Below are 70,375 nucleotides of genomic sequence, written 5' to 3'. Positions count from 1 at the left end.
CCCATTAACTATCCCCACTTTCCCCCACACTTCCCATGGCTAATCTTGAAATTAGCCAGGTGTGGTGGCAGGTGCCTGTAATACCAGATACTTGAGAGGCTGAGGCAGGAGAATTGCTTGAACCCAGGAGGCAGAGGTTGCAGTGAGCCAAGATCGCACCACTCCAGCCTGGGTGACAAGAGTAAAACTCCATCTCAAAAAAAAAAACAATTATGTATATACAACTGGGCATGGTGCCGCATGCCTGTAATCCCAGCACTTTGGGAGGCTGAAATGGGTGGTTCACTTGAAGTCAGGAGTTCGAGACCAGACTGGCTCACATGGTAAAACCTTGTCTCTACTAAAAATAGAAAAATTAGCCAGGCGCAGTGGTGCACGCCTATAGTGCTAGCTACTGAGGAGGCTGAAGCAGGAGAATTGCTTGAATCTGGGAGGTGGAGGTTGCAGTGAGCCAAGATCATGCCACTGCACTCCAGACTGGGCAACAGAGCGAGACTTCATCTCAAAAAAAAAAAAAAAAAAATTATAGGCTGGGCGCGGTGGCTCACACCTCTAATCCCAGAACTTTGGGAGGCCAAAGTGGGTGGATCACCTGAGGTCAGGAGTTCGAGACCAGCCTGACCAACATGGCGAAACCCCATCTCTAAAAAAAAAAAAAGAAAAAATTATGTATACACACAAATATTCTTAGAATATATATATATTTATATAGTGCATATAGTGTAAAAAATAATGTTGAGGCTGTATTTTTGAAAATTTATGTAATAGAATTAATCAATAAAAAATTGTATGAGATAAAAGTATGTTAGTGATGACTTTGAACATACAATAAATAGGCTGGGCATGGTGGCTCACGCCTGTAATTCCAGCACTTTGGGAGGCTGAGGTGGGTGGATCACCTGAGGTCAGGAGTTCGAAACCACTCTGACCAACAAGGTGAAACCTTGTCTCTATTTAAAAAAATAATAATAAAATAAAATAAATAAATAAATAACATTTATGATGTAAAGTCTATTATTTTCAGATATTCAAAATATGTTTCTCTTTTGCAATTTAGATGATTACATTCCACTTGCATTTTCATTGAAAATGCCTCTTTTTTTCAAGCTAGCATTAAAATCTTGACCATCAGCTTCCTCATTTCTTCCATGTCTTCATGCTTCTTCTGTAATGCAGGCCTCAGCCCACTGACCTGACCATTTGTCACCTGGCCCTCATCCACAGAGTGATGCTCCTTACTGTGGTGTCATTGTTGTCTCCAGGGCTGTCTGAGTCACTGTATTTTCAGAATGAGTTCAAGTGTAAAGTATTTTTTTACCTGAACAAGGTGATAAGAAATTTCTCCATCTGTACCACCTGCCTCCTGAGTGTGTTTCAGGCCATAATCATCAGCCCAGAAGCTCTTGGTTGGTGAAGTTTAACCATAAATCCACCATTTTCACCTGCCATTTCTTGTTCTTTTTACGTTTTCTCAGTTTTTTTGTTTGTTTGCAGTAGTAATCTCATCTTGCGCACTGTGGCTTCTACCAATGTGACCCTGAGCAATCTTCTGCATATCGGTAGATTCTGTTCATTTTTCTACCATGAACTCCATCATCAGAAGACTGTATCTTGGCCGTGAGCAGTGGCTCACGCCTGTAATCCCAGCACTTTGGGAGGCGGAGGCAGGTGGATCACAAGGTCAAGAGATCAAAACCATCCTGGCCAACCTGGTGAAACCCTGTCTCTACTAAAAATACAAAAATTAGCTGGGTGTGGTGTCATATGCCTGTAGTCCCAGCTACTCGGGAGGCTGAGGCAGGAGGATCACTTGAACCCGGGAGGCAGAGGTTGCAGGGAGCTGAGATCGCATCACTGCACTCCAGCCTGGCAACAGAGCAAGACTCCATCTCAAAAACAAAAAACGAGAAGACTGTTTCTTACTCTGCATTATCCAGATATGTTTTTCTTATAGGAACAATGCTGCTTTCAAGTGCATATAGGGTGGTTCTTTTGTTCAGGCACCAGAAGAAATTCTGGTACTTTGACAGCACCAGCCTCTCCCCAAGACCTTCCCCAGAGGAAAGTGCCACTCACACCATCCTGCTGCTAACGAGTTTCTTCGTGGTCATCTACTGGGTCTGTAATAATTTAGTTTGTGTTAGCCTAACTGACTCCATCTCAGCAGTAAGCTCCAGCTCAGCTTCTCCCTCCCTGCCTCGGCCCCCTGAAGTGCATTACTGGGTCACGCTGCACTCAAAGCTTTGAACGGTTAAGAGTGGTTCACACTGTTCACAGTACCTGTAACCACTGTAACCTCATGCTGCTTGGCAATTGATTGTATGGAAAGTCCCCCCTGCTACCCTTGTTGATGATTGGATGGAAATACCCTTAGCAACCAGCAACTATAGAAACCTCCTGCCTCCTGGTTACCAGCATCCTCCTACTTACTTGCTTGTTCTGCTTCTGTAAAATATTCTGCTTCAGTTAGGCTCCTCCTCCCCTATCCTAAGCTAAGTATAAAAAGAAATGAAACCCCTTCTCCGGGCCGAGAGGTTTTGAGCATTAGCTGACTCTCGGTCACCCGCAATAAAGGACTTGTAATTTGAACTCAGAGCGTGGCGCTTCTTCTGTGACTCACTTGGATACAACATGTGGATTTCATCATCTCATTCACCTCAACCTTGCTATGGGCATATGACCCTGTTGTCCTGGGTGTCCAGAGGCTTGTGGGCAATGGATATGCCACTGTCAGTCCTTTGGTGCTACTCAGATCTGAGAAAAGGATAATCAGTGTGACGCAAACAGTAAGACAGAAGGTTAAAAAGTTATTTTTATTGAAAACAGATTATTCTGTCACCAGTTAAATTACTTAAGTAGTACAGAACTTGCTATCTAATTTAACTTAAATGTATGGGTTTACACTTTCAATATGTCTAAATACTTTTGAAACTAATGCTGCCAATTCTCTGTGTTTTTTTTTAGTTTAACATACATGATGGATAGATATTCCCATATGTTTACAAGTGTCTTCTATTTTTCATTTTTATTTTCAGGCCTTAATATAGAAAACATCTTTCTTTCTTTTTGAAGTATCATATTAAGAATATCCTTCTGGTAATATAATCTCTGTGTCTTTGTATTTTTGAGAATGTTTAATTTTTATCCTTATTTATTAAAGATCTTTGACTAAATACTAACTTCTTACACTCAATATTTACTTCTCTTTGTTCTGGCTTCTGTCAAGGCTGTGTGGATGGTGCCTACAAATTTGTGGCTTACCTCTGTTTTTTATCTCCCTACTTTTAAGATTTTTCTCTTTTTAACATTACACAGCTTGACTATTATCTTTGTATAAATGATCACCGTATTTACCTTTGTTTTGGGAAACTATGCACTTCTGAATTCGAAAAATTTTTTCTGGCTTTTAATTTTACAAAAAATTATCATTTCTTTTAAAAATTATATTTGTGTTTTATTCTTTTTATATATTTCAGTGAAACAATTGAATATATTTTATTCCTTCTAATCTTTGTCTTTATAGATGGATACATATATTTCCATTTTATATCACTTTACTTCATTAGCATCGATTTTCTCTCCTTAACCTTCCAGTGCACTATTTCTCTCATTAGCTTATTCCAAGTTAATAGTTTCCCAACACAATGTATATTGAATTTATAGATTTTTATTTCTCATTTATTCAATTTACAGTTGTTCTTTCCATGGATGCTCTTCAATTTTAAAGTTTCTTACTCTTTAAACACTATTTTTGAGGCCGGGCATGGTGACTCACATCTGTAATCCCAGCACTTTGGGAGGCTGAAGTGGGCAGATCACCTGAGGTCGGGAGTTTGAGACCAGCCTGACCAACATGGAGAAACCCCATCTCTAGTAAAAATACAAAATTAGCCAGGCGTGGGTGGCATTTGCCTGTAGTCCCAGCTACTCAGGAGGCTGAGGCAGGGAAATCGCTTGAAGCTGGGAGGCGGAGATTGCAGTGAGCCAAGAGCACACCAGTGCCCTCTAGCCTGGCGACAGAGACTCCGTCTCAAAAAAAAAAAAATTTTTTTTTGTTTCTTATCACTGAATTGACTTAAACATTTTTTTTTTTTACAAATTTTTTTTTTTTTTTTTTTAAATAGAGATGGGGTTTCACCTTGTTGGTCAGGCTGGTCTCAAATTCCTGACCTCATGATCCACCCACCTCAGCCTCCCAAAGTGCTGGGATTACAGGCACGAGCCACCACGCCCAGCAACTTAAACATTTTAAATACAATTCCAATATTATTAATTTATCTAGCATCCAATGTCTTCTTACTCTAAATAGTGATAACTTATTTTTTGTGTGTACTTCATAACTTATAATCTAGTTGTCATGACTGGGAGATCTTTCCTTGTAAATGTCTTCAATCAGTATATTTGTTTGTTCTACTTGACCTGGTACAGTATTATCAATTTTGCCTTGTGATCAGCCATTGGCTTCTCATGTTGATAAAGCCTCTGAATATTTTCTTGACTGATTTGTGTTCCTGGAAAGTTCTGATATTTTTCCTTTCAGCTCCATTGGGCATTCTAGAGATTTTTGTAACTTTTGACCCACTAACATTCACATTGCACACATAAGTAAAATATTTTAGTTATGAATTGCGACCACACATCAGCATCTTATCAGAAATCTTGAATCTCTTTACTTGAAACACCCCCTCCCCAATATACAGTATGGTACACTGATGTGTAGAATGTGATTAGTTTATTAATCACATGTGAAAATATTAGTAGCTACACATGGCCAGAATAGATTTTTCTCTCTATAAATGTAAGTTAGTACTGGTAGGATTTGTTATGCAAAATTTGGTTTTTTGGTTTGATTGACTCTGTAAATGAACCTCAGTATCAATTTTCTTTTAAATTCAGTAGTTATTCAAATTGATCTAAAGTTAAACTTGTATGTAGCTAGATACTATTTGTGGGTGACACTTTAATTGACAGCTTCTGATGTCATTTCATAGTCTGTAGAATACAGGACCTATTGGAGATCTACTTTCATGAAATTGAATAATATTGGGTCCAAAATTTCAAAATTTTAAATATTTTTATTTGGAATATGAAAATAATTTATATGCTCTTTTTACAGCTAATAATGCAATTTGTTTTTTATCTGATATTCAAACTGTCTAAAAAAGTTAATAATCTGGGACGAAGCTTCCAGAGGCGAAAAAAAAAGTTAACACTCATTGATTTATTTGTCGTATATACAAACAGTTTTTTCTATGACAGTTTTAATGTCACCTAATATTTTAATGTTTGAATTTCACATTTAAATAAGTTTTGTGTTGTTTATTTTAATCTCATAGGCGTTCAATCTGTATGTGCAAATGGCTTGGGGGAATAAAGGCCATATATGACAAGCCTACAGCTACCCCCTTTTCCCCTGCCCACTTCTTCTCCATTTTAGAAAAAAAAAAAGAAAGAAAAGAAAGCCTACAGCTAACATCATAGTCAACAGTGAAAAACTGAAAGCTTCTCCTCTAAGATCAGGAACAAGGCAACAATGCCCATTCTCACCACTCCTATTCAACATAGTACTGGAAGTTCTACACAGAGCAATTAGGCACGAAAAAGAAATAAATGCAACAGGCCAGGCACATTGGCTCACATCTGTAATTCCAGCACTTTTGGAGGCCGAGGCAGGAAGATCACTTGAGGTCAGGAGTTCAAGACCAACCTGGCCAACATGATGAAACCCTGTTCCTACTAAAAATACAAAAAATTAGCCAGGCTTGGTGGGGCGTGCCTATAGTCCCAGCTACTCAGAAGGCTGAGGTGGGAGAATTGCTTGAATCTGGGAGCTGGAGAGTGCAACTCCAGCCTGGGCAACAGAGTGAGACTTCATCTCCAAAATAAATATATAAATAAATAAATAAATAATAAATAAAAGGCAACCCAATCAGAAAGGAAGAAAAAAAATTCTCTGTTTGCGGATTATGCAATCTTATATCGAGAAAACTCTTAACACTCCACAAAATAACTGTTGGAACTAATAAACAAATTCAGTAAAGTTGCAGATACCTGTAATCCCAGCACTTTGGGAGGCTGAGGTGGGTGGATCACCTAAGGTCAGGAGTTAGAGACCAGCCTGGTCGTCATGGTGAAACCTCGTCTCTACTAAAAATATAAAATATTAGCCAGGTGTGGTGATGAGCGCCTGTAATCCCAGCTACGCAGAAGGCTGAGGTAGGAGAATCCCTTGAACTTGGGAGGTGGAGGTTGCAGTGAGCTGAGATTGCGCCATTGCACTCTAGCCTGGGCAATAAGAGCAAAACTCTGTCTCAAAAAAAAAAAAAAAATCAGTTGCATTCTATACATCAACCATGAACTATCTGGAAGGGAAATTAAGAAAATAATCCCATTTACAATAGCATCAAAAAGAATAAAATACGTAGGAATAAATGCAACCACAGGTGAAAAGACACATACACTGAAAACTATATAACATTAATTAAAGAAATTAAAGACAGGGAATGGGTGGGACAAAAAAAAAAAGAAAGAAATTAAAGACAACAAAAATTAATGGAAAGACATCCTGGGCTTGTGGATTGTCAGACTTAACATAGTTAAAATGGGCTGGGTGCGGTGGCTCATGCCTATAATCCCAGCACTTTGGGAGGCCGAGGCAGGTGGATCACGAGGTCAGGAGTTCAAGACCAGACTGGCCAACATGGTGAAACCCCGTCTCTACTAAAAAATACAAAAATTAGCTGGGCATGGTGGCTCGTGCCTGTAATTGCAGTTACTTGGGAGGCTGAGGTAGAAGAATTGCTTGAACCGGAACCCTGGAGGCAGAGGTTGCAGTGAGCCGAGATCACGCCACTGCACTCCAGCCTGGGCTACAGAGCAAGACTCCATCTCAAAAAATAAATAAATAAAATAAATAAATACACACACACACACACACACACACACAGTTAAAACATCTATATTACCTAAAGCAGTCTACAGATTCAATGCAATCCCTATCAAAATCTCAATGACACTTTTAACAAAAATAGAAAAAAAATCCAAAAATCCATATGGATCCACAAAAGACCCCATAGCCAAAGCAATCTTGAGAAAGAAGAACAATGCTAGAGGTAACACACTTTCTGATTTCAAAATATATTACAAGGCTTCAGTAACTAAAATAGTATTCTACTGGCATAAAAACAGACATAGAAACCAATGAAACAGAATCAAGAGCCCAGAAATAAACCCCCCACATGTATGGCCATTTAATCTTTGACAAAGGTGTTATGAATACACAACAGGAAAAGGATAGTCTCTTCAACAAATGGTATAGGGAAAATTGGATATCCACATGCAAAATAATGAATTGGACCTTTATCTTATACTCACACAAAAATAATTTATTTGGAATTTATTTTATGTATTCTATTATTTTAATTATTGAATTTATTTTTTAATAAATGTAAATAAATTATTTATTTATTTATTTGAGATGGAGTCTCACTCTGTCGCCCAGGCTGGAGTGCAATGGTGTGATCTTGGCTCACTGCAACCTCCGTCTCCGGGGTTCAAGACATTCTCCTGCCTCAGCCTCTCAAGTAGTTGGGATTACAGGTGTGCACCACCACACCCAGCCAATTTTTTGTATTTTTAATAGAGATGGGGTTTCACCATGTTAGCCTGCATGATCTCGATGTCCTGACCTTGTGATCCACCCGTCTCGGCCTCCCAGAGTGCTAGGATTACAGGTGTGAGCCACCACGCCCGGCCTTTATTTTTAAATAAATGGATTTCAGTGTATGACCTCAATCTGTAAAAATTGGACACCTGTATAGGACATTAACCACGAATGGAGCTTGCAGGACTGGAAGTTGCTCTGGGTGAGTCAGTGTGTGAGTGGTGAGTGAATGGGAAGGCCTAGGACATTCCTGTACACTACCACGGACTTTATAAACATTGTACACTTAGGCTACACTCAATTAATTTAATTTTTTTTTTTTTTTTTTGAGACAGAGTCTCAGTCTGTCTCCCAGGCTGGAGTGCAGAGGCACCATCTGGGCTCACTGCAACCTCCACCTCCAGAGTTCAAGCCATTCTCCTGCCTCAGCCTCCTGAGTAGCTGAGATTACAGGCGCCTGCCACCACACCCAGCTAATTATTGTATTTTTAGTAGTGACAGGGTTTCACCATGTTGGCCAGGCTGATCTCGAACTCCTGACCTCAAGTGATCCATCTGCTTTGGCCTCCCAAAGTGCTGGGATTACAGGTGTGAGCCACTGCACTCAGCTCATTTAAAATATTTTTCTTGGCTGACTCTGGGCACACTGCCTATGAGTTAGCCCTGCTTGTCAAGGAGTAGTACCATTCAAAAGATGAAAATTTACAAAAAAGAGAAGAAGAATTTAAAATTGTAAATAAATTAAATATTTATTTTTTTATTTTTTAAAAAATTTATTTTTCTAAATTCTTCTCTTTTTTTTTGAGATGAAGTCTTGCTCTGTCATCAGGCTGGAGTGCAGTGGTGCAATCTCAGCTCACTGCAACATCCACCTTCTGGGTTCAACTGATTCTCCTGCCTCAGCCTCCAGAGTAGCTGGGATTACAGGAGAGCGCCACCACACCCAGCTAATATTTTTTAATTTTAGTTGGCCAGGATGGTCTTGATCTCCTGACTTCGTGATCCTCCCACCTTGGCATCCCAAAGTGCTGGAATTACAGGTGTGAGCCACTGCGCCTGGCCAAAAACAAAAATTCTTTCTTCAATAATAAATTAACCTTTGTTTACCGTAACTTTTTATCTTTATGAACTTTTTACGTTTTAAAAAACTTTTTGACCTTTTGTTTTAATAATAGTCTAAAATCAAAGACACTGTTTAGTTGTACAAAAATATTTTCTTTCTTTATATCCTCATTGTGTATGCTTTTTCTATTTTTAAAAATATTTTGCATATTGCTTGAGCCTGAATTTGAGACCAGCCTCGGCAACAAGGTGAAACCCCATTTCTACAAAAAATTAGCTGGGCATGCTGGTGCGCACCTATAGTCCCAGCTACTAGGGAGACTGAGGTGGGAAGAGTGCTTGAGCCCAGGAGGTTGACGCTGCATTGAGCTGAGATTGTACCACTGCACTCCAGCCTGGGTGACAGAGTGATACCCTGTCTCTCTCTCTCTCTATATATAATATATGTATTAACTTTTTAAACTTTTTAGTTAAAAACTGAGACAAACACATATATTAACCTAGGCCTACAAAGGGTCAGGACCATCAACATCACTGTCTTCCATCTCTATATGTTGTCCCACTGGAAGGTCTTCAGGGGCAATGACAGGCAAGGAACTGTCATCTCCTATAACAATGCCTTCTTCTGGAATGTCTTCTGAAGACCTGTCTGAGGCTGTTTTGCAGTTAACCCCTTTTCGTACATAGGAGTACACTCTAAAATAATGATTAAAAGTATGGCATAGTCAATACATAAACCAGTAACATAGTCATTTATTATCATCAAGTATTATGTACTATACATAGTTGTATATGCTATCCAGTATTTTTATTCTGTTCTATTCTACTTTTATTTTATTTTACTATTTCATTTTATTTTACTGGAGACAGGGTCTCGCTCTATCTCCAGAATGAGTGCAGTGGCCTAATTCTAGGTCACTGAAGCCTCAATCTCCTGGGCTCAAGTGATCCTCCCACCTCAGCCTCCTGAGTTGCTGGGATTACAGATGCCTGCCGCCATGCCTGGCTACAGTACTTTTATAGGACTGGCAGCACAGTCGTTTGCTTACACCAGCATCACCACAAACGTGAGTAATGTGTTGTGCAACGGTTAGATGACAGGAATTTTTTTCTTTTGAGACAGAGTCTCACTCTGTCTCCCAGGCTGGAGTGCAATGGCACGATCTTGGCTCACTACAACCTCTGCCTCCTGGCAATTCTCCCTGCCTTAGCCTCCCAAGTAGCTGGGATTAAAGGTATGTGCCACCACGCTCGGCTAATTTTTGTATTTTTAGTAGAGACTGGGTTTGGCTATGTTGGCCAGGCTGGTCTCAAACTCCTGACCTCAAGTGATCCACTCGCCTTGGCCTCCCAAAGTGCTGGGATTACAGGCGTGAAGCCACCATGCCTGGCCAGATGATAGGAATTTTTCAGCCGTATTGTAATCTTATGGGACAACTGTCCTATATGTGATCTGTCATGGACAGAAGCATCATCATTTGTTGTATGACTATGGCATACTTCCACTCATCTGGGGTATCCAAAGTAGTCAAACTCATAGAAATAAGACACTAGAATGGTGGTCGCCAGGGGCTGAGAAGATGGGGAAATGGGGAGGTGCTGTTCAGTGGGTATAAAGCGTGAGTTATGCACAATGAGTAAGTTCTAGAGAGCTGTTTACAGCATGGGGCCTATGGTTTACAATACTGCATTGTACACTGAAACATTTGTTAACTGGGTAGATCTCATGTTAAGTGTTCTTATGAAAGAGAGAGGTGGGGGAGAGAGAAAGAAAGAGAAGGAAAGAAGGAAGGAAGGAGGGAGGGAGGGAGGGAGGGAAGGAAAGAAGAAAGGGAGTGGGGAGGGAGGGGGAAAGGAGAGAGGGAGAAAAGGAAGAAGGAAGGAAGGAAGGGAAAGAGGAGGGAGAAGGAGGGAGGGAGGAGAGAAGGAAGCCCAGAACCAGGAGAGAGCAACAGGCTTTACATTGCACCAGCGGCCACAGCAGCACCAACAAGTGTGTGCCTGGAAGATAAGCCCAGGGCTTTGCCTCATGTCAGAGATGAGAAACAAGCACCAGGCATGCTGCCGTCAACACCCTTCTCCTGAGCAAAGAGGGCTGACTTCCTCCAGGACGTGCTGTTACAGTACCAGGTGCCGTAATCCCAGCACTCTTGGAGGCTCAGGCAGGCAGATGGCTTGAGCCCAAGAGTTCCAGACCAGCCTGAGAAATATGGTGAAACCCCATAAAAACTGAGCCAGGCGTGGCATAGTGATGCTCCACTGTAGTCCCAGCTACATGGGAGGCAGAGGTGGGAGGATCACTTGAACCCAGGAGGTCGAGGCCTCAGTGAACCGTGATCCACTGCACTTCAGTCTGGGTGAGAGAGTAAGACCCTGTCTCTAAAAACAAAAACAAAAAAGACCTGCTATTAGAGTTATAAGAAGTTTTTCTATGGGTCTTCACAGAGAAATATCTCATTCTTTTGACTTGGAATACGACTTTCCCAAGCTCTCTCAGGTGGACCGTGGTTCCTGTGCTCGTAACCTGTTTCCCTCCAAACCATTGCTATAAACAAGCAAGGTTCAGGTTGCACCAATTCTTTTTTTGAGATGGAATCTCCCTCTGTCACCCAGGCTGGAGTGCAGTGGCGCAATCTCAGCTCACTGCAACCTCTGCCTCCCGGGTTCAAGCAATTCTCTGCCTCAGTCTCCCAAGTAGCTGTGATTACAGGCGCCTGCCAGCACACCCGGCTAATTTTTGTACTTTTAGTAGAGACAGAGTTTCACCATCTTGGCCAGGCTGGTTTTGAACTCCTTACCTCAGATGATCTGCCTGCTTCAACCTCCCAAAGTGCTGGGATTACAGGTGTGAGCTACCGTGCCCGACCCTTTTTATTATTATTTATTATTTCTGAGACTGGGTCTCACTCTGTCACCCAGGCTGGAGTGCAGTGATGTGATCACAGCTCACTGCAGCCTTGACCTCCTGGGCTCAAACGATCCTCCTGCCTCAGCCTCCCAAAGCGCTGGGGTTCCAGGTGTGAGCTACCTCACCCAACCTATGATTATTTTTTAAAAATTTACAATAATTGTGTATATTCAGGCAGTACAATGTGATGTTTAGATTTATGTACACATTATAGAGAGTCAAGCTAATTAACACACCCATCACCTCACCAATTTATCATTTTTGTGTGGTGAGAACATTAAAAACCCATTCTTTCTCCTCCGAAGCTCTAGAGGATGGTGTGTGTGCCCCTGCTTTCCTTTTTTAATGAGAAAACTGTTTGTTATTTCATAAAACGATGGCAAGAACAGTTAGACAGTGAGGCTTTGGTAGTTTGTCTAATGTCCTAACTCAGCAAAATTGAAAGGTGGAAAAACTCTGCCCCCTCCCATGCACCATGCATATACACATATGTTTATGGCTAGGTTTCTTGGGGGGTGAGGTAGTGTCCACATCATGTGTTAATTTTCTTACAATTTCTTTTTTTCTTTTTTTTCAGTGACAGGGTGTTGCTCTGTCACCCAGACCGGAGTGCAGTGGCATGATCATACCTCACTACAGCCTTGACCTCCTGGCCTCCAGCTATCCTCCCACCTCAGCCTCCCAAGTAGCTGGGAATACAGATGCGCACCACCACATCCAGCTAATTTTTCTTTTTCTTTCTTTTAGATGTGGGGTTTGGCCGTGTTGGCCAGGCTGATCTTGAACTCCTAGCCTCAAGCCATCTTCCCACCTCGGCCTCCAAAAGTGCTGGGATTATAGGCAATGAGCCATCATGCCCTGCCTAATATCCTTACGATTTCAAAATGTAAATATCATATCTTAATAATTTATAATGACGTCACCAATAGTCTCCTTATTGTCTAAAAAAAGTGGCAACATTTGCAGAAGGGTGGATCTTTTAAAAGAACAAAATGAAGGCCGGGCACTGTGGCTCGTGCCTGTAATCCCAACACTTTGGGAGGCCGAGGCAGGCGGATCACGGGGTCAGGAGATCCAGACTATCCTGGCTAACATGGTGAAAGCCCATCTCTACTAAAAATACAAAAAAATAGCTGGGCATGGTGGTACACGCCTGTAGTCCCAGCTAATCGGGAGGCTGAGGCAGGAGAATCTCTTGAACCCAGGAGGCAGAGGTTGCAGTGAGCAGAGATCGCACCACTGCACTCCAGCCTGGGTCACCAAGCGAGATTCCATTTCAAAAAACAAACAAACAAACAAACAAAATGAAAAAAGATAATCATTCTAACTTGGGTCTTGTGTTGTGCATTGCCTGAAGCAGACAGCCAGAGAGGCAGTCTTTCCGGAATGGAGCGAGGAAGACACGGGGAGGGAGAGGTAAGCCTGGGGGTTCTGTGGGCGGCAGGAATCTTTAGCCGCTGGGAGCTAAGGGGACTTCTAAGAAAGTGGATGTCCTGTGTTTGACTTTATTACATTTTCTGCTGTGTGGCCCTGGGCTCGTCAGCTTGTCATCTTTCTCCTTTGGCCGAACAAACACAGAGAAACAAAGAAAAGAACAAGAATTCTGGGAACAGTGGAATCAGAACCAGAGGTGATCAAAGGGACATATTATCTATGTGGTAGCTGCCAGGAAGAAGATAACATGTTTTGTAACAGTTTAAAAAGTGATGATGAGGCCAGGCACAGTAGCTCGTGCCTGTAATCCCAGCACTTTGGGAGGCCTAGGTGGGTGGATCACCTGAGGTCAGGAGCTGGAGACCAGTGTGGTCAACATGGTGAAACCCTGTTGCTACTAACAATTAAAAAAATAAAAAATAGCCAGGCATGGCAGCAGGCGCCTGTAACTCCAGCTACTTGGGAGGCTTGCAGTGAGCCAAGATTGAACCACTGCAGGAGAATCGCTTGAACCCGGGAGGCGGAGGTTGCAGTGAGCTGAGATGGCACCATTGCACTCCAGCCTGAGCAACAGAGAGAGACCCCCATCTCAAAAAACAAACAAACAAAAACTGATAATGATGATCACAGAAAGAATACAATGTAGAAAAGCTTAGACCCTTGACTAATGGGGCTTTGTTTAATTAACCACATGCGATTTAATCCCAACCACTTCTGCCAAAGTTTTGTTCTCCAAATTTTGTTATTTGCTTTCTCTATTATTATTATTATTATTTTTGAGCTGGAGTCTGGTTCTGTCGCCCAGGCTGGAGTGCAGTGGTGATCTTGGCTCACTGCAACCTCTGCCTCCCGAGTAACTGGGATTAGGCGTGTGCTACCACACCTGGCTAATTTTTGGATTTTTAGTAGAGACGGGGTTTCACCATTTTGGCCAAGCTGGTCTCGAACTCCTGACCTCCAGTGATCTGCCCACCTCAGCCTCCCAAAGTACTGGGATTACAGGTGTGAGCCATCATACCTGGCCCCATTCTTTGCTTTCTACCCTTTCTTAACCCTGTTCCAAAAGTGTACATGTCTCTGGTGGAATATGTTAAAGCTAAATTGTAGCTTTCCACCTCTGTATTGGTTCATTCCGACTCTGCTTTTTCTTGCACCCGTGCCCTTCTTTTTAAAATGTTTTTGAGTGTTTTTATTTAACAGTAATACACTTTGGATTTGGCCAAATAGATGTCTTTACACCCCTGTCCTGCTCTGCAATGGTACACTTCTGGAGAGGAGAGGCCAGGCAGGTTTCATTATCCTCACACATTACCTGGCAAGCTGCCATGTGCAACAAGGTATTTAATACATATGTTTTGAAAAACAATCGCTCGTGTCTTTGGAATCACTGGGAACTACAACCAAGCAAAGGCAGTAGAAGTCAGTGGCTGATGAAGTGCCTACAATGTATGCTATTTCTATAGGGAAGATACCAGACGTATGTCAATTGTTAGCAAAGGAATTGATAGAGGCCAGGCATGGAAGCTCATGCCTGTAATCCCAGCACTTTGCACTTTGAGAGGCCAAGATGGGCGGATTGTTTGAGCCAAGGAGTTCAAGAGTAGCCTGGGCAACATAGTGAGATTCCGTCTCTACTAAAAATACAAAAATTAGCCACAGTTGTGGTGGCTTGCCCCTGCAGTCTCAGCTACTCAGGAGGCTGAAGCGGGAGGATCACCTTATCCCGGGAGTTCAAGACCACTACCAAAAATCCAAAAAATTAGCCAGGCGTGGTAGCTCATGCCTGTTGTCCCAGCTACTTAGGAGGCTGAGGTGGGAGGATTGCTTGAGCCGAGGAGGTGGAGGCTGCAGTGAGCTGAGATCGTGCCACTGCACTCCAGCCCGGGTGACAGAGTGAAACCCTGTCTCAAAAAATAAAATAATGAAATCACGAGCTAAATGAAGTAAAAAATTAATAAATTTAAAAAAGATTAAAAGATTAAAAAATAAAATAAAGGAATAGATAGAAAGGATGAATTGTCAGCAAGATCCCAACATGTTTTCCCTTCTCATTTCAAATATCTACTTCAGTTATTCATTTTACCCAGAGGGTGGCAGCAGGAGTCTCTTCTGTTGCCAATGCGTTGCCAAGAGGCAACTTTTAGGTCACTCTGACCTGAGCTAACAGATGCAGTTTCTGGTTCTTTGCACTTAGAGAGAGTACTTAGCCTCAGCTTGGACAGATCCACACATTTCCTTTCCCTTACAGGGTTGGGGTAAAGGCTGCATGCGGCCTCAGGAAACCCTGGGGAGCAGCGGGGATCCTCCCCAGCTGTCGCCCAATTAGAAAGCCAGTGATTGAACAGAAGGCCAAGAAGACTCACAGGGCCAGGCCTGGGGTTCTTTTTGTTCCACCTTTTTTCCCATGCTGAGAAATGAAAGAGAAAAACATTGCCTGACAAGAATTAATGGTGTCAAACAAATACCATCAAAGACAATTTAAGAATTGCTCTCCCCTCTCGGAAATGGATGAAGAAGACAAAGAGTAGTGGCTTCCTTTTTATCCATTAACTATTCTACATTTGGAAAGAGCTGGCAGACAGTGTTTTTATACTGTATCCATTCAGCTTGATTAATGCTCACAAATTCACAGTTCAGAGATTTTTCAAGAAAACAGTTTGCTACGAAGCATATCCTCTCCTCTGATCATAACCATGACCTACTTTAAAATCATAACCTTGTTTATAATCTCAGGAAGCCAATATGGACAAAATGACTTTGGAATCATTGTTTTGAAATTTCATATTTTTAAAAAAAATCAGACTCTATTTTTTAGAGCAGTTTTAGGTCCATGGCAAAATTGAGCAGAAAGTGAAGAAATTTCCCAGATAACCCCTGCCCCAACCTCCGTCACTATCACCACCTCCCCCCAGAGCAGTACAGTTGTTGCAACTGATAAACCTGCAACTGACGCATCATCATCACCCAAAGTCCATAGTTTACATTATGATTCACTTGTGTTGTACATTTTATGGGTTTTGACAAAGATACAACGACACATTTCCACCATTGCAGTATCATACAGAGTAGTTTCACTGCCCTAAAAATCCTCTGTGCTCCACTTGTTCATCCCTCCTTCCCTCCAACTCCTGTAAACCACCGATCTCTTTACTGCCTCCATAGTTTTGCCTTTTCCAGAATGTCATATAGTTGGAATCATACAGTATGTAGCCTTTTCAGATTGGCTTCTTTCACTTAGTGTATTAGTCTGTTCTCATGCTGCTGATAAAGACATACCCAAGACTGGGTAATTTATAAAGAAAAAGAGATTTAATGGACTCACAGTTCCACATGGCTGGGGAGGCCTCACAATCATGCTGGAAGGTGAAAGGCACGTCTCACATGGTGGCAGATAAAAGAGAATGAGGACCAAGCAAAAGGGGTTTCCCCTTATAAAACCATCAGATCTTGTGAGACTTATTCACTAACCATGAGAACAGTATGAGGGAAACCACCCGCATGATTCAGTTACCTCCCACTGGGTATCTCCCACAACATGTGGGAATTATGGGCGCTACAATTCAAGATGAGATTTGGGTGGGGACACAACCAAACCATAGCACTTAGTAACATGCATTTAAGTTTCCTCCATGTCGTTTATTTTATTTTATTTTATTTAGTTTTTTGAGACAGAGTCTCACTCTGTCACCCAGGCTGCAGTGCAGTGGCGGGATTACGGCACAATGCAACCTCTGCCTCCTGGGTTCAAGCAATTCTCCTGCTTCAGCTTCCTGAGTAGCTGGGATTACAGGCATGCACCATCATGCCCAGCTAATTTTTGTATTTTTAGTAGAGATGGGGTTTCACCACGTTGGCCAGGCTATTCTCAAACTCCTGACCTCAAGTGATCCACCTGCCTCTGCCTCCCAAAGTGCTGGGATTACAGGCATGAGCCACTGTGCCTGGTCTCCTCCATGTCTTTTTATGGCTTGGTAGCTCAGTTCTTCTTTTATCACTGCATAATATTCCACTGTCTGGATGCACCAGTGTATCCACTCACCTACTAAAGGACATTTTGGTTGCTTCCAAGTTTTTAAAATTATGAATAAAGCTGCTATAAACATTCCTGTGTGTAGATTTAAGCGGGGACATAAGTTTTCAAGTCATATGGGTAAATATCAAGGAATGCAATTGCTGGATGGTATAGTAAGAGTATGTTTAGTTTTGTAAGAAGCCGCCAAGCTGTCTTCCAAAGTGGCTGTGCCAATTTGCATTCCCATGAATGACTTTCTGTTGTTCCACATCCTCGACAGCATTTGGTGTTTTCAGTGTGTTGGGTTGCCACCATTTTAATAGGTGTGTGGTGGCATCTCACTGTTGCTTTAATTCACAAGTCTCTAATGACATATGATGTTGGGCATCTTCATAGGCCTGTTTGCCATCTGCCACCTTCTTTGCTGAGGTATCTATTCCGATCTTTTGCCCATTTTTTAATCAGGTTGTTCATTTCCTTACTGTTGAGTTTTAAGAGTTCTTTGCAATTTTGGATAATAGTCATTTATCAGATACCTCTTTTGCAAATATTGTGGCTTGTCATTTCATTCACTTTTTTGCGGGGGAAGGAGAATGGAGTCTCACTCTGTCACCCAGGCCAGAGTGCAGTGGTGCGATCTCGGCTCACTGAAACCTCCACCTCCTGGGTTCAAGTGATTATCCTGCCTCAGCCTCCCGAGTAACTAGGATTACAGGCATGCACCACCATGCCTGGCTAATTTTTGTATTTTTAGCAGAGACGGGGTTTCACCATGTTGGCCAGGATGGTCTCGAACTCCTGACCTCAGGTGATCCAGTCGCCTCAGCATCCCAAAGTGCTGGGATTACAGTCGTGAGCCACTGTGCCCGGCCATTTTGTCCCATTTTCTCTGTTTCCTTTAGTCCCAGTTAGCACTGCCATTTCCAGTGCAATCCCATCTCTACTCCTGTTTTGTTGAGATGGCTAATGAAGTCCACAGTTCACATTCACACTAATCTCCTTGTCAAATAGTCCAGCAGACCCTTAGTGTTCTCTTCCAAGCATGCTTTGTCATGTTTTGTAATATAGACAGGGACAGGCTGAGAATTTCCAGACCCTCTGAGGGAGCAATGTCACCCTCATAGCTTGGGTAAGGTTTAAGTTCTGGTTCATTTTTGCATAATAATTCTGTTTTCAATTCATATCTCACTTCTCAAATTTTACTACAAGCAGTCAGGAGGAACCAAGCCTCTCCTTTCAACACTTTGCTTAAAGAGTTCCTCAGCTAAATCTCTACTTTACTGTTCATAAGTCCTAGCTTCCACAAAACACTGAAACATAAGCAAAATTCAGCCAAGTTCTTCTGCTTTATAACAAGGATCACCTTTTCTCCATTATCCAATAATACATTCCTAATTTCTGTCTGAGACCACATCAGAACAGCCTTAACCATCCATATTTCTACCACCAATCTGTGATTACTTACGTATTCTTTAAGAAAGCAGAAGCTGTAATCCCAGCACTTTGGGAGGCCAAGGCGGGCGGATCACCTTAGGTCGGGAGTTTGAGACCAGCCTGACCAACATGGAGAAACCCCGTCTCTACTAAAAAATGGAAAAAATTAGCCAAGCATGGTGGTGCATGCCTGTAATACCAACTACTCAGAAGGTTGAGGTAGGAGAATTGCTTAAACCCGGGAGGCGGAGATTGCGGTGAGCCAAGATTGTGCCATTGCACTACAGCCTGGGCCACAAGAGTGAAACCCCATCTCAAAAAGAAGAAAGAAAGAAAGAGAGAGAGAGGAAGGAAGGAAGGAGAAAGAAAGAAAGAAACAGAAAAAGAAAGAAAGAAAGCAGAAGCTTTCTCTACAGCTCTCTTCATTTCTTTCTGACCACTCACCAGAATTACCTTTAAAGGTCGATTCGTAGCAATATAGGATTTTTCTAGCACATGCACCCAAATTATTTGTCTTAGTCTGTTTTCTGTTGCTATAACAGAATACCACAGACCAGGTAATTTATAAAGAAAAGCAGCTCAGCTGGGTACAGTGGCTCAGACCTGTAATCCCAGCACTTGGGGAGGCTGAGCTGGGTGGATAACCTGAGGTCAGGAGTTTGAGACCAGCCTAACATGGCAAAACCCTGTCTCTACTAAAAATACAAAAATTAGCTGGGCCCGGTGGTGAATGCCTGTAATCCCAGCTAGTCAGGAGGCTGAGGCAGGAGAATCACTTGAACCTGGGAGGCAGAGGTTGCAGTGAGCTGAGATCATGCCACTGCACTCTAAGCTGGGTGACAGAGTGAGATTCTGTTTCAAAAAATAAAATACTAAAAACTAAAACTAGAACAAAATAAAAATAATTTTAAAAAAAAGAAGCTTAACCAGCTCACAGTTCTGGAGGTTGGGAAGTCCAAGAGCATGGTGCTAGCATCAGATGAGGTCTTCATGCTGCATCATCTCATCATGGGTAGACAGAAGGGCAAGAGGGTGCATACAAGAGACAGCTCACTTTTTTTTTTTTTTTGAGACGGAGTCTCACTCTGCTGCCCAGGCTGGAGTGCAGTGGTATAATCTCGGCTCACTGGAACCTCCGCCTCCCAGGTTCAAGTGATTCTCCTGCCTCAGCCTCCTGAGTAGCTGGGATTACAGGCACCCACCACCAAACTCAGTTAATTTTTGTATATTTAGTAGAGAGGGGGTTTCACCATGTTGGCAAAGCTGGTCTGGAACTCCTGACCTCAGGTGATCTGCCCACCTCGACCTCCCAAAGTTCTGGGATTACAAGGGTGAGCCACTGTGCCCGGTCGACAGCTCACTTTTATAACAAAGCCACTCCCACAATAATAGCATTAGTTCATTCATGAGGGTGACAGCCCCATGACCTACTGTCTTCTTAAAGACCCTACCTCTCAATACTGTTACAATGGCAACTAAATGTCAACATAAGTTTTGGAGGAAACATTCAAACCGTGGCACTCTTCCAGTCTCTAATTATTGCAGAGTAACAAAGCTACTTCCACGTTTTTAAGCATTTGTTACATAGCACTCCTCGCTTCTCAGTACCAATTTCTGTCTTAGTCAGTTCTGACTGCTATAACAAAGTACCATAGACTGGGTGGCTTGTAAACAACAGAAATTTATCTTTTAACAGTTCTGGCTGGAAGTCTGACATCACGGCGTCAGCATGATCAGGTTCTGGTAAGGGGCCCTGTTTAGGGTTGCAGACAGGTACATTTTTACTGTATCCTCATATCATGGAAAGAATTCTCTGGGGTCCCTTTTGTTTATTTATGGTTTTTTTTGAGACAGAATCTCACTCTGTCGCCCAGGCTGGAGTGCAGTGGTACCATCTCGACTCACTGCAACCTCTGCCTCCTAGGTTCAAGCGATTCTCCTCCCTCAGCCTCCCGAGTAGCTGGGATTACAGGTGCACACCACCACACCCAGCTAATTTTTGTATTTTTAATAGAGACGGAGTTTCACCATGTTGGCCAGTATTGTCTCGATCTCCTGACCTCAGGTGATCCGACTGCCTCGGCCTCCCAAAGTGCTGGGATTACAGGCTTGTGCCACCGCACGTGGCCTGGGGTCTCTTTTATAAGGGCACCAGTCCTATTCACGAGGGCTCCACTCTCACGACTTAATCACCTCCCAAAGGTCCACCTTCTAATATCATCACATTGGGGGTTAGGATATCAGCATGTTTGGGGAGACACAGACATTCAGTGTATTGCATAGCCCTTTACCTTCTGCAAATAAAACTGCTTCCAGTATACCCAAAGCCATACTAAAATCTCTTTCCTTAGCACTATTCATTTCTTTTCTCCTGGAAGTCATCAGTACTTTGATAGAGTCATCCTCCCTCACGGACTCCACACTTCTCTGTCTCTGTCTCACACACACACTTCTCTGTCTCTGTCTCTCTGTCTCTCTCTCTCTCTGTCTCTCTCTCTCTCTGTCTCTGAGACAGGGTCTCACTCTGTCACCCAGGCTGGAGTGCAGTGGCAAGATCATGGCTAACTGAAACCTCCACTTCCCAGGGCTCAAGTGATCTTTCACCTTAGCCTCCTGAGTAGCTGGGACTATAAAGCATGTGCCACCGTGCCTGGCTAATGTTTTATATTTTTTGCAGAGATGGGGGTTTCACTATGTTGCCCAGGTTGATCTCAAATTCCTGGGCCCAAGCTATCTTCTTACCTCAGCCTCCCGAAGTACGGGGATGATGGGCATGAGTCACTGGTGCCTGGCCATATATCCTCTCTTCTCCTTCTCCAGTCTGGCTTTGGTCCCCACCTCTTCGCTGTAATTCCTCTCTGTGATATGATGAGTTCTCTGTGGGCACACTGAGCTTGAGGTGTCAAAGCACACAAAAATGTGGTCCGCTAGGCAGTTGTTTATGTGGTCCAACTCTTTTGGTTCATATTTGTTTGGTATATCTTTGTCCATCCTTCTATTTTCAGCCTTTCTTTGTGGTTTTATTCTAAGCGTGTTTCCTGTCACAGGTCTACAGTTGAATTAACAACAACAACAAATCCAATCTGATAACCTCTGTCTTCAACAACAGGCATGTGATCATTTATATTTATTTTGATGAATTATGTATGGGGACTTCTTTTTACCATCTTACATTTGCTGTTTACTGCACTTTTCCCCTCATCCTTTCCCGTTATGTGTTAGAGGGATAAAGTTTTTGAAATTGCCCCATTACACATTTTATTTTTTCCTGTGCTGGCTCTGAAGTTATCGATGATATTTCTCCTCATTCAGTGGTTTACATTAATTTTTAAAGTTCCTGACTCTCATGACTCCACTATCAACAAGCCTAACCAGCAGGGCCTCCATTAATTTTTAAATATATGTTCTAAATTATAAATTTAAGAGCCAGGCACAGTAGCTCACAACTGTAATCCCAGTGACTTTGAAGGCTGAGTTGGGAGGATCATTTGAAGCCAGGAGTTTGAGACCAAACTGGGTAACATAGTAGTCCCAGCTACTTGGGAGGCCAAGCTGGCAGGATTTCTTGAGCCTAGGAGTTCGAGACCAGCCTAGGCAACATAATGAAGACCCCATTTCTCTTTTTTCTTTTTTTTTTTGAGATGGAGTCTCACTCTGTCGCCCAGGCTGGAATGCGGTGGTGCAATCTCAGCTCACTACAACTTCTGCCTCCCGGGTTCAAGTGAATCTCTTGCCTCAGCCTCTTGAGTAGCTGGGATTACAGGCACCTGTCACCATGCCCAGATAATTTTTTTGGTATTTTCAGTAGAGACGGGGTTTCACCATCTTGGCCCAGCTGGTCTTGAACTCCTGACCTTGTGATCCACCCATCTCGGCCTCCCAAAGTGCTGGGATTACAGGCGTGAGCCACCACAACCTCAGCCTCCCAGGTTCAAGTGATTCTCCTGCCTCAGCCTCCTGAGTAGCTGGGATTACAGGCATGCACCACCATGCCCAGCTAATTTTGTAGTTTTAGTAGAGATGGGGTTTCTCCATGTTGGTCAGGCTGGTCTCGAACTCCTGACCTCAGGTGATCTGTCTGCCTCAGCCTCCCAAAGCGCTGGGATTACAGGTGTGAGCCACCGCAACCTCAGCCTCCCAGGTTCAAGTGATTCTCCTGCCTCAGCCTCCTGAGTAGCTGGGATTACAGGCATGCACCACCATGCCCAGCTAATTTTGTAGTTTTAGTAGAGATGAGGTTTCTCCATGTTGGTCAGGCTGGTCTCGAAATCCTGACCTCAGGTGATCCGTCTGCCTCAGCCTCCCAAAGTGCTGGGATTACAAGCATGAGCCACTGTGCCCAGCTGACCCCATTTAAAGAAAAAAAAAAAGATACACACACACACACACCAATATCCAAAAAAAAAAATCTTTAAAAATGTATCATCTCCAGTTCTTCAGTGTATGTATTATCTACCTATTTTTTTTTTTTTTTGAGACGGAGCCTCATTCTCTCGCCAGGCTGGAGTGCAGTGGCGTGACCTTGCCTCACTGCAACCTCCGCCTCCCAGGTCAAGTGATTCTCCTGCCTCAGTTTCCCGGTTAGCTGGGACTACAGGTGTGTGCCACCATGTACAGCTAATATATGTATTTTTAGTAGACACAGGGTTTCACCATGTTGGCCAGGATGGTCTCGATCTCTTGACCTCGTGATCCACCCGCCTTGGCCTCCCAAAGTGCTGGGATTACAGGCATGAGCCACCACGCCCGGCCTGACCCTGTCTCTTTAAACAAAAATGCAGGCCAAGTGTGATGGCTCATGCCTGTAATCTCAGTATATTGGGAGGCTGAAGCAGGAGGATCACTTGAGCCCAGGAGTTTGAGACCAGCCTGGGCAACATAGGAAGACCCCCATCGCTACAAATTATAAATTGAAAAATAATTAACTGGGCATGGTGGTATATGCCTGTGGTCCCAGCTACTCAGGAGGCTGAAGTGGGAGGATCATGTTAGTCTGGGAGGTTGAGGCTGCAGTCAGCCATGATTGTGCCACTGCAGTCTAGCCTGGGCAGCCGAGCAAGACCTTATCTCAAAAACAAAAACCCATAGGCCGGATGTGGTGGCTCACGCTTATGATCCCAGCACTTTGGGAGGCCGAGGCGGGTGGATCACAAGGTCAAGAGTTTGAAACCAGCCTGGCTAACATAATGAAACACTGTCTCTACTAAAAATACAAAAAATCAGGCCGGGCGTGGTAGCTCACGCCTGTAATCCCAGCACCTTGGGAGGCTGAGGCGGGTGGATGATGAAGTCAGGAGTTCAAGATCAGCCTGGCCAAGATGGTGAAATTCTGTTTTTAGTAAAAATACAAAAAATGATCTTGGCATGGTGGCATGCGCCTGTAATCCCAGCTACTCAGGAGGCTGAGGTGGAGAATAGCTCCAGGAGGCAGAGCTTGCAGTGAGCCGAGATCGCACCACTGCATTCCAGCCTGGGCGACAGAGTGAGACTACATTTAAAAAAAAACCCTTTCCCTACTTTGCAGGGGGAAAGCTGAACCACAGAGTTAGGAGATGTCCAGGAGCTCATCTAATGGGCTGGAAAGGCTCTTGACAGTTATGCAAACTTTATGTGGCCCTTGTTCAGACAAACAGATGTGTGTACATACTTTATATGCATACACACACAGACACGTGTGTTTGTATGGATCATAGAGCCATGTCAGGGTTCTCAAGGAGAGAAGTCTAATATGATGGAGTGATTTGGTAGCTGAAACACCCATCCTTGATAACCAATTATTCTGCTAAAATAATTCAATGAGGTTATCACACAAGAATTAAGGATTGGACTTAGGCAGGAGAGAAACACTTATGAACGTTATACAATGAATTAGATCCATCTAATCAAAATTTCCTAATTCAACATTTTTTCTTTCTTTTTTTGTTAGAGACAGGGTCTAGCTCTGTTACCCAGGTTGAAGAACAAATAATTTTGAATGCCAAGTGTGTGGCGCAGTGTTCAGCCCTGTGGTAAACAACATGGGCAGAGCTGCTGTCCTCTGAGTTACGATCTAGCAGGAAGATGCCCAGGTCACCAGGCAGCTATTGATTACTTGGCTCCAAAATAACAAATTTAGGATCAATTAAGTTACCCAATCTTATTCTGAAGATATTGCTACAGCATTGTGTCTTTTGAAAATAGTTGCTTCCAAACTCAGCTAACTCAGCAAAAATGTGGGATTTCTCAGTCTCAATAACTTGGTTCTCTTTTCAGCAGAGCTGAGCATTTCCCTGCTTGAGAAGGTGTAATCTGCTTACTTCCACACAAGGAAATTCAGGATCCTAAACATGAAATCTGTCCTCTTAGAACATAAAGCTGCTGGCCGAGTGTGGTGGCTCATGTCTGTAATCCCAGCACTTTGGGAGGCCAAGGTAGGAGGCTCACTTGAGCCCAGGGGTTTGAGAGCAGCCTGGGCAATATAGTGAGACCTCGTCTCTATTTTCAATAAAAATTTTAAAAAGGAACATGAAGCTGCTGCTGGTGGCAGGGGTTGAAAGTGATGCGAGCAGACCACTATCAGCAGCCCCTTCCCCAGGCCTCGGGTAGAGATTTCTTCTTTTTTTTTTTTTTTTTGAGACAGAGTCTTGCTCTTTCGCCAGGCTCCAGGCTGGAGTACAGTGGCGCTATCTCAGCTCATAGCAACCTCTGCCTCCCAGCTTCAAGCAATTCTCCTGCCTCAGCCTCCCGAGTAGCTGGGACTACAGGTGTGCAGCACCACGCCCAGCTAATTTTTGCATTTTAATAGAGACGGGGTTTCACCATGTTGGCCAGGATGGTCTCGATCTCTTGACCTTGTGATCAGCACGCCTCGGCCTCCCAAAGTGCTGGGATTACAGGCGTGAGCCACGGCGCCTGGCCGAGAGTTCTTTAGTGTGTTCTCGCATCCACACACTAAAACTTTCAGGCTCAATTTCCTTTTTGGTCTTTATAATTTCCAAAACAAAATTATTCGGCATCTGATGGCCTGGCGTGTGCAGTAACTACCTATTCGTTTGCTCAGCTGTCATCACTAGCTGAACACTTGACGCCTTCTTAGTCCACTCTCAGCTTGAGAGCCAGGGTGAATAGTATCTCAAAACGGATCTTTGGCAAAACGCAAGAGATCTGCCTGGCTTTAATACAGGGTGTCATGCTGAGGGATCGTTGAGGTACCTCTATGCCATCAGATGTCCATTGAGCATGTACTATATGCCAGGTACTTGGTCCACGTGATCTCATTTAACTCTCACAATGGACGCACAAGGCAGTTCCTTTTTTTTTTTTTTTGAGACAGAGTCTTGCCCTGTTGCCCAGGCTGGAGTGCAATGGTGCTATCTCGGCTCACTGCAACCTCTGCCTTCTGGATTCAAATGATTCTCCTGCCTCAGCTTCCTGAGTAGCTGGGATTACAGGTGCCTGCCACCATGCCCAGCTAATTTTTGTATTTTTAGTGGAGATGGGGTTTCACCATCTTGGCCAGGCTGCTTGAACTCCTGACCTTGTGCTCCACCGGCCTTGGCCTCCAAAAGTGCTGGGATTACAGGCGTGAGCCAGAGCACCCAGAGTTTTTTTTTTTGTTGTTGTTGTTTTGTTTTTGGGACGGAGTCTTGCTCTGTCGTCCAGGCTGGAGTGCAGTGGTGGGATCTCGGCTCACTGCAACCTCCGCCTCTCAGGTTCAAGCGATTCTCCTGCCTCAGGAGAATCCCAAGTAGCTGAGACTACAGGCGCGTGCCACCACACCCTGCTAATTTGTTGTATTTCTGAGAGACGAGGTTTCACCATGTCAGCCAGGACAGCCTTGATCTCCTGACCTCGAGATTCGTCTGCCTCGGCCTCCCAAGGTGCTGGGATTACAGGTGTGAGCCACCGCGCCCAGCCTAGAATTCTAGAATTTTAAGGGATATCTGATTTTGAAATGTTGGCGATCAACCAACTTTTAAAAGTGTAGGATGAGGCAGCTCCTCTTATCCCCATTTTAATAATGGGAATCTGAGATTCGAGAATTTTTGTGACTTGTTTGCTCAAAGCCACATGGCCAGCACAAATAAAACTGAACTGTGTCCTCAGAAATCCGGCCCCCAGCTCCCACATCCCCTCATCCCATTCATGTGCCAAACTCCTGTTCAGCCTTCAGATCTTAGCTAAGACCTCGCTTTCCCCAGGACTCCTCTGACAACCCGGGTTCAAGTTCTGTGCCTCTCATGTGTGCTCCCAGGGCCCCGTCACACTTACTATAAGCCCACATATCCCTTCTCTATAATTGATAAGTGGGCAAGAGACTTCCCAGCCTTATTTCAGTCTCAGGTGTGTACAGACATTTAAGAAATTGCTGGTGGCCAGATGTGGTGGCTCACATCTGTAATCCCAGCACACTGGGAGGCCAGGTGGGCAGATCACTTGAGTTCAAGACCAGCCTGAGCAACATAGCGAGACCCTGTCTCTACTGAAAATGAAAAAATTAGCCAAGCATGGTGTTGTGTGCCTGTGGTCCCAGCTACTCGGGAGGCCTAGGTGGGGGATTGCTTGAGCCCAGGAGGTTGAGGCTGCAGTGAGCCATGATTGTACCACTGCACTCCAGCCTAGGTGACAGAGCGAGACTCTGTCTCAAAAAAAAATTGCTGTTGGATGAGTGAGTAAATGAATAAACGAATGTGTGAATAAGGTACTCCAAAGGTTCCCACAAACCTTCAGCCTCCCTTAACACACATTTACCTCCTTACATGGGTCCAGGCCCCATGCTGACATGCTGAGCCCGGGACATAATACAAAAGTGAATGTGCCTGACCGTGTGGGTTCAGGTCCAGAGCCTGACCCCAGAAAACAACTGATGGTTGCGCAGTGTGCCCTGGGCTGGGGGACAGGTGAGCAATGCTCAAGGAATCGAGAGAGAGCAGTGCTATTATCTGAATGCCTGCGTCCCTCCGAAGTAGTACATTGAAACCTTATTCCCAATGTGACCATGTTAGGAGGTGGGGCCTTGAGTGATGATTAATGAATGGGATCAGTGAGAAGAGGACCCAGAGAGTTCCTTTGCCCCTTCCACCATGTGAAGACACAACGAGGAGGCACCAGCTATGACCCTGAAAGCAGGTCCTCACCAGATATTGAATCTGCGGCACCTCGGTTGTGGATTTCCCAGGCTCCGGAACTGTTTCTCATAGTTCTGTCATTTATAAGCTAGCCAGCTCATCAATATTTTGGCAGCCCAAACGGCCTAAGAGGAGGGAGGGAGGGCAGCTGAAGGAAGGGAAGTGAACTGACGTCATTCGAGAAGGAGGCAAATAAAATTTGGTTAGTCAAATTAATTTCCGAATTCAAACACAAGAATGATCGCTTTTTTTTTTTTTTTTTTTTTTGAGACGGAGTTTCGCTCTTGTTACCCAGACTGGAGTGCAATGGCACGATCTCGGCTCACCGCAACCTCCGCCTCCTGGGTTCAGGCAATTTCTCCTGCCTCAGCCTCCTGAGTAGCTGGGATTACAAGCACGCGCCACCATGCCCAGCTAATTTTTTGTACTTTTACTAGAGACGGGGTTTCACCTTGTTGACCAGGACGGTCTCGATCTCTTGACCTCGTGATCCACCTGCCTTGGACTCCCAAAGTGCTGGGATTACAGGCGTGAGCCACCGCGCCCGGCCGCTTTTTTTTTTTTTTTTGAGACAGAGTCTCGCTCTGTCACCCAGGCTGGGTGCAGTGGTGTGATCTTGGCTCACTGAAACCTCTACCTTCTAGGTTCAGGCAATTCTCCTGCCTCAGCCTCCCTAGTAGCTGGAACTACAGGCAAGCACCACCACACCCAACTAATTTTTTTTTTTTTTTTTGGTATTTTTAGTGGAGACAGAGTTTCACCATGTTGGCCAGGCTCATCTTGAACTCCTGACCTCAAGTTACCATCCCGCTTTGGCCTCCCAAACTGCTGGGATTACAGGTGTAAGCCACTGCGCCTGGCTGAGAACGATCACTTTAATGTAAGTTATGAAATGGAGACTCTGGCCTGACTCCTTTATAGTCAGATGCTGGTGAGTAGGCTAAATATGAATTACTTTGATTTGTGAAGTGATTAATTACAAGTGGCTATTACTACAAGTGACTTATTACTTCTCACATGGGTCTGCTAGCCCCTCTTTGTTATTTATTTTAGTTTTTTGAAACAGGGTCTTACTCTGTCACCCAGGCTGGCGTGTGGTGTTGTGATAGCCCACTATAGTCTCAGACTCCCGGGTTCAAGCGATCCTCTTGCCTCAGCTTCCCTCGTAGCTGGACCTACAGGTGTGTGCCACCATGCCCAGCTAATTTCTAAAAAATTTTTTGTAGTGTCTTGCAATGTTGCCCAGGCTGGTAGACTTCTATTTGGATGGTACAAGGCTGAGCTCCCCAAAGAGGTGGGAAGCAGCTGGAGGACAGGAACAGTGACTTGTATTTGTGTTCCCTCCACAGTGCCTGGGGAAACCATACCAAAAGATAGAACAAAGTGGGGCTGGATGCGGTGGCTTCGTGCCTGTAATCCCCAGCACTTTGGGAGGCTGAGGCGGGCAGATTACCTGAGGCCATGAGTTTGAAACCAGCTTGGACAACATGGTGAAACCCCGTCTTTACGAAAATTACAAAAATTGGCCAGGCATGGTGATGTACACCTGCTGTCCCGGCTACTTGGGAGGCTGAAGCAGGAGAATCACTCAAACCCGGGACGTGGAGGTTGCAGTGAGCCGAGATCATGCCACTGCACTCCAGCCTGGGTGGCAGAGAAAGACTACATCTCAAAAAAAGAAAAGGCCAGGCATGATGGCTCACTCCTGTAATTCCAGCACTTTGGGAGGCTGAGGCAGGTAGATCACAAGGTTAAGAGATCCAGACCATCCTGGTCAACATGATGAAACCCCGTCTCTACTAAAAATACAAAAATTAGCCGAGAGTGGTGGTGCGCACCTGTAGTCCCAGCTACTCAGGAGGCTGAGGCAGGAGAATCCCATGAACCCGGGAGGCGAAGGTTGCGGTGAGCCGAGATGGCACCATTGTACTCCAGTCTGGGCGACAGAGTGAGACTCCATATCAAAAAAGAAGAGCAAAGTGTATCATATGGGTGTGCTAATGGCTGTTTCCTCATAAATGTCTATGGCAACCTGTTTGTCTTACAGATCCTTAATTCAGAAGAGCTTTCTGATCTACTCATTTAGGATTTCACTCTTACAGGCACCAACAGTTTGTCTCTGCCCAAGGCACAGATTAACTTCAGCCTGAGTCAAAACAGCTCTGCTCTTAGTCACTTAATGGGCAACCAGCTGGGTGAGCTGGGAGGATGATCATCTAGAGGGAGTAAAATTAGAACTTCGATTAAAGGTTTATGTTTCAGGATTTTAGAAAAGTATGCAGCTTAATTCTTTATGTTCTCTTTGCAATCCTGAAAAGGAGCATCCTATGATTTTTTGTTTGTTTTTGTTTTGTTTTGTTTCAGAGTCTCGCTTTGTCGCCCAGGCTGGAGTGCAGTGACGTGATCTCGGCTCACTGCAACCTCCGCCTCCCAGGTTCAAGTGATTCTCCCATCTCAGGCTCCCAAGTAGCTGGGATTACAGGCACCCGCCATCATGCCCAGGTAATTTTTGTATTTTCAGTAGAGACAGGGTTTCACCATGTTGGCCAGGCTGGTCTCAAACTCCTGACCTCAGGTGATCCGCGTTCCTCGGCCTCCCAAAGTGCTGGGATTACAGGTGTGAGCCACTGTGCCTGGCTGACCATCCTATTTTTTTTTAGAGACGGGGTTTCACCATGTTGGCTAGGATGGTCTTGATCTCTTGACCTCGTGATCCGCCCACCTCGGCCTCCCAAGTGCTGGGATTACAGGTATGAGCCACTGCGCCCAGCCTCATCCTATGTTTTTATCTTACTTTTTCTTCTGTAATAAATTGTTTTTTTCCCTTTGCTGATAAGAATAGATACTATCATGTCTTTTAGGAAAATAAAAGTAACTGTGGCACATTGCTTTAACAATGCAACTCGAGATCTGAATTACAAGGAAAAAGGGGAGAATCCCCTTTTGATTATGTTTTTTAAAATGTGTAGATATGGCCAGGTGTAGTGGCTCATGCCTGTAATCCAAGCACTTTGGAGGCCAAGGCGGGCAGATCACCTGAGGTCGGGAGTTCAAGACCAGTCTGACCAACATGGTGAAACCCTGTCTTAAAAAAACAAAACAAAACAAAAAATGTGTAGATATATGTATAGACTGATATATATTTACTGTCTGTAATTGTTCTAAAATACCCAGAGTAAGGCCAGGGGCAGTGGCTCATGCCTGTAATCTCAGCAGGAGATTCGCTTGAACCCGGGAGATGGAAGTTGCAATGAACCGAGACTGCACCATTGCACTCCAGCCTGGACAACAAAAGCGAAACGCTGTCTCAAAAAAAGAAAAAAAAAAGACCCAGGGTAGTATATACAGGCTGCTGACCATTACGTGTACAAAATACAAGAATGTAAGAAAAGGTATGCATGTTAAATGTAAAAAAATATAAATAATAAACATAGGCCTGGCATGGTGGCTCACACCTGTAATCCCAGTACTTTAGGAGGCCGAGGCAGGCAGATCACTTGAGACCAGGAGTTCGAGACAAGCCTGGCCAACATGGCAAAACCCTGTCTCTACTAAAAAAAAAAAAATTAGCCAGGCGCGTTGGTGCATGCCTGTAATCCCAGCTACTTAGGAGGCTGAGGTAAGAGGATCACTGGCACCCAGGAGGTCGAGGCTGCCATGAGCCATGATCAGGCCACTACATTCCTGGGTGACAACGTGAAACCCTGTCTCTAAAAATAAAAATTTTGAGCAGCTGAGGAGAGCAGGTAAATAAAATGAAAACTTAAAAAAAATTAAAAATGAAAAGAAATAACTTAGGGAAAAATGTAGTATGTGTGTTTATAATCTTATGATCAATTCAGTTTTCAGAAGATTAGGTGATAAATATGTACATATACATAGTATTAGCATAGTATGTATGAGTGCTATAAGTTGCTCGTGGAAGCTTTAAAAAGTTATTAGCTGGCGGAGCGTGGCAGTTCACGCCTGTAATCTCAGCACTTTGGGAGGCTGAGGAGGGTGGATCGCCTGAGGTCAGGAGTTCGAGACCAGCCTGGCCAACATGGCAAAACCCCATCTCTACTAAAAACACAAAAATTAGCTGGGCGTGGTGGCATGCGCCTATAATCCCAGCTACTTGGGAGGCTGAGGCAGGAGAATCGCTTGAACTTGGGTGGCGGAGGTTGCAGTGAGCTGAGATCTCTCTGAATACCTACCTGTAGTATCCCTGAACAGCCCACTGTAGGTTTAGTTTCACAAAGAGTAAAAACAGATGCCAGCCTATAGTGCAGTTAGTAGCCATAGAAGTCCAGCCAACTTAGAAACTAAAAAAAAAAAAAGAAGTCCAGCCAACTTTTGGACCACTTTCTTCATCCCAAAGATTTTATTTTCCCAGAAGAAATCATGTACTGAAATCAAAGGAAGTAAATAGAGTTAAACATTTTGTTTATCACTAGATGCATTTGAGGTAGATTGTTTGCAAAGGGGGTGCTATGGACTGAATTGTGTTTCTCCTCTCTAAATTCATATATTGAAGCCCTAACCCCAAATGTGACTGTATTTGAGACAGGGACTTTAGGGAGGTAATTCAGGTTAAATGACATCATAAAAGGAGGGTCTTAATCCAATAGGACTAGTGTCCTTACAAGAAGAGACATGCTCTCATCTTCATTTAGTAACTCTTGTTGATTAAAAAAAAAATAAAAAGGCTGGGTACGGCGATTAACGCCTGTAATCCCAGCACTTTGGGAGGCCAAGGTGGGTGGATCACCTGAGGTCAGGAGTTCAAGACCAGCCTGGCCATCATGGTGAAACCCCATCTTAGAAAAAAATAATAAATAATAATAATAATAAAAAGAGACATGCACAGAGGAAAGACCATGTGAGGCCACATAGCAAGAAGGTAGACGCTTGAAAGCTAAGGAGAGAGGCCTCACCAGAAACCAATCCTGATGACACAATAGCCTTTCTTGTCTGAGAAACTGTGGTGATAACTACTAGAAATTCAAAAGATTTTTTTAAAGCAATTACGGACTTTCACTAAAGAAGTATCTCTACAAGGTATACTGTGGGCAAGTGATGGTGTACAATTTGAATACCTAATTATTAGTATGTATAACCAATGTGAAGGTGCTAATTTCAAATGTAGAAGCAACATCCTTCAAGAGAGAAAAAGACTATTAAAATCGCCTGTTTGTTTTGTTTTGTTTTGAGATGGACTCTCCCTTTGTAGTCCAGGCTGGAGTGCAGTGGCGGGATCTCGGCTCACTGCAACCTCTACCTCCCAGATTCAAGCGAGTGCCTCAGCCTCCTGAGTAGCTGGGATTACAAGCATGCCCCACCACACCCAACTAATTTTTGTATTTTAGTAGAGACAGAGTTTCATCATGTTGGCCAAGCTAGTCTCAAACTCCTGACCTCAGGTGATCCACCGGCCTCGGCCTCCTAAAGTGCTGGGATTATAGGCATGAGTCACTGTGCCTGTCCAGTTAATAACTTTTTAAAGCTTCCATGAGCAACTTATAGCACTCACACATACTATGCTAACACTAGTATACGTACATATTTATCACCTAATCTTCTGAAAACTCAGTTGATCATAAGATTATAAATACATATACGGCATCTTTCCCTAAGTTGCCAAACTTAGTCTTCTCCCACCAACCTGCACCAAAAAAACTTTCTCTTCAAGTTGCCCATAATAAAGGTCTAAAATCGGCCAGGCGTGGTGGCTCATGCCTATAATCCCAGCACTTTGGGAGGCTGAGGTGGGTGGATCACAAGGTCAGGAGTTCAAGACCAGCCCGGCCAAGATGCTGAAACCCCATCTCTACTAAAAATACAAATATTAGCTGGGTGTGGTGGTGGGCACCTGTAATCCCAGCTACTTGGGAGGCTGAGGCAGGGAACTGCTTGAACCTGGGAGGCAGAGGTTGTAGTGAGCTGAGATTGTGCCACCGCACTCCAGCCTGGGCGACAGAGCGAGACTCCATCTCAAAATAAAAATAAAATAAATAAAATTAAATAGGGTTGATGATGGTGATAAAATTCTCACTATTTAAAGGGCTACTGATTTATAAGGCAAGCTGTATTTATTGGAATGTGTGATTCTTTTTAGCATTTTATTCTATTCAAATAGGATTTTTCTTTTATTCATGAGCTCAAAATTTTCTTTCCTTCCCTATTGCCTTCTTTTTTTTCTTTTTTGAGATGGAGTCTGGCTCTGTCACCAGGCAGAATGCAGTGGCTTGATCTTGGTTCACTGCAACCTCTGCCTCCCAGGTTCAAGTGATTCTCGTGCCTCAGCCTCCCACTGGGACTACAGGTGTGCGCCACCATGCCCAGCTAATTTTTGTATTTTTTAGTAGAGACAGCGTTTCACCATTTTGGCCAGGATGGTCTCAATCTCTTGACCTCGTGATCCGCCCACCTCGGCCTCCCAAAATGCTGGGATTACAGGCATGAGCTACCGCGCCTGGCCTTGCCTTCTTTAATTGTATTACTTTTGTTTGTGTTTCTCTAAAAGAGGTTATATAGTTTATTCTGTTTAACTACCATACTATAACCATTAGGGCAAGATCCCAAAGAAAGACAATGCACACCTCACCTCCTATGGCGCCTGAGTGGAAGTACTAAAGTGAAGTATGCATGTGACAAGCCAGCCACCCTCAGAAACATTTAGTGATGACTAAATGCTCACACTTTAACTGAACCTTTGATGTGTTGTGCCCAGCTCTCTAATCCTCTACACACACACTAAAAACAACGATCTTCTTCGAGACCAGACCTGATACAAAGATCAGTGTGTGTTGTCAGTAGTAGAGGCAGCACTGGGTGCTTGGAGTTTCCAAGCTAATTAAGGGAAATTTGTCCCAGTTGGTGAAGGCAGACGCCTTAGGGCTCCCACTTGCTAACATTTTGGGCACCAAGTTAAAAGATCAACAGTCTTCCTTGCCTTCATTATGTGACTCATCCCAGGACAGTGAATTGGGTCCCCTCTGCTCCATTCCCTCTACTCCATCCCTATAGATCATGCATTTATACATATTGTTACACACTTTATTTATCTGTGAGACAGAGTCTTGCTCTGTCACCCAGGCTAGAGTGCAGTGGCCCGATCTTGGCTCACTGCAACCTTCGCCTCCCGCATTCAAGTGATTCTCCTGCCTCAGCCTCCCGAATAGCTGGGACTACAGGCGTGTGCCACCACGCCCGGCTAAGTTCTGTATTTTTAGTAGAGACGGGGTTTCACCATGTTGGCCAGGCTGGTCTCAAATTCCTGGCTTCCAGTGATCTGCCCGCCTCAGCCTCCCAAAGTGTTGATATTACAGGCGTCAGCCTCCGCTCCCAGCCTTGTTATATACTTTTATAATGCTTGTAATATATATGACAACTTACATATATATAAAAAATGTAAACATTTCAACCTGTAAAGAGGTAAGTGATCACCTCACCTATGCTGTGGATTAAATAAGACGCGTCAACGCAGCCATCCCGCTCCATCCGACCAGACCTTAATGCTCCAAAACCATCAGTTTGCGCCTGAAAAACTGGGGAAAGTGTTTATTCCCTTACGCTTCGCCAAAGGCCCTGGCACTTAGGGCTTTTTCACTTCTGCGAACGTTGGACCCGTGAGGAGTACAATTAATGTAACTTTGATACACCGTATCCAGAGACCACTGGGGGCTCGCTCTGCGATTTATGGTGCCAGGAGGACCAGACATCCCTGTGTTCGTCCTACTCCCGCAGATACAAAGTCAAAGCCACACTTTCCGGACCGAGAAACTGGACAGTAAAGGAACGCAGGAACCACAGTGCGCAGACAGAGAACCCCGCTGGGTTTGCTACGAAGGTTGCGGTGGAAGCGCACACCGCACCAGGCGCCACGGCCCGGTGTGTGACCTCACTAACTTCCACCAGCGCGCACCCTGTCCTGCCCCTTCACGGGCGAACAACCCCACACGAGGCAGCGGTGTGGCAACCAGCACCCGGAACCACAAAAGCACGGCTCTGGCGGAGCCCGGACACCAGACTGGCACCCACTGCGCATGCCTCAGAGCTGCGACCAACCGGAGCCCGGCGCGCAGGGGCGGAGGCGAACCCGGGCCACTACCGAGAAGCGCAGGAACCCCGACTTCGGTCATCGGCCAATCCGAGCCCATCGGGCCTCGGCCGTGAGCCAATTGCCAGCTCGGGTGCGGAAGGGCCGGGTCAAGACTAAGCCTTTGGGGGAGAGGGCAACGTGGTGGGCGGGAGAGAAGCTGAGGGCCTCTCGGCGCTGGGAGCGCTAGGAGAACGGGACCGGCCGTAGCGGGACGGGCCCCGCGCAGGGAAGGGGCTTCTTCTTTCCCCTACACAAAACGGTGCGCCCCGGTGGACGCTTCCGTGGGCGCGTCCCTGCCCCGCGCGTGGCGGGCCATTCAAGGCTGAGGGCTGCAGGCTCCGAGGGTCGCACACGCTGGAGAGTGGACGCTTCCGGGGCCACACATAGGGCTGTGGACGCCCCTAGGGTCACACAAACAGGGCTTTGGACACCCTTAGGGGCACACACATAGAGGAGTGCGCACTCCAGGGCTCACACAGACCGAGGTGCAGGGAGGTAGGGCGCGCCCGCCCAGGGGGAGTTGGTGGTGGCTGAGGGTGAGGGCAAGGTACGGACTGGGAGGAGACTTCTGGTTCCAAGTGAGGCCTGGCAGAGCCAAAGTTTTCCCGTGCAGGTGCAGGGCAGTAGGGCGGGGCCTCTGGCGTTGGCGAGGAGGGCACCAGGAGCCTGTCCCAGCCTGAAGGGGTCTGGCTGGGCCCCACAGAAGGAAGCTCTGAGATGGGCTTTGCAGCAGGGGAAAGAAAAGGGAGGTTGCACGTACTAGGTTTCTGACCATCCACCAATAGTGGTGGAACCTGGAAGTCTGAGGGAGGAAGTGGTGAGGCGCTTGAGAGAGGGGAGAATCTAGGTGTCAGGGATGAATAGTTCATTGATCCAAGTTACTCAGCTATTTCATAAAAACAGCAACAGTAATGAATAACACGTGCCAACCTCTCCTGATCACTTTACACGAATCATCTCAATGCGTCTTCACAACAATCTTAACTTCTATTATCTTTGCGTTCTGGATGAGAGACCTGAGGCCCTGTAGGGGTTACCAGAAGACACACAGCTGAGAAGTCCCAGGGCCAGGGCCAGGGTCAGGCTGTGCAGCTCTGGACTTTGTGTTCTGACCACTGCGTCATTGACTCTACAGATGTCTCTGCTTTCTGTGCTCACCCTGTCCTCATTCCACCCCTGCAGGACTGAGGGCCCCTGAAGCATCCATTTGCCCACAGCATCAGTGAGCTGTGTAGAACTCTCTGTGCGAGGGAGCTGGCCCTTGTGCACCCTGAGTTGTTTTTCTTCCCCGGTTCCCCAGGCAGAGGCAGTGAACAAAAGACAGGGAAGCCTTGTTGGAAGAGGGCGGTAAATCACAGCATAGAGTCCAGACTGTGCAATTATTTACTTACTGCGTGCAGGGTCTTGTGCTAGGCGGTGGAGATACCATAGGGAACCAGACAGACAAGGGTCCTGTTCCTGTTCCTGCCCTTGTGTTGTGTTTTGGGAATTTCTCCACGAGGGTGCTTTGGCATTGAATGGGCAGTCTGGTGCTGGAGCAGCCCCACACCACCAAGACTTGAAATGTACATGAATGTGAATGCCATTTCAGGATGGTAAAAGGAAGCCTCCCTAAATGTTTCTTATTAAAAGGGAGCATTGGGTCTGAGGGTTGGGAAATGAAATTCCTTAGGTCAGGCCTGTCCCAGGAAGCACCTGAGTCAGGGGTATGGAGGGCCATGAGGATAGTACAGTGAGGGTAGGAGGAAGATATAGCAACGTAAATTTTGCCATCTTGGCCTCAGTTTGGTTTTAAAGGACAGCAGCTGGACCCTCCCCATGCCTAGGTCTCCTGCATGGATTCAATCAGTGGTGGCCCAAGTGTGGAAGACACCCCCATGTCTTATTACCTACTCTGGGCTTGAGCTGTGGTGATCAGGATCTTGTAGTCAACATCTTCCCAACAAGAAGCAAAATAAGAACAAGATATAAACAGGAGGTGATTCATCTGGTGCCCCTGGGGGTTGGAGGGGAAGGTGATGGGGTCCATCCTGGTTCTTGGGGGTTTCTGATGTTTGCTGTATTACTGTGAAGTAAATTAACACTTCTGGTTCCAGCTATGTGGCTTGCATTAGACCAACTCTCCTGCTGAGAGCAACCAGAAAAGCTGGATTAAGGTTCCTGTTTTTGTTTTTAAGTCTATTTGAAGGCCCTGGAGAGCAAATTATCTTTGAGGTTATCACCTCACTAAGTACTGGCATCCAGTGCAGAACAGCAAGAGCTGATGGGAACATCAGACTAGAAGAATGGAGTGAAAAAAAAATTAATTTTTTTTAAAAAGAGTTAGTGGGTTCACATAACAGTAATAAACTAGCTCCAAATTATTGATGCCAATCAATGGAGTTATAAAAAATATGAATAATATGAAAAGTGATACTAAAATGATTAGTAAATCACCATAGTCTATAATGGGAAAACTCATTCTATTAGGGACTAAAATGACAAAAATCTGCTTTAGGTTTTTCTTTTCTTTTTTTTTAAGAGCTGAGGTCTTGCTCTGTTGCCCAGGCTAGAGTGCACTGGGGCAATCACAGCTCGCTGCAGCCTCGACCTCCCAGGCTCAAGCAATCATCCTGCCTCAGCCTCACTGACTACAGGCATATGCCACTACCCCCAGCTAATTTTAAAAAACTTTTTTTGTAGAGATGGGGTTTTGCTATGTTGCCCAGGCTGGTCTCAAACTCCCGGGCTCAAGTGATCCACCTGCCTTGGCCTCCCAAAGTGCTGAGATTACAGGTGTGAGCCACCATGCCTGGCCTGCTTCAGGTTTTTTTTTTTTTTTTTTAGAGAAAAATATACATTTTACACTTGTCTGCTACTTAGAAATAAGAACAGGAAATATACAACTTTGAAAAATTCATTCTCATACCTTGATAATGAAATATCCATCTTTAAATATTAATTTATAAAACAACTAGCACCGCCAGCAAGGCTGTGGTGGCTCACACCTGTAATCCCAGCACTTTTGGGAGGTGAAGGAGGGCAGATTGCTTGAACCCAGGAGATCCAGACCAGCACGGGGCAACACAGTGAGACCCCATCTCTACAAAAAATACCAAAATTAGCAGGGCACGGTGGTGCACACCTGTATCCCTAGCTACTTGAGAGACTGAGGCAGGAGGATCCCTTGAGCCCAGGAGGTTGAGGCTACATTGAGCTGTGACTGTACCACTGCACTCCAGCCTAGGCAGCACAGTGAGACTCTGTCTCAAAAATAAATAGTCAACCAGCAGCTGCTCTGCCTATGGAGTAGCCATTCTTTATTCCTTTACTTTCTTTAAAAAAAATTTTTTTTTGAAATGGAGTCTCGCTCTGTTGCCCAGGCTGGAGTGCAGCAGTGCAATCTTGGCTACTGCAACTCTGCCTCCGGGTTCAAGTGATTCTTCTGCCTCAGCCTCCCAAATATCTAGGACTACAGGTGTGCGCTACCATGCCCGGCTAATTTTTGTATTTTTAGTAGAGACAGGGTTTCACCATATTAGCCAGGCTAGTCTCTAACTCCTGACCTCATGATCCACCCGCCTGGGCCTCCCAAAGTGCTGGGATTACAGGTGTGAGCCACCGAACCCGACCTACTTTCTTAATAAATTTGCCTTCACTTTATTCTATGGACTTCCCCTGAATTCCTTCTTGTATGAGATCCAGGAACCCTCTCTTGGGGTCTGGATCAAGACCCCTTTCCAGTAACATCTTCCTGGCAATCCACGAAGGGATGATACTGAGGAGACCCTCGACCCAAAGGAGGAAATAGACTGCAGCACTGATTGGCTGACTTTGGACTGACCCTGCTTATTCCTGTGAACCAATCAGTGATCTGTGACTGCTGCTCAGAAGAAACAAGAGGGATGGATGTCACGTTTTGTCGGAACTCAGTTATGAGCAGCACTCGACGTATTGATGCTTGTTGACTGAGCTCCCTTCTACCCTGAATGCAACAGACCCTAATAGGCAGGAATATCATCGCCCCTATTCAGCCTGAAGAAGTTACAGAAGATGAATCTTCGTCCCTCTAAACCCTTAGGATTAAGGGTTCCCTTATAAAAGGGAAGGGCAAATATGTCAGAGGCATTTGAACCAGAGTGACTCTGTCTTGAGTAGCGACTGGGTAAAATAAGGCTGAGACCTACTGGGCTGCATTCCCAGGAGGTTAGGCATTCTTATCTAACAGGAGGAGATAAGATGTCAGCACAAGATACAGGTCACAAAGACCTTGCTGATAAAACAGTTTGCAGTAAAGAAGCTGGCTAAAATCCACCCAAACCAAGATAGCAATGAACATGGCCTCTGGTCTTCCTAACTGCTCATTAGACACTAATTATGATGCACTAGCCTGCTAAGAGACACTCCCACCAGCGCTATTACAGTGCCATGGCAACATCAAGAAGTTACCCTAAATGGTCTAAAAAGGGGAGGAATGCTCAGTTCCCAGAATTGTCCACCCCTTTCCTGGAAAACTCATGAATAATCCACCCCTTGTTTAGCATATAATCAAGAAATAACTGGCCGGGCTCGGTGGCTTACGCCTGTAATCCTAGCACTTTGGGAGGCTGAGGTGGGTGGATCACCTGAGGTCAGGAGTTCAAGACCAGCCTGGCCATCATGGTGAAACCCCATCTTTTTTCTATTAAAAAAAAAAAAAAGAAATAACTCTAAGTATCCTTAGTCCAGCAGCCCAAGCTGCTGCTCTGCCTATGGAGCAGCTATTCTTTATTTTACTTTCTTAATAAACTTGCTTTCACTTTAAAAACAACAACAACAACAGCAACAACCAGCAAATATATCAGAGGCTTAGCGTCCCCTATTCAAGGGGACAGTTCTGGAGGCAGAGAAAAACATAGAAAGGTGTAGAACAAAAGACAGAGAGGAACAGATGAATTTTATCTTGGCCCCCATGTGGCACCTCACAGCTTGGGAACAACTATTTCTCTCATAATTTTCCTCAGCTCCACCACTCACAAGCTGTGTGACCTCGGATAAGGGACCCAAGCTCCTCTGGGCCTCAGCTTCCCCGTCAGTACAATGGGGATAACAATAGTCCTTACTTTGTGGGGTCATCTGTGAATGTGAAATGAGTTAATAAATGGAAGGCACTTAGAAAAACCTCTGAAACCACTGAATCGAATTGGATATCATTATTGATCCCTCATTCAATCCCTCAATACCCATTTAGTGCCATCTGTCCAGATGCTGGAGACACTCCTGGCACACCGTGACTGCTCAGTGAGCAGTGTCACAATGAACACTTGCAATGGCCTTGAAGGCCACATCGAGGCTTGCCCTGATCAGCAGGTTGGAAGTGCTCTAGGCCTGAAGCTTAGCTGTGAGTGGGGACATGGGAGGGAGGTTGGAATTGCCACTGCAGAAGGGACTCTCAGCCTAGGTTCAGGAGAGAGGCTTTGAACCTGCACGTGTGGGGAGCCATGGAAGTTTCCAGCAAGGACTGCAGGTCCCATCTGGAGATGTGCCGTTCCTCCTTCAGGTACCTAGGAATGTCAGTCACACCCCACACCTGCTCAGCTCCCCAAAACTGCTGTCCCTTTGCCTGAGAGCTTCAAGTCCCCAGAACGTGCACTCACTCTTGGCCTGCCTGGCTCACACTCCAGGAAAAGGGTTCAGAACAGTGCCTGGCACACACGTTAAGTGCTTTGCGAGTGAAGATAAAACTAAGATGTCCAGTGGGGAGAAAGCAAGCCTTTGAAGTCTTGAAGTTTTACAAACTTCAAGAGCAACAAAAACTAAACATGATGTTGTTCAGGCATTCATATATGATATAAAGTTCCTTTTTTTAAAAAAGGGATGACGAGCAGAAAGTAATTTGGGAGCTGCGGAGAGGCAAGGGTAAGGGATGGGGGAGTGAACCAGAGGTATACGCGTAATTGGCAGTGTCTGGGCACTCAGGATAGGGGTGGATCACAAGGTCTTGCTCTGTAACTAAAAGGAAAAGGGTTTTTTTTGTTGTTGTTGTTTTTGAGAGAGTCTTGCTCTGTCATCATCCAGGATGGCATGCAGTGGTTCGATCTCAGCTCACTGCAACCTCCGCCTCCTGGGTTCAAGTGATTTTCCTGCCTCAGCCTCCTGAGTAGCTAGGACTATAAGTGTGTGCCACCATGCCTGGCTAATTTTTGTATTTTTTTTTCTTTTTATTTTATTTTTTTAGAGATGGGGTGTCACCATGTTGGCCAGGCTGGTCTCGAACTCCTGACCTCAGGTGATCCACCCACCTCAGTCTCCCAAAGCGCTGGGATTACAGGCGTGAGCCATTGCGCCCAGCCTAATTTTTGTATTTTTTAGTAGAGATGGGGTTTCACCATGTTGCCCAGGATGGTCTTGAACTCCTGGCCTCAAGTGATCTGCTCGCCTCGGCCTCCCAAAGTGTTGGGATTACAGGCGTGAGCCACCGCACCTGGCCAAAAGGAAAAATGTTAGTGTAGTAACCCTTCAGGACTAGGGGCCTCGAGCCTTAGCCTCAGGCTACCTGGGTGCCTTACGAAGGAGGCCACCCAGGCCCACTCTTTGCCACAGGGAGCCCTGCACATGGATGTGCTGCTGTAAGCTCTCACTGCCTGCCAGAGGGAGGAGGGTCTGAGCCAGTCAGAGGGAGATGAGCCCCAGAGAGTAAGAAAGACGGAGGAGGAGGACCCAAGCTGATCCCAAAGATGGGTCTAAGCAGTTAAGTGGAAAAGGGTTCCAATCTGATGGCGGAGGGCCCAAGCTTGGCCTCAGGAGGAGGAGGCCAGGCCCACCAAGGGGCCCCTGGAGTACTTGTTTCGCTTGTCCCTTGTGGGTTTTTGCACTTCCTGTTCCCTTGCTGCTCACTGCGGAAGTTCCTCTTCTTACCCTGCACTCAGAGCCTCACTGGAGAAGACAAGGACAGAAAGCACCATGAGTGGGGGCCCAATGGGAGGAAGGCCCGGGGGCCGAGGAGCACCAGTGGTTCAGCAGAACATACCCTCCACCCTCCTCCAGGACCACGAGAACCAGCGACTCTTCGAGATGCTTGGACGAAAATGCTTGGTGAGCTGGGGATCTCCTGCCCCCGCCCCGTCCTCATTGTTTCCTCCTCTTCCTTTCCGCCTTCTCTTTCTTCCCCTCCTCCCGCTCCTCCTTTCCCTCTCCATCATCTCCTCTCCTAGAATCTCCTGTCATCATCCACCCTTCCCAGGAAGAACCCAATGTCTACTTGCCTTCCCTCTGGTTGCATGCAGTTCTTCCTTCGGGCCCATGACTGTCATGAGGCAGGAAGGACCAGGTCTGGCTCCAAGACCCTGTGGCTACACCTGACCAGACTCCACTGACCCCTGCTTTCCCCTCCCAGACGCTGGCCACCGCAGTTGTTCAGCTGTACCTGGCGCTGCCCCCTGGAGCTGAGCACTGGACCAAGGAGCATTGTGGGGCTGTGTGCTTCGTGAAGGATAACCCCAAGAAGTCCTACTTCATCCGCCTTTATGGCCTTCAGGTGACCCCCACCCCCCTACTGGACTTGCAAGCCAGTTCTCAACCCGCAAACCCAGATCTGTCAGATCTATGTCCATAGCCCCAAGACCTCAGACCTGATCAATGAATCCCTGAGCCCCAGAACCAAAGACTCATCCAGATGGCAAACTGTAGCTTGCCTTTCTAAGTCTACAATGACTGGCCCCAGCCTCCATATCAAAATCTCTAAAGCCCCCAATTATTAGTATACTGCCTAAGCCTAATCTTTTCTACAAATTCAAAGAAATGAGCACTGTATTTATACCTGAACCTCAAATCTATTCTAAACTCAACATTTTGTATCCCAGGAATCCTTCATCAAAACTCTTGAACCCCAGATGTTTGCCAAGCTCCTAAGTCATAAATCTGTTCCCCAAACCACAAACTGGAATATTCCATTGATCCTTGAACTCCAAATCTGTCCTTTTAAATCCACAGCACAGACCCCAGAATTCCCATGTTAAAATTCCTGAACACTCAAATACCAAGGTAGTTCTTTTTTTTTTTGTTTGTTTTTTTACCTATGTGTCCAAGGCATGAACCAGGCATAGGCACAAATCAAAAGCCAAGCTGGGATGAACAAGGGGTTGCTTTGTCCCTGGCTGATATAAGATGGGCACCACCAACCAGATGCCACTCTACCCAGGTCAGGGACACAAGGTAGTTCTTAAGAAAAAAGTCTTTCCCACAATCCCCCAACCTGAACTTTCTAGGTTTAAGCCCCAAATTCATCCTTCTAAACCCATAAAGATGGACTCAGCATAACTTCAAGATCCCAAGCCTGTCAAATATTGACCAAACTCCTAAGCCATGACTCTTCTCCACAAACTCCAAATTGCACTTACTTTAGCTGGACTCCCCACAAAACTCCCAAGTCTATGTGTTTGAACTTCAAATCTCAACTCTAACTCCCAAATACCAGAATCCTACCTGTCATTAATTGGGGCTGGGGTGGCAGGGGAGGGCACAGATTGAGTCTATGAATAAGCCTCAACTTCCTAAGACTAGAGTCCTAAATTATGAAATTCAAGCCCCCAAGTCCCACATCTAGGGCCCTGAACCCCAAATCCAAACCTCTCACAAAAGTGTCTGACTCCTAGATTGCACCCCAATTCCCCACATCCACACCGTTAGATTCCCCAGCTCTCTGGTACTGAGCTGAAAATCTCCAAACCAGACTATGAGACCCCCAAATCCAGACACCCTGCTCCCTGCCCAGCTAACAAAGGCCTGCCACCCCTGGCTTGCCTCAGTGCCACTGTGTCTCCCACCCTACACCTCTCCAGGCTGGTCGGCTGCTCTGGGAACAGGAGCTGTACTCACAGCTTGTCTACTCCACCCCCACTCCCTTCTTCCACACCTTCACTGGAGATGTAAGTGACCAACCAGCCCTTGAACCTCACTTGGGGTGTGGAGAGGAGATGGGAAAGCTGCGGGGGACCTGGGAGGTGGCTGACCCCAAGGTATGTGCAGGACTGCCAAGCGGGGCTGAACTTTGCAGACGAGGGCGAGGCCCAGGCCTTCCAGGCCCTGGTGCAGGAGAAGATACAAAAAAGGAATCAGAGGCAAAGTGGAGGTGAGGAGGCTGCAGGGGAGGAAAGGAAATTGGGCAGAAGTGAGTGCAAGTATGGGGAACTAGAAAAGTCCCCTCTCATGGTTTTGGCTCCCAATCCATCTGTCTATCCACAGACAGACACCAGCTACCCCCACCACCAACACCAGCCAATGAAGGTGAGTCCTCTAGTACAAGTAGGGGTAATAAGGGGCTAGCCCAAGAACCTGTGGCAGGGTTGTGATAGCTCTCGACACATCCCATCTTCCCAGAGAGAAGAGGAGGGCTCCCACCCCTGCCTCCACACCCAGGTGGAGACCAAGGAGGTGCGTGCTGATTCTTCCCTGTTTCTCTGGATGGATGGGTGGGTAGGTGGAAGAGTGGATGGAGGAATGAGCAGTTGGATGGGTGCATAAGTGGGTGAATGGATGGGTATGTGGATGGATGAGTGGGTGCATGGATGTGTGGATCGATGGATGAGTGGGTGGATTGGTGACAGATGGCTGAGTGGAGGGATGAATTTATGGGAGGATGAAAGTCTAAGCAGATAGATAGATGCATAGGTGGGCCGGGCGCTGTGGCTCACGCCTGTAATCCTAGCACTTTGGGAGGCCGAGGTGGGTGGATCACCTGAGGTCAGGAGTTCAAGACCAGCCTGGCCATCTTGGTGAAACCCCATCTTTAAAAATAAAAAAAAAAGATAGATGCATAGGTGAATGGGTATGTGGATAAATGAATGAAAAGGTGTATGGATGACTGAGTAAATTAGTGAATGAATGAACAGTGAATAAATTAGTACATGACAAATTCAGTCAGTGAAGAAAGCACGATGAATAAATAAATCAGTAAGTGAAAATTTTAACAAATTCATTAGTCAGTGAGCCAGTGAATGATAAACTATGAGGGAATGAAAAAAAATGAATGAATCAGTGAATGTATGAATGGTTTGCGGATCCACCCACTTCTCTATAGACCCTACTTGAACCCTTCACCTACTCCCTCCATGACCATCCAACACACACACGGATTTCCCCAAGGCTTCTGTTTCTTGCCCCTATGCTTTGGTTGGTTGGTAAGTGCGTCAATGGGCCAACCACCCTATTTTCCCCACAGGCCCACCTGCTGGTCCGCTGTCCCTGGGGCTGGTGACAGTAGACATCCAGAACCCTGATATCACAAGTTCACGATACCGTGGACTCCCAGCACCTGTACCTGGCCCAGCTGATAAGAAACGCTCAGGGAAGAAGAAGATCAGCAAAGCTGATATTGGTGCACCCAGTGGATTCAAGTGAGAATCACTCCCCAGTGGGCCCACAGATTCCTGGGGGCAGAGGGGCACATAAACAAGTGGACAGCTGAGTGGATGGAAGGATGGACAGATGGCTGGGTGACTGGGTGGGTAAATGAGTGGATGGATGGGTAGGTGTAGGGCTGGGTCTAGTGAGAGGTAAATAAGGCACTAAGTGTGAAAAATTTAAGGAGGTATTCACTCTTAGGAGGATGCAACTATAATTCCTGACTCAGAGTGAGTGACTCACTTAAATTTTGCACCCCAAGCACCTCACATGCCTCACCCTGGGCCCACTCTGAGTGGGCTGTTAGGGGAGAAGATGGGTGCGCAGGTGGATGAAAGGATGAATAGATGAGGTAGATGATGGATGAGGTGGGCTGGTGGGTAGGTGGCTGAGTGGATGGGTGAATGGATGCATAAATGCATGGAAGAATGAATAAGTTGAAGAATGAATGGATAAGTGGTTGGATGAACGGGTTGATGGGTTGATGGGAGGTGGGTGAGTAGATGGATGGGTGAGTGGATGAGTGTGTGGACAGATTGATATGCAGGCTGACTGGTTCACAGACAAGGTGGATGGGGATGGACAGGTGGACAGATAGGTGGATGAATGGACAGTTCAATGGATAAGTGAACAGAAGTGTGTGGTTGCATGGGTAGAAAAATGAGTGAATGGATGAATAGAAAGGTGGGCACATGGGTAGGTAGATGGACAAGTGTATGTGAGGACAGATTGGTAGACAAATGGGTGAACAGACATATGTGGGCAGACACTTGCAGAAACAGATGTATGGGCAGATCAGTGGTCCAACAGATTAATGTGAATGAATAGGTGGACAAATGCACGGGTGAATAGATGAGGAAAGAGGGATGGATGGATTGGCACCCAAACTATGGATCCCTTCTAATTCCATAACTCCTGCTCATACTCATTCATTCATTCAGTCTCATTCATTAATTCTGGTCCCTCAGAGTCTTTCTGGGCAGGAGAGGGCAAGAGGGCTTCACTACAAAGGGAGGGAAGGAAGGGCAGTGGGGATTCACTGGAGCCTCTTCACCTCTTTCAGGCATGTCAGCCACGTAGGGTGGGACCCCCAGAATGGATTTGACGTGAGTAACTTCAGAGTCTCTTGGACTCCACTAAACTTCTACCCACCCTTCCACAGACCACTGCTGAAACCCCACCCCTAGACTCTGCCTGTCCCACCCCCTCTCAGATCCCTCGCTGGGATGGACCTGATGGACAATTCGTGTTGATTTTCTCCTCACCTTATTCCTCTACTCCCGCCCCTGGCCTTTTTCCTACTGGGCAGGTGAACAACCTTGACCCAGATCTGCGGAGTCTGTTCTCCAGGGCAGGAATCAGTGAGGCCCAGCTCACTGACGCCGAGACCTCTAAACTTATCTATGACTTCATTGAGGACCAGGGTGGGCTGGAGGCTGTGCGGCAGGAGATGAGGCGCCAGGGTGAGCCCCTGCTTCTATATGCCCCTTTCTCCAGCCCTAGCAGCTCATAGCTAAGAGATTCACTAAGTCACTCTATCCTTATGGGAGCACCTATACCGCTTAAATCAGGAGTTGGTCAGTGGGGGTACCCATTTTAAAAATGAGCAAAACTAAGGCTCAGAAGGTATCAGTGAGAGTTACAGCTATGTGTTATTCCCCCCTCCACAGAGCCGCTTCCACCACCCCCACCGCCATCTCGAGGAGGGAACCAGCCCCCCCGGCCCCCTATTGTGGGGGGCAACAAGGGTCGTTCTGGTCCACTGCCCCCTGTACCTTTGGGGGTTGCTCCACCTCCACCAGCGCCCCGGGGACCCCCACTCCCAGGCCGAGGGGGCCCTCCACCACCACCTCCTCCAGCCACTGGACGTTCTGGACCACCGCCCCCTCCACCCCCTGGAGCTGGTGGGCCACCCATACCACCGCCACCGCCACCACCACCACCGCCGCCCAGCTCTGGGGATGGACCAGCCCCTCCCCCACTCCTTCCTGCTCTGGTGCCTGGTGGGGGCCTGGCCCCTGGTGGGGGTCGGGGAGCACTTTTGGATCAAATCCGGCAGGGAATTCAGCTGAACAAGGTGAGGACAGGCAAGATGGAGGATTGGGGGTCTGGGACTCTGGGGTGTCCCTTGCAAGTCAAGATATTGAGGGACTGAGGCCAGGACCGAGGAGAGTGCCAGGCCTTGGGGATTCAGTGATAGGGTTGAAAAGTTGCCAGGCACAGTGGCGCGTGCCTGTAGTCCCAGCTACTTGGGGGGCTGAGGTGGGAGGATCACTGGAGCCGACGAGTTCTGGGCTGTAGTGCGTTATGCTGATCGGTGTCCGCACTAAGTTCAGCATCAATATGGTGACCTCCCTGGAGCGGGGGACCACCAGGTTGCCTAGGAGAGGTGAACCGGCCCAGGTCAGAAATGGAGCAGGTCAAAACTCCCGTGCTGATCAGTAGTGGGATCGTGCCTATGAATAGCCACTGCACTCCAGCCTGGGCAACATAGCGAGACACTATCTCTAAAAAAAAAAAAAAAAAGAAGAAGAAGAAAAAGAAAGAAAAGTTGATGGGGAGGCTTGAAGGGGACTGGAGTGTGTGGAAGGGAAAATAATGATGGAGGGGCAGGGAGAAATGGTCCTTTCCCAGGCCCTGAGCCCTCTGTGCTGACCCCTGCCTGCTGCAGACCCCTGGTACCCCAGAGAGCTCAGCACTGCAGCCACCACCTCAGAGCTCAGAGGGACTGGTGGGGGCCCTGATGCACGTGATGCAGAAGAGAAGCAGAGCCATCCACTCCTCCGGTGAGTTGATCCTGCCAGGGCCTCAAACCTGGCTCCCAGGGCTAGCACTGGCCTCAAAACAATCCCAGCAGTCACCACCAATACTGACATTAGCCCCATCTGTTGACAGCATTAACATGAATTTTGTGTCAGTCTCCTTTTTGACAATGTTAACATTAAGTCATTATGTGACAATAATATAATTAACTCCAACTTTGACAATAATATTAACATTAATGCCAGGGTGTTTCCACAATATTAAGGTTATTCCCTTATGTTCAGTAACATCAGCTGGCCGGGCGCGGTAGCTCATGCCTGTAATCCAGGAACTTTGGGATGCCAAGGCAGAAGGATCCCTTGAGCACAGGAGTTCGAGACCAGCCTGGGCGATATAGTAAGACCTCGTCTCCACAAAAACTAGAATTTTAAAAAAGTAGTTGGACATAGTGGCGAGTACCTGTGGTCCCAGCTACTTGGGAGGCTGAGGTGGGAGGACTGTTTGAGCCTGGGAGGTCAAGGCAGCAGTGATCCATGATTGTGCCACTGCATTCCAGCCTGGGTGACAGAGAACCTATCTCAAAAAAAAGAAACATTAACCCACTATGTGATGACAATATTATGAAGAACACCATTGTTGACAATAATAGTAACTTTAATTCCATGTGTCAACAGATTTATATTAATTCATTATGAGATAATAATCTTATAATGTAATCTTTTTTCTTAAATTTTTTGAGACAGGGTCTTGCTCTGTGTCCCAGGCTGGAGTACAGTGGTGCAATCATGGCTTACTGCAGCCCCAACCTCCCAGGCTCAAGTGATCCTCCTGCCTCAGCTCCCAGAGTAGCTGGGACTACAGGCATGGACCACCATACCCAGCTAACTTTTGGTGCTTTTTTGGTAGTGATGAGAGCTCACTATGTTGCCCAGGTTGCTCTGCAACTCCTGGGCTCAAGTGATCTGCCCACCTCAGCCTCTCAGAGTGCTGGGATTACAGGCATGAGCCATCATGCCTGACTGTTAACCTTATCTTTTTATAATAATGTTACTATTACTCTCTTAATGTGTCAGCAATACTGTCACTAATCCATTATGTGATGATAATATTAATCTCAACCTACTAAATGATAATAATACAATTAACTCCAATTTTGACACTAATGTTAACAACATTAACCACAAAGTGTGTCCACAAGATTAAGGTGAATCTATTATATGACAATATTATAGGAACTTCATCTTTTGACAATGATTTTTTTTTTTTTTGAGATAGACTCTTGCTCTGTCACCCAGGCTGGAGTGCAGTGGTGCGATCTTGGCTCACTGCAGCCTCTGCCTCCTGGGTTCAAGCTATTCTGCCTCAGCCTCTTGAGTAGTTGGGACTACAGGCGCGCCACTACGCCCAGCTAATTTTGATAATGTTATTGTCATTATATTAGCGTTAACCAGACAAGAAGCAATAATAAATTATCCTGCCTTTGCTAATAATATTTAAATTCACCCCAATAAATAGGTTAACATTAACCCTTTATTTGACAACATCTGGACTAACCACATTTTTGACAGTATAAACTTCAAGTCCAATTAGAACTCAGACCCTAACTATAATTCCTCTCTTGTCCCAAATGGAAACTCTAACTTACCCTCTTCTAGCAGGAGACCTCAGCCCCCCAGGGTCAAGTCCTTACTTCCCAGACCCTATGAAGCCCCCCACCAACCTCCCAGGGCACCTTTCTCTTTCCCTCCAGACGAAGGGGAGGACCAAGCTGGCGATGAAGATGAAGATGATGAATGGGATGACTAAGTGGCTGAGCTGCTTGCTGCCCTGCACTCCTTGTAGGAAATGGCTCCCCTTCTACCTGCTCTGTGCCCACCCTCCACTCTGCTCTTCCAGGCCTTCAACCCTCATTTCTTCCCCATCAACCCCTCCAATGCTGTTATCCCTGCCTGGTCCTCACAGTCACCCTAGCAATCCCAAGGGCCCTTTTATAAAAAAATTCTCAGTTCTCTTCACTCAAGGATTTTTAAACAAAAATAAAAGAATTGTCTTTTTGTCTCTCTATAATCCTCAGTCTGTTTACATTCCAAATGTGGGTCTCTTTCCACCAAAGTCCCTTTTATTCATTTAACCCGTTTTATTTATTTAGCCTTACATGTATATATTCATTCACTCATTTATTCCCTCAGTCATTTAGCCTGTATTTCTGTTTCCTTCTGCCCCTCTGTCTTTCAACAAACATTTATTGACAGGTACTATTTTAGGGGCTAGGGATCAAGCAGTGGAAGAAAACAGACAAAAATTCCTGCCCTTATGGGGTGAAATCCACATTCTAGGGGAGGAGGCAGAGAAGAAACAAGAAATCAAATAGAGGCCGGGCATGGTAGCTCATGCCTGTAATCCAAGCACTTTGGAGGCCAAGGCGGGCGGATCACCTGAGGTCAGGAGTTCAAGACCAGCCTGACCAACATAGTGAAACCCCGTCTTAAAAAAAAAAAAAAGAAATCAAATAGAAATAAAAGATAATTGCAGATCATGATAAATGCTGTGGAGTGGTAAGGCAGAGATACAGACGAAACAATATTCAGATGGAGAAGTCAGGGAAAGCTACTTGGAAGAGGTGATGGTGGTGCTGTACCTAAAGAGACAGAAATGTTGGCCAAGTGAATATTTGGGGAAAAAGGTTCCAGGCAAAGCGAGCAGCCAGTGCAAAGGCCCTGAAGTGAGAAAAGGCTTCACATGAGGCCAGATGTCATGCATTTAATTATTTTTTTAAAAAATCATTAAATCGGCCAGACACAGTGGTTCACGCCTGTAATCCCAGCACTTTGGGAGGCCGAGGCGGGCGGATCACCTGAAGTCAGGAGTTCAAGACCAGCCTGACCAACATGGTGAAACACTCTCTATTTATAAAAATAAAATTATATATATATAAAAAGAAATCTAGCGTTCTGTGGGGCCCCTCTGGCAGGCTTTGTCCTGGAAAAGACCTTCAACAAACAAGCCCTGAACCCCCATGAGGCTGGCCACAGCAGGCCCAGACTTGGGGTAAAAGAACTGTGAGCAAGCTGCTTGACCTCTGGGCCTCAGTTTCCTCTGTCTTTAAAGTGAGGATAAAAATAATGCTTACCTCAGCTGGGCTCAGTGGCTCACGCCTCTAATCCCAAAACTTTGGGAGGCCGAGGCAGGCAGATCACAAGGTCAGGAGATCAAGACCATCCTGGCCAACATGATGAAACCCTGTCTCTACTAAAAATACAAAAATTAGCTGGGCGTGGTGGTGTGCACCTGTGATCCCAGCTACTTGGGAGGCTGAGGCAGAGGTTGCAAGTGAGCCGAGATCGCGCCACTGCACTCCAGCCTGGCGTCAGAGTGAGATTCCGTCTCAACAATAACAAAAAATATATATATATAATGATATGTACACACAATGGAATACTATTCGGCCCTAAAAAAGAATAAAATCGGTGGCCTCCCCTGCCCTAGCCTCTCGGACTCGCTCTACGGGGTCAGCCTCGCTCAGGCCTTGGCGGCGGCGGTGGCACCAGCGGTAACAGCAGCCCTGGCGCCCCGCGGCTACCCTCGGCCTCGCCCGCAGCACCGCCCACCCTTGGCAGCCCCAACGCCCGCCTAGGCCACGGCTGCAGCCCCTGGCTTCCTTGCCTAGGCGCCACCGGCTCCCAGCCCGCCCCCTATAGGCCCCCGCTAAAGGCGCTGCCGCTGCTGGCCGGCAGAGCCGCCATGCTGGCTTGGAGGAAGCCGGTGCTGCAGGTGCTCACCATCAACCCTGCCATCACCAAGGGCCTGTCCCCTACCAGCGAGGGTGCCTCCGAGGCAAACCTGGTGGACCTGCAGAAGAGGCTGAAGATGTTGCAACCTGACGAGCAGCAGAAGAGGAGGCTGGAAGCCTTCCTCACCCAGAAAGCCAAGGTTGGTGAACTCAAAGATGATTACTTCAAAAGGATCTCAGAGCTGGGCGTGGACAACAGCAGGGTGGTCACCAAAATCCAGCACAAACCCTCGGGACTCATCATGGCCAGGAAGCTGATCCACCTTGAAATCAAGCCAGCCATCTGGAACCAGATAATCTGCGAGCTGCAGGTCCTGCTCCAGTGCAACTTACCATACATCATGGGCTTCTACGGGGCCTTCTACAATGACGGGGAGATCAGCATCTGTATGGAGCACACGGATGGTGGCTCCCTGGACCAGGTGCTGAAAGAGGCCAAGAGGATTCCCGAGGAGATCCTGGGGAAAGTCATCACTGTGGTCCTCTGGGGCTTGGGGTACCTCTGAGAGAAGCACCAGAATCATGCACGAGATATGAAACCCTACAACATCCTGGTGAACTCCAGAGGGGAGATCAAGCTGTGCGACTTAGGGGTGAGCGGGTAGCTCATCGACTCCATAGCCAGCTCCTTCGTGGGCACGCGCTCCTACATGGCTCTGGAGCGGTTGCAGTGCATGCATTACTCCGTGCAGTAGGACATCTGGAGCATGGGCCTGTCCCTGGTGGATCCGTCCTTTGGAACGTACCCCATCCCTCCCACTCGACACCAAGGCCAGCCTGTGGTCAACGGGGCAGGAGAGCCTCATAGCATCTTGCCTCGGCCAAGATCCCCCAGGCGCCTCATCAGAGGTCATGGGATGGACAGTCAGCCCGCCATGGCCATGTTCGAACTGCTGGACTATATTGTGAACGAGCCACCTCCTAAGCTGCCCAATGTTGTGTTCACCTTGGACTTCCAGGAGTTTGTCAATAAATACCCCACTAAGAACCGAGCGGAGTGGGTGGACCTGAAGATGCTCACGAACCACGCTTTCATCAAGCGGTCTGAGGTGGAAGAAGTGGATTTTGCCAGCTGGTTGTGTAAAACCCTGCGGCTGAAGCAGCCCGGCACACCCACACACACGCTCACCGTCGCATGACAGTGGCCAAGCTCCCCACGTCCCACTGGTGACCTGCCCACCATCCCTGTCCACGCCCCACCCTTCCAGCTGAGGACAGGCTTGTGCCTCCACCCACCCTCCTGCTTCACCCCTGCGGAGAGCACCGTGGCCCGCAACTGCGTATGCAGGAACCGGGGTATTCTCTCCTGCCTGTCCAGCCAGGGTGCCTCCGGCTCCGGGGACAGGTGACGCTGCTGTGTGTAGTCTCAGAGACTGCTTCCTTAGAAAACAAAACAGGGAGAGAAAAAGCAAGAAAAAAAAGGAATAAAATCATGTCTTTTGCGGCAACATGGATGGAACTGAAGGCCATTAATTTAAGCAAAACAACTCAGAAACAGACAAATACTGAATCTTTTCACTTGTAAGTGCGAGCTAAATAATGTGTACACATGAACATAGCATGTGAAATGATAAACAATGAGACTTAGAAGGGTAGGGAGATGAGAAGGAAGTAGATGATGAGAAATAACTTAATGATTACAATGTGCATTATTTAGGCTATGGATGCAGTAAAAAGCCTGACTTCGTCACTAAACAATGTATCCGTGTTACAAAATTACACTTGTGGCAGGGCACTGTGGCTGATGCCTGCAATCCCAGCACTTTGGAAGGCCAATGTACATTATTCAGATGATGGATACAGTAAAATCCTTGATTTCACCACTGCACAATGTATCCGTGTAACAAAATTACATTTGTGGCCTGGCATGGTGGCTCATGCCTTTAATCCCAGCACTTTGGGAGACCAATGTACATTATTCAGATGATGGATACAGTAAAATACCTGACTTCACCACTACATAATGTATCCATGTAACAAAATTACACTTGTGGCAGGGCGCTATGCCTTATGCCTTTAATCCTAACACTTTGGAAGACCGATGTACATTATTCAGATGATGGATATGGTAAAATCCTTGATTTCACCACTGCACAATGTATCCGTGTAACAAAATTACACTTGTGGCCAGGGATGGTGGCTCACAGTTATAATCCCAGCACTTTGGGAGACCAAGGCGGGTGGATCACTGGAGGCCAGGAGTTTGAGACCAGCCTGGCCAACATAGTGAAACCCCATCTCTACTAAACAAAAATTAGCCGGGCATAGTGGTGCACGCCTGTAATCTCAGCTACTCGGAAGTCTTGAGATACGAGAATCACTTGAACCGGGGAGGTGGAGGTTGCGGTGAGCCAAGATCACACCACTGCACTCCAGCTTGGGCGACAGAGTGAGACCCTGTCTCAAATAAAAAAAAAAAATTATACTTGTACCCAATAAATTTATACAAAACAATTAAGTGCTTCTGAGACCTGGCTAAACGGCCTGCGTTCTGGTTCCACATGTAGGTTGGCTTGTGTAAACTCATTAAAGTGTTCACCCTGGTCTGTGTACTCTTCCGTATGTGTGTTATACTCCAATATGAGGTTTACATTACAATAGGTCAAACGTGTGAAGCTTGTAATGAATGAAAACCTTATATTGGCCCCAGCATTGGGCAAGGCAGTATATGCAGTAGTCATTAAATTAATGCTGAATGAACAGACAAATGGCTGGGAGTGGGACATGGTAGCAATAGGATGACCTCTTAACTTTTGAGGTCTCCTGAAAAAGTGCTAGTCCAGAACGATTCACTTTTCAAATGAGTGGGAGACACCCACCCCAAGACCACTTACTCAAGGTTTTGCAGACCAGTTTAAGAAACTGCCGAAGGTCATGTAATTTAGTAAATGGCAGAGCCTGAATATGAGTCCAGGTAGTTGGACTCCAGAATCCAGGCTTTTGCCCATTACTTTGTAGTGTTTGGGGACGCCACTGGCCACAGATCCCTTTATCTTCCCCTCAGATCTAGACAGAGGTCCTGTCTTAAATCACTCTTGTGGGTTGGACAGGTCTCCTGAACACCTGGGAGTGGGAGAGCCCTGCTGCCTGAGGAGACTGCTGGGGGGCCGGTGGTGTGGGGCGGGGGTATGTGAGGATCAGCATCTGACTCTGCTCGAGAAGGGGATGCACAGTGGAACTTAGGCTCCTGTCTGTCCCACTCAGGGCAAGCTGGGGCTCATGGAACCTCAGACCAGTCATTCACTTCTCCAATGATCTCACAGCTGGACTGGCAGGCAGACAGATTATGTGTTTGGTTAACTGTACAATCATTTGGTTGACCATAGAACTCATGGAGTGACAGGGAGAGGGAGCAATTTAAGGAAGTGATAGTAGGGTTTCCTGAATATCTAACTGAATGACAGCCCGCCTAGGACTTGCTGGGGCTGGTGGCCTGACAGTGGAAAAGACAGGCAGCCTCCTGAGGACCTTGCAGGCTGGCTGACTGATGACCTGTGGTGCTACTGCCTGCCTGGCTGGCCAGATGTTGTGAATGACTATTGTCAGGAATCACAGCTGGCCTGGGGCTATGTCTGGATGTTATACTGTCTGGCACTGTGTAAAGGAGGGCCACCTGGGGAAATTCCAGTCTGACTGATCAACAGGCTCTGTGGCTGCTTGCTAGGCAACTGTATCTAGTGATCGACTGTCTACACTGCTCGAATCACAGCATGCTGGAGGACCTGGCTGGGTGCTCTGACTGACTGATCACCTGACAGACGGTACGGTCAGTCGGATGTTGCTCGAGAATGACTGACAATGTGATGAGGGGCGGATTGAACGAGTCACAGGCCAGCTGGCCAGCAGCAAAACGCGCGTAGCTGTCTGACTCGATGGCTGTACGTGGTTATGGACTGTCTGCCCTGATAGAATCTCAGCTTCAACGCATCAGAGGAGACTGATTGACCAATGGTCGGGATGCATCGCCTGAGAAATGACAGACTGGCTGACCCACTGCTGACAGGTGGTGTGGAGGCTTAATCGTACCTCTAGTTGCTGTGACTATTTGCTTTGAGAGCCTAGCTGGGTGTTGTGACTGATCGTGGTGTGAATGAGAAATAATCTGACGGAAAGACGTGACCAACTGATAGTGACTGCCGGACAGGGCTGTATTAGATGATGACAATGACAGCTTGTCCCGACCTTAATCAGAGTCCGCCTGGGGGCATGGCTGGATGCTGCAGTCTATGAGAGGATTTCCCCAGGGAGAATTGCAGCTGGTCCCAGGGCTACGGTGGGTGGAGGACTAATTGATCTGCTGACAATGAGAGGACAGGACGGTCTTAGGGAATGACAAGGCTGGCTGGCTAACAGAGCTGCCTGCCTCCAGGGAGTCGCAGATGGCCCGAGGGCACAAATGGAAGCAGGCGTTGACTGCCCGGCAGTGTAGATGGGGGGGCCAAAGGTCTGACTACGCACTTGTCGGGGGCGACTGCCTGAGCGGTTGGATGTAGCGCTAGTCCACCTGGGAGCCCTGGCCAGCTTGGAGTTAAAATGTAATGACGAGCTGACTGACGGTGATAATGAGGATTATGACAGAACTGAAGAGCCACTGTGACTGGCTGACAACGTGATTGGCTAGCAGTGTGACAGACAGACCGGCGCACGGGCAGGGCCTCGGGCAACTTCAGTTACTGCCGCTGCCGCTGCCGCTGCCGCCCAGACGCACTCTGGGAAAGCGCTGCGAGCACCCACCTCCGGGACCGAGCCGGGCGACGGGGAGGGGTTCGGTCACGGCTCTCCGGTTGGTCCGCGCGGGTGCTGCGAGCCGCGAGCCGCGGCCAATAGGCTGCCCGTTCCCGGCCACGCCCGCGCGAGCTATCTTCTCGCGAGGCCGGCTAGGCCCGAATGTCGTGGGGAAAGATGGCGGAAAATTTAAAAGGTGAAGCAGTGGAGGCAGAGGCACGGGCCCGCTGGCCGGGCCGGGTGGGCTGGAGGGGTGGCGTTGCCGGCTCGGGGCCCTGGCATCCGAGGCCCCGGCGCCGGGAGCCGGAAGCTCAGCGCGGAAAGGATGGGGCTCGGGGAGCGCGGGCCTGGTGCGCGAGGCTGGGCGGGGCTCAGGGGAGGGGGCGCGCGCCTCTGAACGCGGCGGGTCCGGGGCTAAGTGGGGACGTGGGAGGGGGGCGCGCGCCGCAAATCGCAACTGGACCTGCGCGCGCACGCGCGGGGGCTTATCTGGGAGGCGCGCCCGCGCGCGGGAAAATCGGCCCCCGGTGACCGTTACCCATTCGGTGTCCACGCGAGACGCCGGAAGGGGAGGGAAGAGAAGGGGGACAGACCCCCCCTTTCAGAGTGCGGGGACACAGAAGTCTTCAGGGGGAGCGTATCTCCTCTCAGCGTGATGGGGGAAGGGTTTGGAATAGAGGATCCCCCAGAAGAGGGAAATGGGGCCTTCCCAATAGGAGAGCTGGACTCCCCCATGTATAGGGAAAGAGGGGTGACTCAGTATGTTGGGGGGCTCCTCTGTGTGACGAAAGCCGCAGGGAGGATGGGTTTCACAAGTTGTGGAACCTCTGAGGGGTAGGAGAGTCCACCTGTGGCCATTTCGGAGCCAGCAGCTGGAGGTGTTAGTTGGGATCACTTCAGTGGGGTTTCAAATGCAAGTGAAGGAAGGGGTTTGCGAGGAGAGGCTGTAGGGAGAGGAAAGCGTGGGCACATGCGGGCTCAGTCTCCACTTGGTCTTGTCTAAGTGGGGGGCGGGTAGGGCTTGCACGCGAAATAATTTTGAAAAGGTCTTGTTACGTTTTTAGGTTGACATCTAGAGTTTAAGTGTGATTTTCGCAGTGGGAGGCAGAAAATATTAAACATTTTAAAAAGACGAAATAGGATGAAGACTGACTGCCCTTGGAATATTTTGAGACGTGATTTGATAAAATGGCTTCTAAAGCATATTGATTAAGAATGTGCCTTGAATCAGAAAGAAATCTGGTTTTTAAAATCCGTGTGTCTTACAAAATTTTGGCAGCCCCAGAAATATACCAGGTATATTTAAAAGAATCAATGTCACTAACCTGTACTGCTTTCCATATAAATTCAGACCATAACCCTTTGGACGAGTTTTACTTTTTACAGGAAGATGGATGAAACGGAAAGTCAAAATGCAGCAGGAAAAAATATACCTTGTGGATTTAAGGCACTCAGATTGATCATTTAAGGAGCCTTCCTGTATTGTACTATCATTCCACAATCTCTTGCTTGTAATTACAAAATCCAAAAAGCCCTGAAAACTGAAATCCTTTTCTTAAATTTGGCACCATTTATGGCAAAAGTAGATTATAAAGTGGAACTATTCTGTGAGGCTATTTTACATCTTTTTTTCTCCTATTTAATGTGGGAAATTCATAGTTTTGCTGCAGGATGATTAATGCATTTGATTATAGCTTGATGTCCCCTGGCCATGCTGGGGGTGTTAGGTGATGTATGGGATATCCTAGAAATAGTCTTGTAAAATTCAAAAAACTTTGAATTCCAAAACACATCTGGCACAGGAGTTTGAGATAAGGGATTAAGGACCAGTCTTTCCAGTTACGCCTTTGTTTGGTGCCCTGGAGCTTTTAATCTTGTCCCCGTACCCGCCCCTCCTCGGGGCATTGCATCCTACTGAGATGGGGGGTTGTTCTCTTTCTTTTGCAAAGTGGAGAGAAGGGTGATCAGGTCCTGAACCCAAGGCAGGTTTGCAGCCAGTTTTAGGAATAACAGAGGGAGTTTGAAGCTCTGGGAACAGATTCCTTTAGGACAACATGTTGCAAACCCCACTTAGAGGTCTGCTGTTCCAGGGGCAGCCTTGGGCAGTGAGCATTAGGGTTCAAAGCACATTTCTGTTGTAGAACAGTCTCAGCATTGGGGAAGACCTGTGGATTAAATTTCCCTGACTCTTAGGCAGTCTTTGGGATGTCCCAGGGAGGATTTGGGGTCCCCTTTGACTCCTGACCTGGTCAGGCTACCCAGTAATAGTTCATTTTGTGCCCCTTGATCCAGGCTGTAGTGTGTGTTGCAAGTCTTCTTGGAATCAGCTGCAGGACCTGTGCCGCCTGGCCAAGCTCTCCTGCCCTGCCCTTGGTGTCTCTAAGAGGAACCTCTGTGACTTTGAAGTCGAATACCTGTGCGATTATAAGAAGATCCGAGTGAGTCTGGGGTGACCATGGTCTGGGAGGGGACAGGTCACATGGAAGTTAGTGTCCTGCTCTCTTGTCCTCAACTATCCACATCTGTTTCCAAAGGGAATTTTCTCCTCTGACCCTGAAAAAATAGGATGAATAGACCCTTTTATCCCTATGATACAGACAAGCTACTAAGCAGCTTTCTGATGGGGGCAGGAGCAGGATGAATTCCCAAGTAAATCTCTTCCCATCTCCCTAGGAATACAAAGTAATTGCAAAGATTGAGATGCTGAGCCCTGGAGTGGAAATGTCGATAGCTAACAGCTATTGAGCACTTTCAGTGTGCCAGGCACTTCCTCTCAGAAACTCATTTAATCCCCCTAACAACTGTGAAATGGGGACAGCTATTACTGGAAGAGGGAGTGGCAGGATGGTTAGGAGAACAAACTGGAGTCAGCATGCTTGGGTTCTAGTCCTGGTTGTGTTAACCCAGGCTACCTACCCAAACCCTCAGTACTTCATTTTCCTTATTGTAAAAGTGGGATGACTAGTAGCATCTACCTCATGTTGATTTGTGAAGATTCAGTTAGTAATTCAGTTAATAATACATGTAAGCTGCCTAGAACAGGCAAGGACTTGTCAGGGTCCAGGTGAGCCACAATGGTGGCAGTGATGGTTTGTCACTGGATGTATTTTGAAGGTGGGGCTAACAGGATGTGCAGAGGGTGGATGTGGGGAGTGTGAGCAAAAGAGGAGACAAGGATGACTCCAGGAGTTCGGGTCTGAACAGCTAGGAGGAAGCTGATGATGGGGAAGACCAAGGAGGGGAGTAGGTTTGGGAGATTAATTAAAAGTTGGAACAGTTTGGACAGACAATAAGGAGGACAGGAGGATTTGAACCTAGTAATCCTCACCCTAGAGCCCCTATTTTTTAACCACCGCATGAAGTCATTCCAGAAAAGGGGTGGGGTGAGGTAGGTGTTACCCATCAGCTTTGGGATGGAAGCCTCATGAAGGCTGTTCCAAGGATCTCACCACTTATGGTACCCCGTCCCCCTACCCACCCCCAACAGGAACAGGAATATTACCTGGTGAAATGGCGTGGATATCCAGACTCAGAGAGCACCTGGGAGCCACGGCAAAATCTCAAGTGTGTGCGCATCCTCAAGCAGTTCCACAAGGACTTAGAGAGGGAGCTGCTTCGGCGGCACCACCGGTCAAAGACCCCCCGGCACCTGGACCCAAGCTTGGCCAACTACCTAGTGCAGAAGGCCAAGCAGAGGCGGGCGCTCCGTCGCTGGGAGCAGGAGCTCAATGCCAAGCGCAGCCATCTGGGACGTATCACCGTAGAGAATGAGGTGGACCTGGACGGCCCCCCGCGGGCCTTCGTGTACATCAATGAGTACCGTGTTGGTGAGGGCATCACCCTCAACCAGGTGGCTGTGGGCTGTGAGTGCCAGGACTGTCTGTGGGCACCCACCGGAGGCTGCTGCCCGGGGGCGTCACTGCACAAGTTTGCCTACAATGACCAGGGCCAGGTGCGGCTTCGAGCCGGGCTGCCCATCTACGAGTGCAACTCCCGCTGCCGCTGTGGCTATGACTGCCCGAATCGTGTGGTACAGAAGGGCATTCGATATGACCTCTGCATCTTCCGCACGGATGACGGGCGCGGCTGGGGCGTCCGCACTCTGGAGAAGATTCGTAAGAACAGCTTCGTCATGGAGTACGTGGGAGAGGTAGGGAGACGGGACTGGGTGTGTGTGTGCAGCTCTTCACAGCGTGTGTACCCAGTTCTCCTCACTGTGTGCCTGACACTCCCTGCTTTCCCTATGGGAAAGCCTGGGAGACTGATCTGAGTGTCATAGGGACATCAGGCAGGGGCTAGTATTCTAAGCTGGTAGACACTAGCATGGCCATGCTGGTGGTTACAGGAACACTGAAATACTTCTGCACTGGGTTGGCTTTATCAGGGTACTTAGCAAAGAAGAAAAGTAGGAGCTGAGATCCAGGCAGCCTTAGCATTCCTTGTAACAGGACATGTGGTCTGGCATAGGGCTGCATCACCTGGAAAGGCACTTCCTCTTCTCATTTCATAAGGGCCCATCTTATCACCAAGCAGTGTCTGCCTGAGGAGCATTGTTTTACCAGTCTGCACAGAAGGAACGCAGTCTGGAGTAGGATAAGACAGGCCTTGGACAGAGGTTGCCTAACTCCTTTAGACTTTCAGGACACTGGAGAAAGGCCGAGTGTATTAGATAAGCCAGCCATTGTAACAACAACCACCTCATCTTAGTGGCTTTGCACATTCCAAGTTTGCTTGCTCATGGAGCAGTCCATTATGGGTATCTGGGTGGGTATCCTTTCACACGGCAACTGGGACACCTAGGCTTTTTCCCTTCTGTGCCTTTGCTGTGCCTTGAAGCCTCAGAGTCACCACTAGATCCTCAGCATTGCCTGGCAGGCGGGCCAAGTGGGAGATAGAAGGGGCCCATGCTAGTGGGCCAGGCCTAGATGCAGTGCTCATCACTTCTGCCCATGCTCCACTGGCTGGAACTGAGTCACTGGCCTTACCTCCATGCAAGGGAGGCAGTGGGATGTGTTTTAGCCACATGTCCAGCTGCACAAGGCTAAAGCACAGCCATAACTAGCAAGTAGATAGCTAGCAAGTATCTACAACAGAAAAATGTCACACTCTTAAGATGGGATGCAGTTGGCATTTGGGATGAGACGATTCTTTGTTATGTTGAACTGTCTCATGCATTGGTGGACATTTAGCATCCCTGGACCTTGACCATTTAAATCCATGAGTGTGCCCTGTCATAATGACAACCCCAGATACCTCTATATATTTCCATAAGTCCCTTAGGGGTGTGATATGGTTGGAAAGTGACAGAAACTGGCCTGAGGAACACTCACCTGAGGATGTCCACACTGTAGCACTGATACTGATAACAAGGAGAGGCTCCTACTCTGAGAAACTGTAAAGTAGAGAGGGTCACATCCCAGAGAGACAGAGACAATCTTGGACAGAGCAATCTACACCACAGAGAATCCTGATAGTCTGGGTGAGGAGACAGCCACAGCCTGTCCAGACAACCCTGCTGGCCTGCTAGCGGAAATGTCCACACACCACAGGACATGGCCATCTGGAAGGAGGAGGGTGGAGGTGTCCACACCATAAGGGCTCCTGACAGTGGGATGGGGAGGGAGTCCTGATAATCTGCAGGAAGTTCACGTCCCACAGTGATCCCAGTGACCTGGAGGAAGAGCTTGTGCTCTCCACACTCTAGAGGACCTGGTCCTTAGGAAGTGTCCACACTCACGCCGTCATGACAGTCAGAAAAAAGAAGTGTCCTCACCCTACAGGGATCCACACAGCCTGGAGATCTAGTCTATACCCTAAGGCACCCTGACAGTGTCAGGGGAAGTGTCCATTCCCTCCGTGTCCTGACACTCCGGAGGAAGTGTCCAGAGTTTGAAGGAACCCAAACTGTCTGGAGGAGGACATGTCCAGACCCCATAGGACCCCGACAGTCCACCGTCCTAGAGACTGCACAGAGCAGGAAATATCTCAGCCTCGCTGTACTGGTGTCTGGAGGAAACACTGTCTACCACACAGGGTCCTGATAGTCGAGGAGGAAGAGTCTACACCCCACGGGCAGCCTCAGAGCCTCCTGGGCCTGAGACTTTTCTGGATGCTCTTCCTTAGTATCTTTCATCTTCTACCCTGGAAACATCAGGGTTTCCAGGGATTCTGTCATCCCTGTCCTCACCCTTCCTGCTCTCCACACATTCTTGCTACATTATTTCCTGGCTGCCCTCGCACCCTCAGACCCGTGGGTCCTCCTGATGGTGACACAGGCCTCTGGAAAGAGCCAAACTCATCTTTCCACATCCCCCTCTGAAGAGACAGCATAGCAGATGGTTAGGAGGGTGGACTCTGGATCCTGACTGCCCGAGGCTAAATTCCAGCTCCACTACTCATCAGCAGTCACTTAACCTCTGTGCCTCCATTTATTAATCTGCAAAATGGGAACAATAATAGCACTCACCTCATATACTTGTTACAAAAATTAAATGAGTTACTATGCATCAAGCACTTGAACAGTATTCAGTACACGGTAAGTTTTATATAAACCTTAGCCAACACAGTCCAAACTTCAGCAAATCCAAAATGTCTGGAAGACCAAGTTTTTTGTAACCTATCTGGTTAAAAGACCCAGCCTGACAGGATAGGGTCCTATTTGTAGTCCTTATTTATCCTACTTGGGGTGAATAGTCATACATTTTGTTGCAGCAGTTCTACTTTACTTGATTCTGTAGTGCTGTCCCAGATGCTGCCAGGGTGTTAATGGAATTGAGGGCCTATCCCCTGTGTCTGCACACCATGCTATCTATTATCCTTCTTCAGCTGGTACATGGACTGACAGTCTATACCAAGAGCTCCCTCCACAGGAGCTGCCCTTCCCTCCTTTGCAGCCTCCCACGTCGATCAGAACTTTCATGTTTCTGCAGAACATTCTCATCCTCACCCAAGAGACAATGCCAGCCTCTCCTATCCTATCCTATCCATTCTAAAACAGGCATCTTCTTCCTACTTTAACGTCTCTGAAATGAAGATGTCTTAATTTAATTAAATCATGGTGTATCATTTATAATAGCAGTTTTTCCTTTCTTGGTAAAGGGCACGTAAAATAAGGGTGTGACTTACGTTTATGAGTGGTCCTCATAACCACCCCTAACATTGCTCACTGTCCTATCAGAAACAGGAACACCTTTAACGTCCATGAAATCATGTGGATCTTTACAACGGCCCCTGTCATGTTGGGATTTTGTCACTGTCATTCCCATTCTGCAGATGACAAAACTGAGGCCAAGAGAGGTGGAGTAACTTGCTTAGAATCACCGAAGTAGTACAATGGATAAAAAAATAAAGGCTCGGCTGGGCGCGGGTGGCTCACGCCTGTAATCCTAGCACTTTGGGAGGCCAAGGTGGGTGGATCACCTGAGGTCAGGAGTTCAAGACCAGCCTGGCCATCATGGTGAAACCCCATCTTTAAAAAAAATAAATAAATAAAATAAATGCCCAAATAATGTCTAAAACTGGTGCCCTGCCAGGCTGTAGCTTTTTTTTTTTTTTTGGCTGAGGAAACAAGCACAGAGAACATTCAGGATCTCAGGATCCCATATCCAGGAGGGGGCAGAGCAGCAGCTGACTCCAAGTCTTCTAGTTCCCATTCACGTCAGCACCCACTCGGACCTGCCAGCTTATAGCCTATCAGTCTTTTCCAATTATTCTGGAGAGCTGCTAGGGAGCAGAGACTGGCCGATCAGTTCCCAAGCTTTCAGGGTTGAGCAATCAATAGAGAATGGGATTGAAAAGAAGACTAGAAGGAACCAGGAAGCATGTGTGCCCTGGAGGACCTGCAGTATGACTCACTCCTGGTGAGACTGGGAGAGCAGGTAGTGGCAGAACAGGCATGAAGATGGAGACCAGGGAGGATGTGGGCACTCCTCCTGGCTTGAGGGGGGACTACAGTGAAAAAGATGGCTCATATCCCATCCACTAGGCCCATGAGCCTGGGAGAGGCTGACCTTTGATCCCAGGGCTTAATCAGATAAGTGGCCAGCTTTTGAGGTAGGGGAGGAACAGTAAGCTTGGAAGGTTGCCCAGAGAAGTCCCATCTGTTTGAGCTGATGCCACAAGGAAGACTGCGTGTTCTTCAGGAGGTGAAGGGAGACTGAGCTTGACATATTCCACCCTCATGTTATGGCCCTTAGGAGAGAGTCCCCACTCTTCCACCAGGTGGTAAAGCCCTTTTATGATCTGCAACTTGCTTTAGAGACTCTGTCACCTCTCCATTCCCTCTTAAACCCTAAGCACCAGGTTTCCTGATCACAATCTTACACTGTGGTTGTCTGAATCTGTCTGTGACCAGACTTTGACCCCTTGAGGGCAGCGACCAATCCTGGTTCCTGTGACCCCTACCCAGCTGTGACCCCTGGAATGGGGACTGGGCCTGGTCCCTGTATTTCCCTAATCAGACCGTGAGCCCTGTGTGCTGGGACTGGGCACAAGGAAGTCCTCAATAAAAACCCACCAAATGGATGAGTAAACAAACAAAAACAGGGTGCAGGGGAGCCAGGTTCCTCAAGGAACAGAGCAGGAGCACAAGGCAGTGGGCAGTGTGGCCCAAGGGGGGTAAATCTTGGTTTTCTCAAGGCATTGTTAGTTAGCCTTTGGCATGGAGCACAGGCTTGAGGGGACAGCGAGGGAGGACACCAGTGTGGCCATCCTAGCTAAGGAGATGGATTCCCAAGTCAGAAGGGCATGGTCACCAGCCCACATGAGGGTAAGCAAGAATGGAGGCCTGACGGGGGTCTCTGGAGAAGGGAGGGGAAGGAAGAAGAGGAGTGGCGGGGGAGTGCTGGGGCTGCCTGGAGGGCCACCATTTGGACAGAGGACAAGCTGCTAAGCCAGGAAGCAGAATCAAAGTAAATAGCAGTCCCCATGTGTCTCCTATGTGCTGTGCACTGTCCTTGGCTGAGGTACAGTGGGACATCTGCCCAGGGAAGGGCCTGCTCAGCTACACTTGGGGATTGTTAGGAGGCTGCCATTGCTGGTCTTGGGAAAGAGGGACCGTGGGGCTGGAGAGGAGAGATTTGTTGGGGTGGGGTGGAGAGTCCGGTGACAGTATTTGGGAGGCAAGGACAAGCTGGGGCTAGGACAGTGGCGAAGCTTCCCATTTCCTAGGACAGACAGGGACACAGCTGGGAAGGAGGTACTTGCTGCTGTCTGAAGCACCAGTAGGCACTGTGTGGCCCTGGGCTGAGGGAGGGCTTCTCTCACTGTGCTCTCCCTTCATCTTTCCTCCCTCTTTGCTGCTGTCTCTGAAGTATGTGGCCTCTTCCTCTTTCTGGCTCTCTGGACCTGGACCTCCCTGCAGGGTCCTGTACGGGCTCAGGCTCCCTTGCCTGGGTCAGTCAGTGTCTCCCCGTGGCACCCTGGGTTGCTTTCTTGCCCTTGCTTTGGTCTCTCCTGACCACCCTCCTGCTCCATCTCAGGGTGCTGGAGGCTCCAGGGGTTCTAGGGCACCTCTTGCTGGGTGGCGGCAGGAGGTGCTTGCTTGGCCCCAGTTGGGTCCTGCAGCCAGCCCAGCCTGCGCTCACCGCCAGGGATTCCTCCTGCCAGCCAGAGGCCTGAGGCTGGCTGGGCGGTGGCCAGCTGAGGCCCAGACCCTCAAGAAGGGCTGACAGACCCTCTGCGTCGCTGCCCGTGTGTGTCCATAGGCAGGGGCGCCTCCTGCTCCCTGTCCTTCAGGGGTCAGGAGCAGTGCCAGCTTTCCTGAGCCTTCACAGCCAATCTCCCCTCACCCTCCCCTAATCCTTTTCCCTAGATTATTACCTCAGAGGAGGCGGAGCGGCGGGGCCAGATCTACGACCGCCAGGGCGCCACCTACCTCTTTGACCTGGACTACGTGGAGGACGTGTACACCGTGGATGCCGCCTACTACGGCAACATCTCCCATTTTGTCAACCACAGTGTGGGTACCCCCGGCAGGTGGGCAGGGGGTCGAGAGGGGCAGGCTGGGGCCCCTCCTTACTCTTCCAACTGTTCTTTCTCGCCCAGTGTGACCCCAACCTGCAGGTGTACAACGTCTTCATAGACAACCTTGACGAGCGGCTGCCCCGCATCGCTTTCTTTGCCACAAAAACCATCCGGGCAGGCGAGGAGCTCACCTTTGATTACAACATGCAAGGTGGGGGTGGCAAGGGACCGGGGGCAGGGGCGCACAGTGACTTGGGACACAAGGATCCCTCCTGAAGGCACACCAGTCACTCAGAGAACCAAGGAAAATTCTGTAGCGGGAGCTTTAAGATGCTCTTCCTGACTCCCAGTCTCCCATTCAGACTACTAGACCTCTACCTACCCCTCGGGTCCCCTCATTCCCAGACCCTGAACCCTAACCCTGAGGCATTCATACCAACTTCTCCCAAGATTCCCAAGACACTTCTCCCAAGTGTCAGGAGAGTTAAGACACTCCTGACTCCAGTCTTGACTGAGTTTGCCTCATCCCCCAGCCCCTCCTCACTCCTAGCTCCCTTTGGCCTTCTTCATCCCAAGCCTCTGGACACCTTTGTGGCCTCCAGCCAGTCCCCTCCTTGATAAGTTAGCCACCTCTGAGACTCTCAAGGGCAGGTCATTGGAAGGGGAATTCAGATATACCTCTGGATGCCCAGGTAGCCCACTATTCCTGCCCCCCCACCTAAAATTACCCTCCTGGTTCCCTGATGGCCCCTGCCTCCCCCAGCATTCCTTGACCCCTGGCCTGAACAACCTCCAGTGCTGAGCCCTGGCCCCAGCCCCAAACCACCAACCCCAAGATCTCCTCCCAACTCAAATCCCAGAGTTGCTTCCAGCCCCTAAGATCCTTGGTCTCATGGTAAAAAGGGTAGTGGGACCCTTCATCCAGGCCTTCTAACAAGTCCCCTGCCTCCCTCCCTGCCCTCCTCCCTCCTTCCGTCTCCCCCTCCCTCCCTACCTCCTTCCCTTCTCTCCTCCCTGGCTGTGACTCCACAGTGGACCCCGTGGACATGGAAAGCACCCGCATGGACTCCAACTTTGGCCTGGCTGGGCTCCCTGGCTCCCCTAAGAAGCGGGTCCGTATTGAATGCAAGTGTGGGACTGAGTCCTGCCGCAAATACCTCTTCTAGCCCTTAGAAGTCTGAGGCCAGACTGACCGAGAGGGCCTGAAGCTACCCGCAGCTCCCCCACTGCTACCCTCCTGTTGAGAGTGACTGCTAGGGCCTCGCCTGCCTCTACCTGCCCCCACCTGCTCCCATCTGCTCTACATTCAGGGCTGCAGCCGTGGTGAGGACTGACTCCAGGAGTTGCCTTTCCCTGTCCCAGCCCCATCTGTGGGTTGCACTTACAAACCCCTACCCACCTTCAGGAGTAATTTCTCAACATCAAGACTGTCGTTGGAATTCATGGCCTATTAAGGAGGTCCAAGGGGTGAGTCCCAGCCCAGCCCAAGAATATGTTTTGCACCTGCTTCTGCCTAGAGCTTGAGGGGTCTGCTGCAGGCCTCCTCCCTACTCCCCCAAAGGTATGGGGAAGCAACCCCAGGGCAGGCAGACATCAGAGCCCAGAGTGCCCAGCCCAACATGAAGCTGGTTCCCTGACCACAGACACTTTGTACTAGTGAAAGAAAGGGAGTCCCTGGGCTACAGGCTGAGGCTGATTTCTGCTCGTGCTTACAGTGCTGGCTAGTATTGGCCCTAAGAGCTGTAGGGGCTCTTCTTCAGGGTTGTATATCTAAGAAGTGGGTATCCATGGCCCACTGAGCAGTGAGAGGAAGACACTGCAGAGCTGGCCAGCCCTGGAGGTGGGTTGGGACCAAGCTCTGCCTTTACGGAGTACAGAGAAGGTACCTGGGGCTCTTGGGAGCTCTGCGAGTACTGGGGGCCGTAACCTGAGGTGTCATGACCGCTGACACCACTCAGAGCTGAAACCAAGATCTAGATAGTCCGTAGATAGCACTTAGGACAAGAATGTGCATTGATGAGGTGCCAGGCATGGGGTAGAGCACCTGGTCCACGTGGATTGTCTCAGGGAAGCCTTGAAAACCACAGAGGTGGATCCCAGGAAAGGGCCCATGTGGCAGAAGGCAAAGTACAGGCCAAGAATTGGGGGTGGGGGAGATGGCTTCCCCACTAAGGGATGGTGAGGCGAGAGGGAAGCCCTTGCTGCCTGCCAACCCCAGACCCCAGCCCTTTGTGCTCACCCTGGGTCCACTAGTCTGAAAAGTCACCTGCCTACAAATGTACAAAAGGCAAAGGTTCTGATGGCTGCCTCGCTCCTTGCTCCCCCACCCCATGAGGTCTTCTCTAGGAAGCCCTTCCTGACTACCTGCGCCCAGAGTGCCCCTACGTGAGACTGTATGCCCTGCTATCAGATGCCAGATCTATGTGTCTATCTGTGTGTCCATCCCGCTGGCCCCCCAGACTAGCCTCCAGGTATGAACTGAATCTGATTCTCCTCTTGTACACCCCTCAACCTTACGCAGCCTGGAGTGGGCATCAATAAAATGAACTGTCAACTGAATAAACCAAGGTGTAAGGTGCTTGTGTGGGTGAGGTTGAGGGGATAGAGACTGGAAGCTGGGTTTGCCAAGTAACATGTTCCTCAAACCTCAGCCATTTGACTCTAATCCTCACAATTTCAGCACCCACAGCATATCACACCATCATCTATATAACATCTTGACCTAAAATAAGTTTGCTTTATACTTAAACTTTAAAATGCATTTAAGACTGGGTGTTGTGGCTCAAATCTATAATCCCAGCACTTTGGGAGGCTGAGGCGGGTGGATTGCTTGACGTCAGAAGTTCAAGACCAGCGTGGGCAACGTGGTGAAACCCTGTCTCTGCTAAAAATACAAAAATTGGCTAGGCATGGTGGCATATGAGGCTGAGATGGGAAGATCACTTGAGCCTCGGAGGCGGAGGCTGCAGTAAGCAGAGATCTCACCACTGCACTCCAGTATGGGTGACAGAGCCAGACCCTGTCTCCAAAAAATGCACTTAAGTTGACTGGTTTAGACTGGCCATAACTGGT

At 47.5% G+C, this 70,375-nt stretch overlaps 2 protein-coding genes, 1 non-coding gene and 1 pseudogene across 8 annotated transcripts; 3 read left to right on the top strand and 1 right to left on the bottom strand.

The window, feature by feature from the left end:
- Positions 1 to 35,750: 35,750 nt before the first annotated feature.
- On the top strand, positions 35,751 to 50,892 carry WAS (WASP actin nucleation promoting factor). Of its 4 annotated transcripts, none has more exons than XM_021667559.2 (12): positions 35,751 to 35,794; positions 42,591 to 42,756; positions 43,058 to 43,198; positions 44,502 to 44,588; positions 44,689 to 44,791; positions 44,905 to 44,946; positions 45,040 to 45,093; positions 45,881 to 46,055; positions 47,126 to 47,168; positions 47,372 to 47,525; positions 47,733 to 48,139; positions 48,734 to 49,446. In XM_021667559.2, the coding sequence occupies exons 2-12, from the start codon at positions 42,625 to 42,627 to the stop codon at positions 49,028 to 49,030; spliced, it is 1,635 nt and encodes a 544-aa protein (XP_021523234.1). In that variant the 5' UTR covers positions 35,751 to 35,794; positions 42,591 to 42,624; the 3' UTR covers positions 49,031 to 49,446. The 4 variants fall into 4 exon arrangements, with proteins under 4 accessions (XP_021523234.1, XP_064220436.1, XP_012327087.1 ...); XM_012471664.3 differs by lacking the exon at positions 35,751 to 35,794 and adding an exon at positions 50,576 to 50,892 and having other exon boundaries at positions 42,359 to 42,756; positions 48,734 to 48,848; XM_064364366.1 differs by lacking the exon at positions 35,751 to 35,794 and having other exon boundaries at positions 42,343 to 42,756.
- Positions 43,737 to 43,871, bottom strand: LOC135269994 (small nucleolar RNA SNORA48). Its single transcript, XR_010338223.1, has one exon. It is a non-coding gene; the product is annotated as a small nucleolar RNA SNORA48 (small nucleolar RNA).
- Positions 50,893 to 52,566: 1,674 nt separating the features above from the next.
- Positions 52,567 to 53,754, top strand: LOC105730396 (dual specificity mitogen-activated protein kinase kinase 2-like; annotated as a pseudogene).
- Positions 53,755 to 56,413: 2,659 nt separating this feature from the next.
- Positions 56,414 to 69,855, top strand: SUV39H1 (SUV39H1 histone lysine methyltransferase). 3 transcript variants are annotated; one of them, XM_012471663.2, is made up of 7 exons: positions 56,414 to 56,618; positions 59,633 to 59,778; positions 60,828 to 61,490; positions 67,152 to 67,298; positions 67,385 to 67,514; positions 68,336 to 68,415; positions 68,614 to 69,855. In XM_012471663.2, the coding sequence occupies exons 1-7, from the start codon at positions 56,564 to 56,566 to the stop codon at positions 68,635 to 68,637; spliced, it is 1,245 nt and encodes a 414-aa protein (XP_012327086.1). In that variant the 5' UTR covers positions 56,414 to 56,563; the 3' UTR covers positions 68,638 to 69,855. The 3 variants fall into 3 exon arrangements, with proteins under 3 accessions (XP_012327086.1, XP_012327084.1, XP_012327085.1); XM_012471661.2 differs by having other exon boundaries at positions 68,336 to 69,855; XM_012471662.2 differs by lacking the exon at positions 56,414 to 56,618 and adding an exon at positions 57,477 to 57,536 and having other exon boundaries at positions 68,336 to 69,855.
- The last annotated feature ends 520 nt before the right edge of the window (positions 69,856 to 70,375 follow it).

Source organism: Aotus nancymaae, unplaced genomic scaffold, assembly GCF_030222135.1.
Source record: "Aotus nancymaae isolate 86718 unplaced genomic scaffold, 86718_ANA_hifiasm-v0.15.2.pri h1tg000058l, whole genome shotgun sequence".
Taxonomy (NCBI): Eukaryota; Metazoa; Chordata; class Mammalia; order Primates; family Aotidae; genus Aotus; species Aotus nancymaae.
This window is presented reverse-complemented; position numbering and strand designations above follow the sequence as displayed.

What these genes read in the sequence shown, in the direction of transcription:
- WAS (XM_021667559.2), top strand. Translation starts at nt 42,625, where the DNA reads ATGAGTGGGGGCCCAATGGGAGGAAGGCCCGGGGGCCGAGGAGCACCA. An exon ending in TCCGCCTTTATGGCCTTCAG is followed by an intron (nt 43,199 to 44,501) that starts GTGACCCCCACC and finishes ACACCTCTCCAG; the next exon opens with GCTGGTCGGCTGCTCTGGGA. An exon ending in GGTGCACCCAGTGGATTCAA is followed by an intron (nt 46,056 to 47,125) that starts GTGAGAATCACT and finishes CACCTCTTTCAG; the next exon opens with GCATGTCAGCCACGTAGGGT.
- SUV39H1 (XM_012471661.2), top strand. Translation starts at nt 56,564, where the DNA reads ATGGTCGGGATGCATCGCCTGAGAAATGACAGACTGGCTGACCCACTG. An exon ending in GCGATTATAAGAAGATCCGA is followed by an intron (nt 59,779 to 60,827) that starts GTGAGTCTGGGG and finishes CACCCCCAACAG; the next exon opens with GAACAGGAATATTACCTGGT. An exon ending in CTTTGATTACAACATGCAAG is followed by an intron (nt 67,515 to 68,335) that starts GTGGGGGTGGCA and finishes GTGACTCCACAG; the next exon opens with TGGACCCCGTGGACATGGAA.